General features: G+C 38.1%; 4 protein-coding genes across 7 annotated transcripts; 3 read left to right on the forward strand and 1 right to left on the reverse strand.

The window, feature by feature from the left end:
* Positions 1-30,213: 30,213 nt before the first annotated feature.
* Positions 30,214-30,930, reverse strand: LOC107778437 (uncharacterized). Its single transcript, XM_016598693.1, has one exon. It carries the CDS (start codon positions 30,928-30,930, stop codon positions 30,214-30,216), a length of 717 nt encoding a protein of 238 aa, XP_016454179.1.
* A 4,702-nt stretch (positions 30,931-35,632) lies between these two features.
* LOC107778433 (E4 SUMO-protein ligase PIAL2) lies at positions 35,633-46,801 on the forward strand. 2 transcript variants are annotated; one of them, XM_016598689.2, is made up of 16 exons: positions 35,633-35,944; positions 37,418-37,490; positions 39,255-39,320; positions 40,382-40,447; positions 40,554-40,636; positions 41,458-41,509; positions 41,606-41,677; positions 41,920-41,987; positions 42,101-42,149; positions 42,245-42,329; positions 42,415-42,516; positions 42,819-42,870; positions 44,016-44,067; positions 44,526-44,642; positions 44,712-45,611; positions 45,942-46,801. In XM_016598689.2, the coding sequence occupies exons 1-16, from the start codon at positions 35,742-35,744 to the stop codon at positions 46,584-46,586; spliced, it is 2,685 nt and encodes an 894-aa protein (XP_016454175.2). In that variant the 5' UTR covers positions 35,633-35,741; the 3' UTR covers positions 46,587-46,801. The 2 variants fall into 2 exon arrangements, with proteins under 2 accessions (XP_016454175.2, XP_016454176.2); XM_016598690.2 differs by having other exon boundaries at positions 44,712-45,599.
* Positions 46,802-47,309: 508 nt separating this feature from the next.
* On the forward strand, positions 47,310-57,990 carry LOC107778434 (E4 SUMO-protein ligase PIAL2-like). Of its 3 annotated transcripts, XM_075231926.1 has the most exons (15): positions 47,310-47,588; positions 50,095-50,125; positions 50,242-50,307; positions 52,175-52,240; positions 52,343-52,425; positions 54,660-54,711; positions 54,809-54,880; positions 55,123-55,190; positions 55,303-55,351; positions 55,442-55,526; positions 55,609-55,710; positions 55,928-55,979; positions 57,233-57,284; positions 57,673-57,784; positions 57,855-57,990. In XM_075231926.1, the coding sequence occupies exons 1-14, from the start codon at positions 47,458-47,460 to the stop codon at positions 57,733-57,735; spliced, it is 972 nt and encodes a 323-aa protein (XP_075088027.1). In that variant the 5' UTR covers positions 47,310-47,457; the 3' UTR covers positions 57,736-57,784; positions 57,855-57,990. The 3 variants fall into 3 exon arrangements, with proteins under 3 accessions (XP_075088027.1, XP_075088028.1, XP_075088029.1); XM_075231927.1 differs by lacking the exon at positions 50,095-50,125 and having other exon boundaries at positions 47,313-47,588; positions 50,250-50,307; XM_075231928.1 differs by lacking the exon at positions 50,095-50,125 and having other exon boundaries at positions 47,447-47,588.
* A 4,634-nt stretch (positions 57,991-62,624) lies between these two features.
* LOC107778436 (uncharacterized) lies at positions 62,625-66,763 on the forward strand. The gene is made up of 2 exons (XM_075231929.1): positions 62,625-65,497; positions 65,839-66,763. Exons 1-2 carry the CDS (start codon positions 65,240-65,242, stop codon positions 66,049-66,051), a joined length of 471 nt encoding a protein of 156 aa, XP_075088030.1. The 5' UTR covers positions 62,625-65,239; the 3' UTR covers positions 66,052-66,763.
* The last annotated feature ends 5,326 nt before the right edge of the window (positions 66,764-72,089 follow it).

Raw genomic sequence — 72,089 nt, forward strand, 5'->3', positions numbered from 1 at the left:
ACCGATCACTCAGCCCATCTTTATTCCTCCATATCGTATGGCTCATATAGAGTTAAAGGAGTTGAAGGAGCAGTTACAGGAATTGCTTGATAAGGATGGTTCTATGAGGATGTGTATTGATTAAATCCAGTTGAACAAAGTCACAGTGAAGAACATGTATCCATTGCCTCGTATTGATGACTAATTCGATCAGTTACATGGTGCCAGAGTGTTTTCCAAGATTGACTTACGTTCAGGTTATCATCAGTTAAAGATTCGGGAGCCAGATATCCCGAAGACTGCTTTTAGGACTCAGTATGGTCATTACGAGTTCCTTGTAATATCATTTGGGCTGACCAACGCCCCAGCAGCATTTATGCATTTGATGCACGGTGTATTTCGGCCCTATCTTGACTCATTCATCATTGTCTTTCTTGACGACATTTCTGTTATACTCCCGGAGTTGGGAGGATCATGAGCAGCATCTGAGGACTGCGCTTCAGACTTTGAGAGAAAATAAGTTATATGCAAAATTTTCAAAGTGTGAGTTTTGGCTAGACTCAGTGGCATTCTTGGGTCATATAGTATCAAGTGATGGGATCCAGGTGGATCCGAAGAAGATTGAAGCAGTGCAGAGTTGGCCCAGACCTTCCTCGGCTACAGAGATTCGGAGTTTTCTTGATTTGGCGGGGTATTACCGTCGATTTGTAGAGGGTTTCTCATCTATTGCAGCACATATGACCAGGCTGACCCAGAAGGGTGATCCGTTCAGGTGGACAGAGAAATGTGAGGAGAGCTTTCAGAAGCTCAAGACAACTTTGACTAAAGCACCAGGATTTGTATTGCCTACAGGTTCGGGGTCGTATAATGTATATTGTGATGCATTGCGGATTGATCTCGGTGCAGTGTTGATGTAAGACGGTAGGGTGATTGCCTACTCATCCAGACAGATGAAGGTGAATGAAAAGAACTATCATGTCCATGACCTTGAGTTAGCAGCTATTGTTCATGCCTTAAAGATTTGGCGGCATTATTTGTACAGTGTTCCTTGTGAGATTTACACCGATCACCGGAGTTTGCAGCAATTGTTCAAGCAGAAGGATCTTAATTTGCGTTAGAGGATGTTGTTGGAGCTGCTTAAGGATTATGATATCACTATTTTTACCACCCTGGGAAGGCCAATGTGGTGATCGATGCTTTGAGTCACCGCGAAGAGAGTTTGGGGAGCTTAGCATATCTACTAGCAGCAGAGAGGCCCATGGCGTTGGATGTTCAGGCCTTAGCCAACCAGTTTGTGAGATTGGATATTTCTAGGCCGAGTCGAGTATTGGTTTGTGTGGTCTCTCGGTTTTCTCTTTATGATCGTATCAGGGAGCGTCAGTATGATGACCCTCATATGCTTGTCCTTAAGGGCATAGTCCAGCAAGATGATGCTAAAGAGGTCACTATTAGAGAAGATGGTGCATTGAGGATGTAGGAAAGGCTATGTGTGCCCAATGTAGATGGTTAGCGTGAGTTGATTCTCCAAAAGGCTAACAATTTGCGGTATTCTATTCATCCGAGTGCCGCAAAGATGTATCAGGACTTGAGACAGTGTTACTGGTGGAGGAGGATGAAGATGAAGAATGACATAGTAGAGTATGTGGCCAGATGTCTAAATTGCCAGTAGTTATAGTATGAGCATCAGCGGCCAGATGGGTTGCTTCAGAAGTTGGAGATTTCGGAGTGGAAATGGGAGCTGATCACTATGGATTTCATTGTTGGACTCCCACGGACTCATCGAAGGTTTGATACAGTTTGGGTGATTATGGATAGGCTAACCAAGTCGGCTCATTTCATTCCTGTGATGACTAACTATTCTTCCGAGCAACTAGCTCAAAACTACCAACTAGCTCAAAACTACATTTGTGAGATCGTCAGGCTTCATGGCATGCAAGTATCTATTATCTCTTACCGGGGTACGCAATTTACATCACAATTCTAGAGAGTCGTACAGCAGGAGTTGGTTACTAGAGTGGAGCTGAGTACAATATTTCACCCTCAAACTAACGGACAGTCCGAGCACATTATTCAGATACTGGAGGATATGCTACGTGCTTGTGTGATAGATTTTGGGGGTGCTTGGGACAAGTTCTTGTCACTTGCAGAGTTTGCTTACAACAATAGTTATCAGTCCAATATTCAGATGACACTGTATGAGGCTCTGTATGGTAGGTGGTGTCAGTCTCCAGTGGGATGGTTTGAGTCGGGCGAGGCCAGATTATTAGGTACGGACTTGATTCAGGATGCCTTGGAGAAGGCTAAGGTGATTCAGGATAGACTTCGCACAGCCCAGTCCAGACAGAAGAGTTATGCGGATTGGAAGGTTTGTGATGTTGCATTCATGGTTGGAGAGGGGGTCTTGCTCCGGGTTTCGCCTATGAAGGGCGTTATGAGGTTCCGAAATAAGGGCAAGCTGAGCCCAAGGTTTATTGGTCCCTTTGAGGTGTTGCGGCGAATTAGGGAGGTTGCTTATGAGGTTGCCTTACCTCCCAGTCTAGCTGGAATTCATCCGGTATTTAATATTTTGATGCGCCAGAAGTATCACGGCGATCTGTCTCATGTGTTGGATTCCCACTTAGTCCAATTGGACAAGGATCTATCTTATGTTGAGGAGCCAGCGGCTATTTTAGACAGGCATGTCAGAAAGCTAAGATCAAAGAACATTGCTTTTGTGAATGTTCAGTAGAGGGGACAGCCGGTCGAGGAGGCGACTTGGGAGACTGAGCAGGATATGCGAAGCCGTTATTCTCATATTTTCACCACTTCAAGTATGTCTCCATGCTCGTTCGAGGACGAACGATTGTTTTAAGAGGGAGAGGATTTAACGACCCGACCGGTAGTTTTGAGAGTTATAGCCCTAATCCACTATTTACTGCTTCTCCCATATCTATCCTTGCTATTGTTACTTGCCAGGAGGTTTTGTTTTGGTTTTTGGAGTGTTTTGGGACACTTAATCCCTAAATGGAGGTTTAAGCCTTAGGATTTAGACCATAGTCAAACCTATATGAAGATGACTCCAGAATAGAATTTTGTCGGTTCCGTTAGCTCCGTTAGGTAATTTTGGGTTAAGGGGCGTGTCCAGATTGTGTTTTGGAGGTATGTAGCTCATTTAGGCTTGAAATGGCTAAAATAGGAATTTAAGTTTGGAAGTTTGACCGGGGGAGTTGACTTTTTTATATCGGGGTTGAAATCCAGTTCCGAAAATTTTCATAGTTCCGTTATGTCATTTATGACTTGTGTGCAAAATTTTAGGTCAATCGGACTTGATTTGACAGGTTTCGACATCGAATATAAAAGTTGGAAATTCTTAAGTTTCATTAAACTTTAATTGGGGTGTGATTCATTGTTTTAGCGTAATTTGATGTGATTTCAGGTTTAGACTAAGTACGTATGATGCTTTAGGACTTGGTGTATTTGTTTGAGGTCCTGAGGGCCTCAGGTGAGTTTCGGATAGTTAACGGATCAAAAGTTGGTGCAAAAGCTGCTGCAATTTTTCTTCTGCTGGAAATACAGAAATCAAAGCCCACAAATCGATCCCAGGGTTGAAGGATAGGATTGAGGGCCAGGGTCGATGGCCAGGATCGAGGTCATAATCGAAGACTCAAGATCAAGTCCATGATCGATGGTTCAGGATCGAGGGCCATGATCTAACGTTCAGGATCGAGGGCCATGATCGAAGGCTCATAATCAAAGGTCAGGATTGAGGCCCAGGATCGAGGACCATGATCGAAGCCATGATTGAGGGCCATGATCAAAGCCATGATCGAGGGCCAGGATCGAGGCAGGACCGTGGGATGCCTAGGTAGAGTTATAAAACACGAGACTTCGTCCCATTTGCCATTTTTGACAAATTGGAGCATGAGGAGAGGCGATTTTTGATAGATTTTCAAGGACAAATATTGGGGTAAGTGATTGTAAATCGGATTTGGTCAATACACACAAATATATCACTATTTTCACCATTTAATTAGTGTTTTGAGATGGAAATTTGGGACACATTTCAAAATCTCATAGAAATGAATTTTTGAGATTTCGGTGACGATTTAGAGTCGGATTTAAGTGATACTTGTATGGTTGGACTCATAATTGAATGGGTTGTCGGATTTGGTGAGTTTCACTGGATTTTCTGAGATGTGGGCCCCACAAGCAATTTTTGAGTTAATTTTGGATTTTTATTGAAAAATATAGTATTTTCTTATGAAATTGATTCCTATAATTTTGGCTAGATTCGAGCCATTCAGAGTCTGCTATTCGTGGAAAAGGCATTCTTACCGATTGATTGAGCTTGGTTAGAGGTAAGTGGCTTGCCTAACCTTGTGTGAGGGAACTCCCTTTAGGATTTGTACTGTTTTGATATATGAGCGTCGTGTACGTGAGGTGACGAGTATGTACATAGGCTAATTATGTAAAAACCCGATTTTTCTACTAAGTAATAACCCGATTTCCTTATTATTTGAGTTTCATCAGGATGTGTAGTATCCTGCTAGACTAGAATAGCATGCCTACTTGCCTTAACTATTTACTTGATCTACGTACAACATATTTAGTGAATTTACCTGTCTTTCCTTAACTAGTACTTAGGTTGAGCTGTAGAATTTCGTGCCGTAATTATTGAATTCTATTGTTTGGCTGCATATTTACTTTGGGACTACGGAACGGTATTTCGGGAGATCCCCTTATACTGCATATTTACTTTGGGACTACTGAACGGTATTCCGGGAGATCCCTCTGTACTGCATATTTACTTTGGGACTATGGAACGGTATTCCAGTAGATTCCCTTGTACTGCATATTTACTTTAGGACTACGGAACGGTATTCCAGATGATCCCCAAGTACTGTATATTTACTTTGGGACTACGGAATGGTATTCTGGGAGATCCCCTTGTACTGCATATTTATATTTGGATCTACAAGACGGTATCTCGGGAGATCCCCTCTTGTGTTTCTGTGTACTCATGCTACTCTTCTGCACATATTTTTTGTGTGCAGAACCAGGTGCTCCTTATCCGCCGGACTATCAGTGAGTCGGGACAGCTTTGGAGACTTCAAGGTATATATGTCGCGTCCACATATCTCGGAGTCCCCTTCTACTCTTTCTCATGTCCATTATCTTCTGTATTTCTTTTGTTAGACTCTGATGTATAGAGACACTAGATTTTCCTCCTATAGTTTGTGATTCATGATGTTCCGAATTTCGGGAATGTTGTGTAGTATATTGAGGAGTTGGTTATTGTACATGCCAAGTGGCATAATACTCAGTTATGTTGTTATTGCTACAGTTAGTTGCTAAAATTATGTTTTCATTTTATTTATTCCGCAAAATGTTAGGCTTACTTAGTCATAGAGACTAGGTGTCGTACATATACTCAGGGGCGGTGAAGCTATGTGAACAAGAATAATCAACTCAACACCATTCACCGAAAATTTATATTGTATATAAGGTAAAATATTACTTGTTATTGATCAAAAAATAAACTTTGAACACCCTTGCATAGTTCACTGACAAAGAATGTTCAAAATATTGAATTTTCAGTAATTTGCCTTGTATTATGCCTCGATCTTGTTAACTTTGGTGTGAATATTAGAGAGGCAAGAAGGCTACGCGAACACTTAATCACTAGCAAAGGGTGTTAAAATTTTGAACACCCTTATTGAATTTTCTGGCTTGCTTCTGGGCGCTTACCCCTTAAAGGGGCCTTGCGCGTCAAGAATCTGAATTAATCATATGAGTATCGCACACCGGATAAGAAATCATAAAAAACAAAAAATATATTTTCCTATTCTGATAAAAAGACACGCAAAAAGACACAAAAATGGAAATCCATTTTTTTCACATAGTTAATGTTTACCCGTAAAATGGTACAGTTAGATTTATATGTGGTTTCTAGATAAGTAAATTAATTTGATCCTGAAATAAATAAATAATTGAAGAGTTACGCAATTCTTAGCCTTAAGATAGAGACGAAACAGCAGAAGCAACAATTCGTGGAACCAGGTTTTCGAGAACAACAACAAAAGAATCAAGAAATTAGAAGATAAGATTGGATTGAGCTTTATATAAAATATAGTATAAGTTTGCCATAAAATTCTCCCCCCTTACAATGACAACTGAGCGCACTGTTTATAGCTATGAAGAAGGTCTTAGGGTCGTGCCCTTCTTTAATGTCAATTTTGAGGGGCATTTATGAAGATATAACGGTGAACATAAATGCCAAATTCCTTGTAACGGATAACTGCTCTTAATGATACGAATATTCTCTATTGACTGCTACTGGGAGAAGAGCATTTATCACATCTTTATGAGCATTATGCTTCCCGGTGACAAACGAATCATTTGTCTTCAGTCTTTAGTCATCTCCCTGTCTTGGGCTCCACATATCCCTTTCTCGGATGGCCACATGTCATAACATATTTTACTCAATACAGATAGTCCCCTTACTTTTCGGTGACATAACTTTGTGTCACTAGCAAGTTGGTAGAAACACTTTTTTGGCGGGAATTACTATAATTCCCTCTAAAGGCTTCTGACGATTGATTAGACGCATGTCTCTCCGCATTTAATTCCCCAAATATGTTTCTTACCTTGATTCATCTCATCTTTTGCCGATTATCGAGGTAATTCTGGCCATGAGTTTAGCCGCTAAAACTTTTACTTATACGTATCAACTTCCACCCTTATATTTCATGACTTTTCAAACTTCCTTCATCTAACTTGCATATTGTTTCTTCATCTGTTTTCTAATTGTCTTCAAACGAAAGACCTTTTCTTTCCTACAATGGCTTCTTCTTCGAAACGTACCGGTTCCTCAAAAAGCAAAACCAAAGTCGAGGACTTTGCTTCTCCAACAGTGGGCTCCATCATCCCTAGAAGTTTTATTACCATAAAAGACTTCGAATAGAAATTCCCTACTGCTAATTCTCAAACATGGGCCGTTAGCAAGTATCTTTATTCCATATGTCCTTCGAGCATTCCTGTTGTAAAGGAAGATTGTCGCTTCCATAACTTAGAAATTATGGCTCCTGATCTATCGGAGCGAGTCACCCTTCCCAAGGAGGGTTTTGCATATGTTTACACATATCCCTTTACTTTGGGATATCCTTAGCTCACATGATGAATCTTTATTCTCCCAAAATCTTCTGGGGGGAATGATAAACCTCTGCAAATGTGGCCACCATGCTTTATTGTCTATCATGGATGATTATAATGATCGTGGGTCGATGGAACTGTTCGTTGCAATTGCCAATGATGATATCATTCCGGCAACGGCTTCATCATTTCCGGCTGCTTGGAACCGTACTCGTAAGCTCTTTGTTTAGTATTTCCTTTTACTAAAAAATATTTAATGTCCATATTGATCCTCCATCCTTCGTTTGTTTCAGCAACTCGATGGGTCCTACCAGTGATTGAAAGTTTGGACCTGTGGGTACAAAATATCTTGGATGTTATGACACCCGAGACTCGGTTGTGGAATGAACTGGCCCCAAGGTCAAGAATCATGGTAATTCAAACTCATCTTGTTTCAATTATGTAAAGAACTTGATTAATCTCTTCTAATCTGTCTATGAAAATAGATCTACCCGCAGGATCTGTTATTGTTCCCGAGGAGGATGTCTAGGATGACCCTACTGATGCAGCAAGGCTTCTTCAGAAGGCGCTTACTCGAACAGGTGGCTCCGAGCCTGCTTCGAGAGCAAATGCTTCTTTTCGGAGTCCCCGATTGGAAGACAAACAACCAAAGAGAATACGCTCCTTTGAAGCCGAGGAAAAGAATAAAAGGGCGAGGACTAATTCCCCCGAGTCATCTCCAGTAGCGATAGTGACTTACCCTCCTTCTAGACCGGTCATAGACATCGTGATGATCGATGATGATGAAGAAGCTAGTGATGAGGGTCACAGTCCCTAGTTCATTGGAATTTGGGGAACAATTATGTTGCCCCTTCTGAAGAACCATAAAGAAGGAGGAACGTATCTCTTTCAGTCTCTACCAGATGCAACTTGATATCTCAGACGGTGGAGATTGCTAATTATCTGAAGCCTTTGGCTTCAGAGAAAGACAAGAAAAAAATTCAAGCACTCTCGGGAGAGTATTTGTTGAACAATGCTATGCATAACACCGCCGCAGTACGTTCCTTTCTTCCTTTATTACTTCTTCTATTTTTGGATGTGAATATCTACTGAATTTTACCCTTATTACTTTGTAGGCCAACTTTCTTGCTTCTGAGGTCCTTCAGAGGTTGATACATGAAAAAGAAGAGATTATCTCAGCACGGGATAAGCTTTTGGCAGAGCAAGAGCAACATGTCGCTCGCCTTTCGGAACTGGAAGCCAAAGTCATTGGGCTATTGTATTAGAAGTTCATTTGCGGCAGAGTGAACAAGAAGTAGTAACCCTTAGCCAAGAGATTGGCCCTCTGAGGGTTAGATTTGATGAAGCTAGGGCCAAAGGGGTTGAAGTCCATAACGTCGTTCTTGCTGCAACCGAATGTAATGTTGCCTCCACTGAAAGAATGATTAACTTAGAGGCAGCCTTAAACTCTAAAATTAAAGAACTTGCTGCAGTGGGAGCGAAACACTCCCAGCTGGAGGAGAAGTACATGAAAACTATCGAGCATAATAGGATTTTTAGTTCAACTCTCCGCGACCTTAATGTCAGCCTCAAATATGCTAGCTCCGCCTGGGAAAACCTTTCTGCCGAGGTAACCCAACTCAAATAAGAACTCAAGCGCCGAGTGTCTTCCCTCGTTGTTAAAAAACTTATGCCATGTACAATATGAGGAGAAAAACCTTGGAAGAGCCCAAAGCTGGTGTCCTTGATTTTGATGCCGAAATTGCTAAGGCCTGCGAGCTTGAGTTAGCTGCTAAAAGTGAACTCCCATCGAGGTCTGATGCATCTGGTCCTTCTGGTTCCGACTTTGAGTTTTCGGGAACTGAAGAAGAATAGGAGGAGGGTGATACCGAAGGCCAAGCTGGTGAAAATTTTGAGCCATCGGTGCATCCATATACTTCTTCAGAGGGCGCGGACACTTCTCTTCCTCCTGGTTCCGGAGACAATGCAGTTTAGCCTTTCTTTTCTTTTTCCAGTTCTTGTATCTATGCCATTTTGTCATGTTTTTATAAATAAAAACATCTTTTGCTCAAGTATTGCTTGAGTCTTCTCATCGTTTGAATATTCATGCAAGCCTTTAATCTTTGCATTTTCTTTAAGAATTTTGCGCATACTTTTTTGCGTCTTACTATGTGAAACTTTTGGGTGTATTTGCCCCGAAAGCATTTTAGGCTTTGGGCATCAGCCCTTTTCCGTGAGGGCTTTGATAAGTATTTGCGCAAGTTTACTTTTGCGTCCTTTTATTTGTGCGTCTTCGGGTGTATTTTTCCTTGATGGAATTTTTGATTCGGGGCATAAATTCTTCTGAAACCAACCCTTTATCGTGAGATTTTTTATAAGAGAGGGCCCTCTTATGTTTACGATGCTCTTAAAGAGGATGTATCTTATTCATTACGGCACTAGCATTTGAAGTACTTGTTTAACTTTCAAATAACAAAGTTAATTCATCGTTCAGACAATAAACAAGATAAAAATAAAAGAATTTCATTTTATTCCTTATATTTTCAAAAAGTACATAAGCATTTGCTATACTGAAACGAAATTGACATTACTTGTGGCTAACTTGTACAACTTGTTTCTACGGGGATGTTCGCGTAGTCCCCGGTCCCGATGATGGAATTATATTTACAGTTTTTCGTTCCCGGTCGATGTGGCAGCCATTGTTGTCGTATCCTCTTATCATCCCCCTCTCCCAGTGTTCGAATGCGAATTGGAACACTGGAAGTCTTGTATCTTTGAAGATTCCACTAATGCATTGCTAGATAATCCTTAACTTTGTAACACAATTTACTTCCCCTTAGGAATTTATGCTATCGAGCGAAGAAGTAACTAACAACCCTCTAGTGGTTTGTGATACCGACCCAGATTCTGATCCCTTTGTTTCTGTTGATGATCCTAGGTTTACCAATGCCACTGCTTATGCGTTTTCTTCCCTTGGGATATATGATGACCAAAAATGTTATCTTTAAATTTAATAAGTAACTTTGTGTTATAAGACCTCAAAAAGTACCATTTATTATTTCTCAACTTGCGTGCACAATTTGTACAATTTTCCGGAAAGTTTTTATGTGAAAAATGGATTAAAAATATTAATTAGAGCTTTAAAACTCAAATAAGTTGACTTTGGTCAATATTTTGAGCAAACGGACCCGGATCAGTGTTTTGAGAATTCCGATAGGTCCATATCGTGATTTCAGACTTGGGCGTATGCCCAGAATTGAATTCCGAACTCCCTAGCCCGAGATATGGAATTTTGATGAAAAGTTAAAAGCTTGAAAGCGTAATGATTTTTAAGAAATTACTGATATTGGATTTATTGACCTCGGGTCCGTATTTTGATTCTGAATCCCGGTATAGGTCCACTATAATATTTATGACTTGTCTGCCAAATTTGGTAAGAATCGGAGTTGATTTGACGTGATTCGGACGCCCGGTTGTAAAAATATAAGTTTTAAAGTTTTCTTGAAAATTTCCGTTGATTAGGTGTCCGGTTCGAAGTTCTAGGTGTTATTTTGGTAATTTGATTGCGCGAGCAAGTTCGTATGATGTTTTAGAACTTGTCTTCATGTTTGGTTTGGAGCCCCGAGGGCTCGGGTGAGTTTCGGATAGGCTACGGGATGATTTTGGACTTAAGAAATCTAGTTTTATGCAGGCTTCAGGCTTCTAGTGTGTTCTTCTTCGCGTTCGCGAAGGTACTCTCGCAAACGCGAAGAGTAAATTGGGCTGGCATGTTTTGTGCATCGCGTTCACGACATAGTGACCGCGTTCGCGAAGGCTTGAGGTTCAAAGCTTTGCCCTCGAGATCGCGAATGGAAAGAGACTGGCCAGTAAAAATTAGCCTTCGCGTTCGCGAAGGCCAAGCTCGGCATGCATCGCGTTCACGAGGTAGCACTCGCATTCGCGAAGAGTAAAAATTTGACAGCACATAATTGTGTTTTGCGAACGCGAGGCACTGACCGCGTTCGCGAAGGGTAAAAATCCTAGAAACAGAACTTAAGTTCTGGAAATGGGATTTCGACCCATTTTCAACTCTTTCCCATTTTTGAGCTCGGGTAAGACGATTGTTTGGGCGAATTTCACGGAAAAACATTGGGATAAGTGTTCCTTATCCTATATTGATTATATTTCATGATTTCATACTCATTTTTATCATGCATCCGTGAAATTTTGGAAGACAAATCAGATTTTTATAAAATCATTCAAAAACAAAAAATTAAGATTTGAAGGTCCATTTGATATCGGAATTGGACAAATTTTGTATGGTTGAACTCGTATCGGAACGGGTGGTCGGATTTCGTGAGTTTTTCTGGGATTTGCAACGTGGGTTCCACTACCGAATATTTTAATGAATTTCGAATTTTTATCCGAAAAATTTACAAATTCATTAGAAATTAATTCCTATGATTAGTATTGAATATATTGGATTGTTAGTGAATAGATTTGAAGCTTTCAGAGGCAAATTTAAAAGGAAAAGCGATGGTTGAATAATTGATTTGGAATTTGCAAAGCGAGGTAAGTGTCGGGGTTAACCTTGACTTGAGGGAGTTGAACCCTTAAATTATTTGTTATGTTAATTGCATGTGAACGACGTATAGGCGAGGTGACGAGTGTTTATACATCATCAAATTAATTATTTGCCTGCTTACTTGAAAAATCATAAATTGTTTTAAATCATAAATTAATTATTATAATAATATTTTCTCTCTTATTCTTTGTCAAATATTAATTCTTGAATTCCTGCATTAATTGTTACATACTATTTGAATTATGTGTTTTCATTTATATTTGACATTTAGCATATTAAATATTAAACTGCCTATTTTCTCCCTAATTTCTATAATAATCTGCAATTTGTCATTGATTGTTTCATAATTAAATTATAATTATTGTATGCTTGTTGTCTTATAATTTTATATTAATTGTTGTATTTATTGGGGAAATTTCTTCTATAAGAATTGGTAAATGAATATGTTGGAGGAGCGGGTTGCACGCCGCAACATAATGAATTATAATGAATAAATTGGAGGATCGGGTTGCACGCCGCAACAGACTTATGAAAAGTCCATATTAGAGGATCGGGTTACACGCCGCAACAAACTTATGAAAAGTCCATATTAGAGGATCGGGTTGCACGCCGCAACAGACTTATGAAAAGTCCATATTGGAGGATCGGGTTGCATGTCGCAACAGACTTATTAAAAAGTCGACATACATATATATATTGGGAGATCGGGTTGCACGCCGCAATAAATTTGATTAAAGGAATATATTGTGAGAGCGGGTTGCACGCTGCAACAGAATTGAATGTGAATATATTGTGAGAGCGGGTTGCACGGTGCAACAGAATTGATGGAAATGATAATTGGTAACGACTGCTGAGTTGACATCAATTATTATAAATGAGTCACCTGATTTATTTCTATTATTGTGGTTGTTACTAATATTGTGTACAGGTAATGTAAGTGACCCGCCTTAGCCTCGTCACCACTTTGTAGAGGTTAGGCTCAGCACTTACCAGTATATGGGGTCGGTTGTACTGACACTACACTATGCACTTCTTGTGCAGATTTCGGAGTTAGTCCTAGTGGCGTGCCATAGATTTGCTCGGATTTCAGCTATTCAGAGGAGACTTGAGGTATAACTGCATGGCGTCCGCAGTTCTGAAGTCCCCGTCTATTTTACTTTAGCTGTGTGTTTATTTTCAGACAGCTTTATTTTATTCAGACCCTTATTTATAATTATTCTAGAAGATCGTGCACTTGTGACACCAATTCTGGGATGGTATTTAGACACAGTTATTTTTATGGATTATTTCACTATGCTACAAACTTTGCTTCCGCTTTTGTTTCCTTGATTATTAATAACTTAAAAATGGTTTAAAATTTGTTAATATTATTCTAATGTTGGATTGCCTAGCAAGTGAAATGTTAGGCGCCATCACGGTCCGAAGGAGGGAATTTCGGGTCGTGACAGTTGGTATCAGACCCTAGGTTACATAGGTCTTACGAGTCACGAGCAAGCTTAGTAGAGTCCGAAGGGTCGGTACGGAGACGTCTGTACTTATCTCTCAGAGGCTATGAAGTTTAGGAACAATATCACTTCTTTCTTATTCTGTCGTGCGATTTTATTCTATCATCGATGATTGAACCATTTTACTCTTATTCTCTCGCAGATGGTGAGAATAGGTAATACCTCTATCGATGGACAGGGACCAGAACCCTCGGTGGCAACTATGGCCAGGGGTAGAGGTTGAGGCCGAGGTCGTGCTAGAGGCCGAGGTAGAGCTCCGTCCAGAGCTCGATCAGCGGTACCTATTTTAGAACCTCAGGTAGACCTTCAGGATGAGGTCCCAGTTCAGAATGTACCAGTTGGACCACTTCAGGTCCCGGAAGGATTCATAGCCACTCCAGTGCTTCAAGACACTCTAGTCCGATTAGTGAGTCTTATGGAGGGTGTGGCCCAGAATGGTACCTTTCCAGTGGCACCAGCCGTCTCACAAGTAGGGGGAGGAACACAAACTCCCAATTCTCTCGCTCCGGAGCAGATGGCTCCCCAAAATCAGGCTCCAGCAGGCCCGCCAGTTGGGATAGTTCAACCAGTTGTTGCGGTACATACCGGTGATAGGCCCGCCATGTCTTTTGAGGCCTTCAGTTGGGGTTGATTTTGCTGAGGCCTTATTGAGACTGGATAAGTTTACCAAGCTCTTTCCAGTTCACTTCAGTGGTACACCTTTTGAGGACCCATAGGATTATCTTGAACGCTGCCACGAGGTGCTGCGGAACATGGGTATAGTTGAGACCAATGGGGTTGATTTTGCTGTATTCCAGATGACGGGTTCCACCAAGAGGTTGTGGAGAGATTATAAATTAACCCGACCAGTCGGATCACCTGCACTTACCTGGGAGCATTTCTCTCAGTTATTTCTGGAGAAGTTCCTCCCTATCACACTAAGAGAGGAATTCCGCAAGCAATTTGAGCGTCTACAGCAAGGCAGTATGACTGTTACTCAGTATGAGTCCCGTTTTGTGGATTTGGCCCGTCATGCTCTCCTTTTACTACCTATAGAGGGAGAGAGAGTGAGGAGGTTTATTGAGGGACTCGCTCACCCTATCAGGCTTCAGATGGCCAAGGAAACCGAAAGTGAGATTTCTTTTCAGGCGGCTGCTAATGTCTCCAGGAGGATCAAGATGGTTCTTGCACAGGAGAAATGGCAGAGGTCTGATAAGAGGCCTCGTCAGTTCGGTGGCTTCAATGGTGCCTCGTCTGGAGGTAGGGGTAATTTTGGTATGGGTCATCCTCCCAGACCGTTACATTCAGCATTTCATGCATCTCCCGGTGCTTCAGGGAGTCACGGTCACATTATGCCTTACTCTAGCAGCCAGTATTTAGTACACATTCAGTTCCTATCAGTGCACCACCACTCCAGAGTTACTACAGTGGTTATCCAGCCCATTTAGGTCAGCTTCAGCAGCCACGACATCAGGATGGGTGTTATGAGTGTGGGAACATTGGTCACATTAGGAGGTATTGCCCTAGATTGGCGAGTAACAGATCTCGGCAGGATTCTCGTGCCATCATACCGGCACTGGTTGCTTCACCACCTGCTCAGCCAGTTAGAGGTAGGGGTCAGGCAGCTAGACGTGGAGTTCAGGCCATTAGAGGTGGAGGTCAGACCGTTAGAGGTGGAGGCCAGCCAGTTAGAGGTCGTCCCAGAGATGCAGTTCAGAGTGGTGGGGCCCAGCCCCAATTTTATGCTTTTCCAGCTAGGCCTGAGACCGAGTCATATGATGTTGTGATCACAGGTATTATTCCAGTTTGCCATAGAGATGCTTCAGTTCTATTTGATCCAGGATCAACTTATTCCTATGTGTCCTCCTATTTTGCTTCATATTTGGTTGTGCCTTGTGATTCTCTGAGTGCTTTTGTGTGTGTATCTACACCAGTGGGAGACTTTGCGGTAGTAGATCATGTCTATTATTCGTGTGTGATTACTATTGGTAATCTTGAGACTAGTGTAGATCTTCTACTTCTTGATATGGTAGATTTTGATGTCATCTTGGGTATGGATTGGTTGTCTCCTTATCATGCTATATTGGACTATCATGTTAAGACAGTGACCCTAGCTATGTCGGGGTTACCTCGGTTAGAGTGGAAAAGAAATCCTAGCCATTCTGTTAGCAGGGTTATTTCCTATATGAAAGCTTGGCGTATGGTAGAGAAAGGGTGTCTAGCCTATTTGGCTTATATTCACGATCCCTGTGCAGATGTCCCTTCTATGGACTCAGTACCAGTTGTTCGTGAATTTTCAGAAGTATTTCCTGCAGATCTGTCGGGGATGCCACTCGACAGAGATATTGACTTCTGTATTGATTTGGCTCCGAGCACTCAGCCCATTTCTATTCCACCATACTGTATGGCCCCGCCAGAGTTGAAAGAATTGAAAGAGCAGTTACAAGACTTGCTTTATCAGGGATTCATTAGACTTAGTGTCTCGCCCTGGGGTGCACCAATATTATTTGTAAAGAAGAAATATGGCTCGATGCGGATGTGTATAGACTATCGGCAGTTGAACAAGGCCACTATCAAAAACAAATATCCGCTGCCAAGAATTGATGACTTATTTGATCAGCTTCAGGGTGACAAGGTATTTTCGAAGATTGATTTGAGATCTGGTTACCATCAATTGAAGATTCGGGCATCTGATGTCCCTAAGACAGCTTTTCGGACTCGGTATGGGTATTACGAGTTCCTAGTGATGTCATTTGGGTTGACAAATGCTCCAGCAATATTTATGGATTTGATGAATCGGGTGTTCAAGCCTTATTTGGATTTTTTTTGTGGTTGTATTCATTGATGATATCTTGATTAACTCCAGTAGTCGAGAGGAACATGAGCAGCATCTTCAAAGTGTGCTTCACACCTTGAAGAATAATCGGTTATATGCCAAGTTTTCAAAATGTGAGTTTTTGTTAGACTCAGTTGACTTTTGGGGAATGTTGTATAGGCAGAAGGCATAAAGGTGGATCCTAAGAAGATTGAGGTTGTTCAGAATTGGCCTAAACCTACTTCAGTTACATAGATCCAGAGTTTCCCGGGTTTGGCATGTTAGTATCGTCGGTTCGTGGAAGGGTTTTCATCTATAGTAAGCATATTGACCAGACTAACCCAGAAGGGTGTCCCATTCAGATGGTCTGATGAGTGTGAGTTGAGATTTCAGAAGCTCAAGACCGCTTTGACTACGACGCCAGTGTTGGTATTACCCACAGGTTCAGGATCGTATACGGTATATTGTGACATATCTCACATTGGGCTTGGTGCAGTATTAATGCAAGATGTCAAGGTAATTGCATATGCATCACGGCAGTTAAAAGTTCACGAGAAGAATTATCATGTTCATGACTAAGAATTGGCAGCCATTGTTCATGCGCTAAATATTTGGAGGCATTACCTATACGGTGTCTCGTGTGAGGTATTTACTGATCATCGTAGCCTCCAGTATCTGCTCAAACAAAAGGATCTTAATTTGAGGCAGAGAAGATGGATGGAGTTGTTGAAATACTATGATATCACCATTTTGTATCACCCCGGAAAGGCCAATGTTGTGGTTGATGCCTTGAGTAGAAAGGCTGTGAGTATGTGCAGTCTTGCGTATATTCTGGTTGGTGAGAGGCCATTAGCTACAGATGTTCAGACTTTGGCTAATCAGTTCATGAGGTTAGATGTTTCAGAACCCAGTCGGGTTCTAGCTTGCACAGTCGCTCGGTCTTCTTTATATGAGTGCATCAGAGAGAGGCAGTATGATGATCCTCATTTACTTGTCCTTAAGGACACGGTGCGACACGATGATGCCAAAAAGGTTACTGCAAGGGAAGATGGAGTTCTGAGAATGCAGGGGCATATTTGTGTGCCTAATGTGGATGGGCATCGTGAATTAATTCTTGAATAGGCACACAGTTCCAGGTATTCTATTCATCTAGGTACCACTAAAATGTAACAAGATTTACAGCAACATTATTGATGGAGGAGAATGAAAAAGGATATAGTTGCGTATGTAGCTCAGTGTCTGAATTATCAACAAGTTAAGTACGAGCATCAGAGACCTGGTGGTTTGCTTCAAAAGTTAGAAATTCCTGAGTGGAAGTGGGAGTGTATCACTATGGATTTTGTTGTTGGGCTCCCATGGACACAGAGAAAATTTGATGCAGTTTGGGTCATTGTGGACAGGTTGACCAAGTCAGCACATTTCATTCCAGTGGCAGTTACCTATTCTTCAGAGAGGTTAGCTGAAATTTACATTCGTGAGATTGTCCGCCTTCACGGTGTGCCCGTGTCTATTATTTCAGATCGAGGTACACAATTTACCTCACATTTTTGGAGGGTTGTACAATGTGAGTTACGAACGCGGGTGGAGTTGAGCACATCCTTTCATCCACAGACAGCCAGACAATCAGAGCACATAATTCAGATATTGGAAGATATGCTTCGAGCTTGTGTTATAGACTTTGGAGGTTCTTGGGAACATTTCTTGCCACTTGCAGAGTTTGCTTATAATAATAGCTACCAGTCGAGCATTCAAATGACTCCATATAATGCATTATACAGAAGACGATGCCGATCGCCAGTTGGTTGGTTTGAACCGGGAGAGGCTCGGTTGTTGGGTACCTATTTGGTACAGGATACCTTGGATAAGGTCAAGATTATTCAGGATCGACTTCGCACAGCTCAGTCTAAGCAAAAGGGTTATGCCAACCGTAAAGTATGTGATATTGCATTCATGGTTGGATAAAGAATACTGCTCCGGGTGTCACCTATGAAAGGTGTAATGAGGTTCGGGAAGAAGGGAAAGTTGAGCCCTAGGTATATCGGACCCTTTGAAATTCTTGAAAGGGTGGGTGAAGTAGCCTACAGGCTTGCATTACCACCTAGTTTATCAGTGGTTCATCCGGTGTTCCATGTGTCTATGCTCCATAAATATCATGGTGTTTCGTCCCATGTGTTAGATTTCAGTTCAGTCCAATTGAACAAAGATTTGACTTACGAGGAGGAGCCAGTGGCTATTCTAGCTCGGCAGGTCCGACGGTTGAGGTCAAAGAGTTATCCTTCAGTTCGGGTGCAATGGAGAGGTCAGCCGGTAGAGGCATCTACCTAGGAGTTCGTGTCGGACATGCGGAGTAAATATCCACACTTATTCACTAGCTCGGGTACTGTTTTTTAACTCCATTCGAGGATGAACGAATGTTTTAGAGGTGGAGAATGTGATGACCCAAAATGTCATCTTTAAATTTAATAAGTAATTATGTGTTATAACACCTCGAAAAGCACCATTTATCATTCTTCGACTTGCGTGCGCAGTTCCGTACAATTTTTCGGAAAGTTTTTATGTGAAAAATGGATTAAAATGTGAATTAGAGCTTTAAAACTCAACTAAGTTGACTTTGGTCAACATTTTGAGCAAACGGACCCGGATTAGTGTTTTGACAATTTCGGTAGGTCCGTATCGTGATTTGAGACTTGGTCGTATGCCCAGAATTGAATTCTGAGGTCCCTAGCCCGAGATATGAAATTTTGATGAAAAATTAAAAGCTTGAAAGCATAATGATATTTAAGAAATTACTGATGTTGAATTTATTGACCTCGGGTCCATATTTTGTTTCCTGAGCCTGGTATATGTCCACTATAATATATATGACTTGTCTACCAAATTTGGTGAGAATTGGAGTTGATTTGACATGATTCGGACTCCCGGTTGTAAAAATATAAGTTTTAAACTTTTTTTGAAAATTTTCTTTGATTGGGTGTCCGATTCGTAGTTCTAGGTGTTATTTTGGTGATTTGATCATGCGAGCAAGTTCGGATGATGTTTTAGAACTTGCGTGCATGTTTGGTTTGGAGCCCCGAGGGCTCGGGTGAGTTTCGGATAGGCTACAGGATGATTTCACAATTAAGAAATCTGGTTTTATGCAGACTCCAGGCTTCTGGTGTGTTCTTCTTCGTGTTCGCGAAGGTACTCTCGCGAACGCGAAGAGTAAATTAGGATGGCACATTTTGTGCATCGCGTTCGCGACAGAGTGACCGCGTTCGCGAAGGCTTGAGGTTCAAAGCTTCGCCTTCGCGATAGAAGCCTCGCGTTCGCGAAGGAAAAGAGATTGGCTAGTAAAAATTAGCCTTCGCGTTCACGAGGTAGCACTCGCGTTCGCGAAGGTACTCTCGCAAATGCGAAGAGTAAATTGGGCTGGCATGTTTTGTGCATCGCGTTCACGACATAGTGACCGCGTTCGCGAAGGCTTGAGGTTCAAAGCTTTGCCCTCGCGATAGAAGCCTCGCGATCGCGAAGGGAAAGAGACTGGCCAGTAAAAATTAGCCTTCGCTTTCGCGAAGGCCAAGCTCGGCATGCATCGCGTTCACGAGGTAGCACTCGCGTTCGCGAAGAGTAAAAATTTGACAGCACATAATTGTGTTTCGCGAATGCGAGGCACTGACCGTGTTCGCGAAGGGTAAAAATCCTAGAAACAGAACTTAAGTTTTGGAAATGGGGTTTCGACCCATTTTCAACTCTTTCCCATTTTGAGCTCGGGTAAGACGATTGTTTGGGCAAATTTCACGGGAAAACATTGGGGTAAGTGTTCCTTATCCTATATTGATTATATTTCATGATTTCATACTCATTTATATCATGAATCCGTGAAATTTTGGAAGAAAAATCAGATTTTTATAAAATCATTCAAAAACGAAAAATTAAGATTTGAAGGTCCATTTGATATCGGAATTGAACAAATTTTGTATGGTTGAACTCGTATCGAAACGGGTGTTCGGATTTCGTGAGTTTTTTCAGGATTTGAGACGTGGGTCCCACTATCGAATATTTTAATGAATTTCGGATTTTTATCCGGAAAAATTATAAATTCATAAGGAATTAATTCCTATGATTAGTATTAAATATATTGGATTGTTTGTGAATAGATTTGAAGTTTTCAGAGGCAAATTTAAAAGGAAAAGCTACGGTTGAATAATTGATTTGGAATTTGCAAAGCGAGATAAGTGTCGGGGTTAACCTTGACTTGAGGGAATAGAACCCTTAAATTATTTGTTATGTGAATTGCATGTGAACGACATATAGGTGAGGTGACGAGTGTCTATACGTCATCAAATTAATTGTTTGCCTACTTACTTGAAAAATCATAAATTATTTTAAATCATAAATTAATTATTATAATAATATTTTCTCTCTTATTCTTTGTCAAATATTAATTCTTGAATTCCTGTATTAATTGTTACATGCTACTTGAATTATGTGTTTTAATTGTTATTTGACATTTAGCATATTAAATATTAAACTGCCTATTTTCTCCCTGATTTCCATAATAATCTGTTATTTATCATTGTTTGTTTCATAATTAAATTATAATTATTGTATGCTTGTTGTCTTATAATTTTATATTAATTATTGTATTTATTGGGAAAATTTCTTCTATAAGAATTGGTAAATGAATATGTTGGAGGAGCGGGTTGCACGCCGCAACAGAATTAATTATAATGAATATATTGGAGGATCGGGTTGCACGCCGCAACAGACTTATGAAAAGTCCATATTAGAGGATCGGGTTGCACGCCGCAATAGACTTATAAAAAGTCCATATTAGAGGATTGGGTTGCACGCCGCAACAGACTTATGAAAAGTCCATATTGGAGGATCGAGTTGCACGTCGCAACAGACTTATTAAAAAGTTGACATACATATATATATATTGGGGGATCGGGTTGCACGCCGCAACAGATTTGATTAAAGGAATATATTGTGAGAGCGGGTTGCACACTGCAACAGAATTGAATGTGAATATATTGTGAGAGCGGGTTACACGCTGCAACAGAATTGATGGAAATGATAATTGGTTATGACTGCTGAGTTGGCTTCAATTATTATAAACGAGTTACCCGATTTATTTCTATTATTGTTGTTGTTACTAATATTGCGCACAAGAAAATGTAAGTGACCCGCCTTAGCCTCGTCACTATTTCGTCGATGTTAGACTCAGCACTTACCAGTACATGGGGTCGGTTGTACTGATACTACACTATGCACTTCTTGTGCAGATTTCGGAGTTGGTCCTAGTGGCATGCCATAGATTTGCTCGGATTTCAGCTATTTAGAGGAGACTTGAGGTATAACTACATGGCATCCCCAGTTCTGAAGTCCCCGTCTATTTTACTTCAGCTGTGTGTTTATTTTCAGACAGCTTTATTTTATTCAGACCCTTATTTGTAATTATTTTAGAAGCTCGTGCACTTGTGATACCAATTCTGGGATGGTATTTAGACATAGTTGTTTTTATGGATTATTTCACTATGCTACTAACTTTGCTTCCGCTTTTGTTTTCTCAATTATTAATAATTTAAAAATAGTTTAAAATTTGTTAATATTATTCTAATGTTGGCTTGCCTAGCAAATGAAATGTTAGGCGTCATCACAGTCCGAAGGAGGGAATTTCGGGTCGTGACAGTTGGTATCAGACCCTAGGTTACATAGGTCTTACGAGTCACGACCAAGCTTAGTAGAGTATGAAGGATCGGTACGGAGACGTCTGTACTTATCTCTCAGAGGCTATGAAGTTTAGGAATAATATCACTTCTTTCTTATTTTGTCGTGCGATTTTATTCTTTCATCGATGATTGAACCATTATACTCTTATTGTCTCGCAGATGGTGAGAACAGGTAATACCTCTACCGATGGACAGGGACCAGAACCCCCAGTGGCAACTATGGCCGGGGGTAGAGGTCGAGACCAAGGTCGTGCTAAAGGTTGAGGCCGAGGTAGAGCTCAGTCCAGAGCTCGATCAGCGACACCTGTTTTAGAACCTCAGGTAGACCTTCAGGAGGAGGTCCAGTTCAGAATGTACCAGTTGGACCAGTTCAGGTCCCGAAAGGATTCATAGCCACTCTAGTGCTTCAAGACACTCTAGTCCGATTAGTGAGTCTTATGGAGGGTGTGGCCCAGAATGGTACCTTTCCAGTGGCACCAGCCATCTCATAGGCTGGGGGGAGCACAAACTCCCACTACTCCCGCTCCGGAGCAGATGGCTCCCCAGAATCAGGCTCCAGCAGCCCTGCCAGTTAGGATAGTTCAACTGGTTGTTGCGGTACAGACCGGTGATAGGCCCGCCATGTCTTTTGAGGCCTTATTGAGACTGAATAAGTTCACTAAGCTCTTTCCAGTTCACTTCAGTTGTACACCTTCTGAGGACCCACATGATTATCTTGAACGCTGCCACGAGGTGCTGCGGAACATGGGTATAGTTGAGACCAATGGGGTTGATTTTGCTATATTCCAGATGACGGGTTCCACCAAGATGTGGTGGAGAGATTATACATTTCCTCGACCAATTATTGTATTTATTGGGGAAATTTCTTCCATAAGAATTGGTAAATGAATATGTTGGAGGAGCGGGTTGCGCGCCGCAACAGAATTAATTATAATAAATATATTGGAGGATCGGGTTGCACGCCGCAACAGACTTATGAAAAGTCCATATTGGAGGATCGGGTTGCACGGTGCAACAGACTTTTTAATGTTTATATTGGAGGATCGGGTTGCACGTCGCAACAAACTTATGAAATGTCCATATTGGAGGATCAGGTTGTACGCCGCAACAGATTTATTAAATAGTCGACATACATATATATTGGGGGATCAGGTTGTATGCCACAACAGATTTGATTAAAGGAATATATTGTGAGAGCAGGTTGCACGCTGCAACAGAATTGAATGTGAATATATTGTGAGAGCGGGTTGCACGCTGCAACAGAATTGATGGAAATGATAATTGATTATGACTGCTGAGTTGGCTTCAATTATTATAAATGAGTCACCTGATTTATTTATATTATTATTGTTGTTACTAATATTGCGTACAGATAATGTAAGTGACCCGCCTTAGCCTCGTCACTACTTCGTCGAGGTTAGGCTCAGCACTTACCAGTACATGTAGTCGGTTGTACTGATACTACACTCTGCACTTCTTGTGCAGATTTCGGAGTTGGTCCCAGTGGCGTGCCATAGATTTGCTCGGATTTCAGCTATTCAGAGGAGACTTGAGGTATAACTGCATGGTGAAATCCCCGTCTATTTTACTTTAGCTGTGTGTTTATTTTCAGACAACTTTATTTTATTCAGACCCTTATTTGTAATTATTCTTGAAGCTCGTGCACTTGTGACACCAATTCTGGGATGGTATTTAGGCACAGTTATTTTTATGGATTATTTCACTATGCTACAAACTTTGCTTCCGCTTTTGTTTCCTTGATTATTAATAATTTTAAAATTGTTTAAAATTTGTTAATATTATTCTAACGCTAGCTTTCCTAGCAAGTGAAATGTTAGACGCCATCACGGTCCGAAAGAGGGAATTTCGGGTCATGACAGGATATGAGTAATTGAACACTCACGAAATCGCACCAGCAGAGCTTGAACCTTTACCACGTATTGTTCCATACACTCTTCTTTGGTCTCAAAGATCCCATAAACCTGATTTACCACTAGCTGTGAGTCACATTTGATTTCGCTGACCACAGAATCAAGTCCCCGGGCCAACTCGAGTCCTGCAATCAAAGCTTCATACTCTGCTTCATTATTAGTTAAGTGGACCGTCCTGATGGCTTACCTCAGGGTTTCCCCCGAAGGCGTGATTAAGACTATACCGAGCCCGGACCCTTGCACATTGGAATCTCCGTCTGTAAATAAGGTCCAATCCCTGATGTCGATTTTGACATCATCATTGCTTCCTTGGTTACCTGAGGCAATAATCCTGAACTGAAATATGCCACGAAGTCACCCAAGACTTGCGATTTAATTGCAGTCCTCGACTTATATTCTATGTCAAACTCATTCCGACGGCCCATTTGTCCAATCTACTCGAGATCTTGGGTTTATGGGGGATGTTCCGCAAAGGGAAAGTAGACACCACGGCTATCAGGTGGCATTGGAAATATGGCCTCAGTTTTCGAGCGGCGACTATGAGAGCTAAGGCCAGTTTTTCCAAATGTGGGTAACGAGTTTCTGCTCCCGTTAAAACTTTACTAACATAATAAATGGGAGATTGCGTACCTTCGTCTTTTCGTACTAAAACTGCACTTACCGCAACTTCCGAGACCGCGAGGTAAACCAGCAACGTTTCCCCTTCTTTTGGTTTTGAACGCAATTGAGGGCTTAACAAGTATTTCATTAAATCCCTCAAAGCCTGTTGGCATTCCGAGGTCCATTCAAAATTATTTTTCTTTTTGAGCAGTGTAAAGAAACGATGACACTTTTCTGACGATCGGGAAATGAATCTACTCAAAGCTGTCAATCTCCCCGTAAGCCTTTGGATTTCCTTCACGCTTATTAGTTGGTATGGGATATCCTCTATGTCCTTGATCTTATCGGGTTTAATTTACTTCAATCCCCCTTTGTGATACCAGAAATCCTAGAAACTTACCAGAGCTGACTCCGAACGCGCATTTCTCGGGATTAAGCTCCATATCATGCTTCCTTAGGATGTCAAAATTCTCTTGAGATATTTAAGATGATCATATGCATTTGAAGACTTAACGAGCATATCTTCTATATAAACTTTCATAGTTTTTCCTATTTAATTTTCTAACATCTTGTTCACGAGCTGTTGATGAGTGGCTCCGACGTTTTTCAACCCGAAGGGCATCACATTGTAACAATATATATCGAAACTCATTATAAATGAAGTTTTTTCCTGATCTTCCAGGGTCATATTAATTTGGTTGTACCCGAAATAAGCATCGAGGAAACTCATTAACTCGTGTCCGGCTGTGGCATCAATCATTTGGTCAATGTTTGGCAGTGGGAACGGGTCTTTCGGGAATGCCTTATTAAGATCTTTATAATCTACGCATATGCAAAACTTATTGTTCTTTTTAGGAACTACTACTACATTATCTAACCGATCTAGATATCTTACCTCCCGGATCGAATCGATATTAAGTAAGTGGGTTACCTCTTCTTTGACGAATCTATTCCTAGCTTCAGTGATCGGGCGCTTCTTTTGTCTTACCAGAGGTTATGTTAGGATTCAAGCTTAACTTGTGTATGGCTAACTCTGTCGGGATACTTATCATATCCTCATGTGATCATGCAAAAGAATCAGCGTTAGATTTAAGGGATTTAATGAAGTCGGACCTGAGTTTCGGGTGCAGTCCTATCCCAGGTGGAATTTCCGTTCTAGGAATTCCTAGAACAATGACACTTTCTCCAGGTCTTACGTTGTGGACTTTATCGCATCAGTCTCTTCTGGAACTTAGAAATATCTCGGCACCTGATTTTCTTCCGATGCCCGACTAATTTTATCTAGTCCAGGAGTAGGTGTTGGGCCCTGTAATTTCTATGCCACATGTTTCTTTCCTTTGTTGTTGGACACCAAAATTGCATTCATCTCCCTTGCCATCGGTTGTTCACCCTTTATCTGCTTAATTCCCTTGGGTATTGGAAACTTCAACAATTGATGGTACAACTTTCATCTCGTGCAACCATGGCCTTCCCAGAATGATGTTGTATCCCATATCACCATCTACCACTTTGAAAAGAGTTATTTTCATTACTCCTTCAGCGTTTAAGAGTAACAAAATTTATCCCCGAGTTGTCATACTTGCGAGGTTGAATCCGACGAGAAGCGTTGTGGTCGGAATAATGCTTCAGGTGAGTTTAGCTTGCTCCAATACTCTCTATTGTATGATATTAGACAAACTCCCTTGATCCACTAAAACACGTTTAATCTTAAAATCTAACACATTTAAAGAAATTACCAATGTGTCATTGTGTGGTAGCAACAATTCGTCTGTGTCCACCTCCATAAAAGTGATATCGTCTTCCTGAAGCCTTTTGCTATTTGTTATCGATACTTTCATCTTCTTTTCTTCTGAAAATTTGACCCGTTAATCTCGTTCCCTCTGAAGATCATGTTAATTGTTTGACGCGGGGTATCTTCTCCCGCTTTCAAGGGTTTCGCGTTGTCTCAGTTACGATCATAATTGTTCTTAGCTCGGCCACTCAAGAATTCTATGAGGTGACCATTCTTTAGTAACGTTGCCGCTTCTTCCTAGAGATGTCGACGGTCCCTTGTCCAGTGACCATTCGTCCCGTGGTATTCACACCACAAGTTGGGATCCCTCTGGTTAGAATCAGATCTCATCGGTCTTGGGAACCGTGCTTCTTTGATGTTTCTCATGGCCGATATCAATTCCATTATATTGACGTTGAAGTTGTATTCGGATAATTTAGGGTAGGAAGGATCACGTGATCCTGCCACTTCTTTTATCCTACAGTGATCAATTATTCCGACAGCGATCGGCCCTCTTGTCGATCGTGAACCTGTCCGCTGTCCGGAAACCTCTGTTGTGGCCTTTGGTTTGTTCATAAAGGCAAAAACGGCCCCTTGAAGTCCGCATGTACATGTCATAATCATCATTTGATTTTTCCTTATTCTTTTCCCATCCTTTGTTCAACGATGGAAAACTAACATGATCATCTTCAATCCTTATTTTTTATTCATACCGATTGTGGACGTCCGCCCATGTCGTTGCTTGAAACTCGAGTAGGCTCTCTTTCAATTTTCGGGAAGCGTCTGAACTCCTCGGATTCAATCATTTGGTGAACGCCTCAGCCGCCCATTCATCCGGGAAAGCCGGGAGCAACATTCTCTCCTTCTGGAATCGGGTAACGAACTCTCGTAGCAGCTCGGACTCTCCTTGCGCTATCCTGAATATGTAGGCCTTTTGGGGTTGTATTTTTCTTTCCCCGGCATGAGCCTTGATGAAATAATCTGCAAGCATTTCAAAGGAATCTATGGAATACTCGGGTAACAGCGAATACCACGTCAAGGCCCCACTCGTGAGGGTTTCTCCAAATTTCTTCAGCAGCATATATTCAATTTCGTGATGAGCTAAATCATTCCCTTTTATCGATGTTGTGCAGGTGGTAATATGCTCCTGGGGGTCTGAAGTTTCATCATACTTTGGAATTTCAGGCATTTTGAATCGCTTCGGAATTAACTCTATGTCGCACTTGGCTTATACGACAATTGAGTATACTTCTTTTAGTCCGAGCCTTTCAGCACTGGTAGAGCACCCGGGATCTTGCCCATGTGGGCGTTTACTTCCCTCATGAAATGTCAAAGTTCATTCTAGAAAGAATCGTTCTCGTTAATATGTACGGATAACATAAAAGTTGAACTTGTGGTAGTGAAGTTAAAAATCATATATAAAAGAATCACACACAAGAGTTATTAGCCAAATAAAAGTAAACCATTGTTGTGGATAATATGAGAATGCCAATAAAAATGGAACATAAATAATTAAACAGATTTACCCTGTATTTTGTTTGATCTGTTGTAACTTTACATTTGCAAGTAGTTGCGGAGCCAGGATTTTCACTAAAGAGGTATAAAATATAAAGAAACAAATGACTTCTTGGTAGTGTTAAGGGGATTCTTATTCAACGTCGTCTATTAGATATACATAAAAATAATTTTGACCTTGTATTATAATTTTTCGACGAAGAAGTACCCTCTACCGCTGCCCTTTATTGACACCCCAAAAGCCCAATCCAAGTTGATACAATTTAAAATGAAACAACGAAAAATATTAATTTGTTGGGTTTAAGCTTGTTATCTATACTATATTAAAAACATAAAAGCCCTTAACGAAATATCGTTCGTCTTTTTTGTCCCTTAAAACTAGATTTCATATTGAACAAAATTGTAATTTAATAGTTATGTTCCTAATATTTAGGAATTTGAAATCATCTAAAATTTCATTTATTAAATTTTTTTTCTTATTTGAACTATGTTAAAACTCCTATATTTAGGAATTTAAAATTAATTAAGTTTCACCTTATATAAATATTTTTCTTATTTGAAAACAACTAAAATTAATTTTAGTTCATTGCATAAACAAGAAACGTACAAATATATATTCACACTTTTTAAAAAGTTGATAACTGTTTTTTTAATATTGAAACTAACTCCCATCAATATCTATTAGTTTTGGGGAGTCGAAGTTCCCACCATCGTAAATATACTATTAAATATTTTATTCAAAAGCACTATCAACTCAATCATTCGGAGATAGTACACGATGTAATAGAGTGAAAGTGGAGCTATGATTTTCTAAAATATAATCAGAAAAATAAACAAAAAGAGAGAGGAAAAAACATGCTTAAAACACGTTCATTTTACACTTAACTCACAATATGACCGTGACTTCGTCATATGCCTTTGTAATTATAATTCTTTTGAGAAGGATAATTCTCATGACACAAAATTTATATGCAATTTATGTCGCAACCATGTCGATTAGTACTGATATATCTATATTTGTATAATGATCCATTTTTTCTTTAAAAGTTATTTTACGTTAAATAGAATTATCATTTAATCTTATTTAATTATAAATTGTTCGATATTATATTTGAACAATTTTAATTTTCTACTCAAATACTAATATTTTCCTCTTCTTCGGGTTTTTTGCATAATATTTGAAAGTTATACTCAACAATTATAACAAAATAATAATAATAATAATAATATAATTAAAAACCTAAAGAGAGAGAGAGTTATCTTTAATAATTAAAGACAATGCCAAAATCACATTAAGACATCTTTTTTTATTGAGCTAGCTAAATAGGGTTAACATTTATCATTTTTAGGAACTTATATTTGTTTTTTATTTGATCACTCAAACATATTGTTTAGTAATACTTATGTAATTTTTAATTATTATTTTTATTAACATGGGTACGCGTGCAAAGTGCGTACCCTAAAGCTAGTAGTTTAAAATAGAGTGAATGAGCGAGGAAAAGAATTTTGATGGATATATATATATATATATACAATTGCACTTCTTCTAGCTCTTAAAGAGTTGAGAAGAAGGCAAGCCTCGCGCCGTTGTCGCTCACTCGGCTTCGGCTTCAGATTTGGTCAATTGATCTGATGTAATTTTTCCTCCGTTTTAATTTTTCCGTTATAATTTAAATCTGGCGATTTGCATAAACAACCACTTTGAGTTGCAGCCTTAAAATGAAGAGTTGACTCTTCGGTATACTCAACCTTTTGGCTATAAATACATGAATTTTTTCACAGATTTTCCTTACGCAAATTCTGATTTCTCCTTCTTCCTTCTGCATTATTTTTAACCAGAAAGAAAGTAGTAAGTGTGATTTGCTACTAATCTTTGAGTTCGTTGGTCACTCGGGTTTGAAGTACAACAACACTAGTGAGGGTAATTCCGTTCTATCCTGGAAGAAAATAATCATAAACCTCGGGTACTAGGAGGAGATTAAGTTCCTTAAGGAAACACCGTGAATTCAGTGGGCTCAGATTAATTTTCTGTTTCTTCTATTTTTTTGTTTTTACGTTGCTACTGATTTTGAATATGTTTTTGAATACAGATTACTAGCAAAAAAATTCTTCTAAAGAAATTATAAACCATAGACATAAAATCCTAGCTCCACCTATATCCTCATGTATTCATTCTTTTACCTCAAATTTTAACTGCAATATAACAAGTTGATATGCTATGTTGCCCATATCAGGCCTTCTCAATTGCCAGTTAACTAAGAGAAAAGCAAATAATCAAAGGATTTCCATTTCTATATCTCTTTAAGTATCCTAGAATAAGATTAAAAATAATGTTTGCAAAAAGAAGCATCAAAATTCAGCTAATATATGATGCTAAATGCTCAATCATATTTCAAACTATACTCATTAATCACACACAAATTCCAAATAAATTAATGAAATATTCAACAATGTCATTAAAATCTTTACACATCACTCGACTAAAATCTCAACTGGTATACTACCATATAACTTATAACTAGCTAGCTATTAAACTTGAATCTCTGAAATTGTTCAATGGTCAAAATGTAGCAATTCAAACGGTAACACCACAAATTTGACTCCTAGTAACTCTTTCTACTAAAATACTGTATATTTAGAAGGGGAAAAGATCACATCTCATTCATTTTAACCCTTAGGAATCAAATCAAGATCACTCCATTAAATTCCAAATGGTTGACAACTTCAAAACTAGAGAGAAACTTTCCTTTTGCAATCCATATTCTTAACTTCCTGCGTTTGTAAATCAACTACCATACTACAATTCATTCTTATGCCAACACTCTTCTTAATCACCACAATCTTGACTCTTCCCTTAATACTTGTTGACATACTCAAAGGCAATTCTCTTGCCACCAAATCACTCGCTAGTCGCGGAATTCCCACTAATTTCTCAGTCATGACCGTGACATTCACGGTCATTTGAAAAGTCCGTCGGGCCTTAGCATTCCCCGGTGGCGTAAACGCTTCTGCGATGACTCTATCATCGTACATCAAACTAGTAGTTGCGCTGCTAAACTTCAACGAGACCGCATTAGGATTTTTAATAGAGAGATCTGCAGAGACTGTTATGTTGACATTGGTTTGAAGGTTTGAACTACTAGTGAGAGAACTCAAGCCTGTGAATCTGATTGAATCCATCCTTATCGTAGGATCTTTCGCTTTAAAAACGGTGAATGCAAGAATTATGATGATTACAACTACGATTATTGTTGTAACTCCACAACAACCGCAACATTTAATGCATCTTTTACGACGTCGTTTTTTGGCTAACTCCATATTGGACATGAACGTGGAATTAATGCCTTCTTCGTTTTCTACGTGTATACGGTGGGATGCAGGTGCCAAAGGGCGAACTTGATCTCTAGACTCAGACATGGTGGAATTTGGAGATTGAGGTGGAGACATTTTTGGGAAATTTGGAATATTGATTATGATAATTTTGCTATGAGATGAGAGTATATAAAAGCAGTAAGTCTTGGTTTATGACTATATAGAAAGAAAAAAGGTACAAGACTATATATATAGTGTACTAACCGCGTTAGCACGGATTTGAATATTGACTTGGTGGTTTAATTGAAAATTATTGTCTTCTTCTTTTATGAATATGATAATATTATAGTCATAGAAGCTTCTGCTCATGAATGGTTATTTCAGCAATTATATTGGAGATTAGCATTATTATGACTGGGCGTGCTAGCTTAATTATAAAGAAATTGTTATGCGGTGAATAATAATGTATGTACGTGAAAATTGCTTAATTTAAAAGGTTTTTTTTGTCTTTAGCTGCTCTAATTCATATATTGTTATTGCTAATATAGGTATTTTCCCCTCATATTTTATCCAACATAAAATAATACATAAACTCTCGTATAATTTATGCATATATTAGCAGTAGAGTTTAATACGGCAAATCTAATGCTTTAATAAGTTATGAAGCAACTATTTTTTCTTATATAATAAACTAAACATTGTAGTACTTACGCAAAAATTTATGTTGGAATTAATTTTGTTAATGTGATAAACCAAACAACCCGTTATAATTGTTAGCTATTGGGGGATTATTGCACAAAAATATAATAGATTTATCTCCAAGTCGTCACAACTATGTTTGGAAGCAACAAAAAAGACTTCTGGAAGAAGTATGACTCTTTCTCATAAATTGATCAACTTAGGGCTCGTTTGGTACGAGTGACAATGAATAATTAATCTCGGGACTAAATTTAAGAAGAGTTTATCTCATATTTGGTTGGTAGAATACCGCGGTATAATTAATCACAGGATTAGTTATCCCGGGATTATACTGTTTTTTTATCCCGTGAAAAGGTGGAATAACTAATCCCGGGATAATTAATCTTGGGATAACTTCTTTTCTACCAATCGACCCCTTAGAGTTCCACTGAAGATATTAAGGTTAATGTGTTCAATTTCATTATTAGGTAATGTTAAAAAGTGGATTCCTTGATATGCGTAAAAATATTTAAAAAAATAATTAAAGTAGATCGGAAGGAGTATTATTTCTCAAAATCCTATGAACAAAGTTTTCTGAAGCAAAATTTATTATATTGTCAAAAGTTTTGTGATAAAAGAATAATAGGCTTGTGATGAAACAAAAAAACTTATTAAAAGGTTGAGGTATAATAGTAGGACTTTCGAGATTGAAATATCTTAGCTAAGTGGTGTGCTATATTAAATAACATCAATTTAATCGCTTAATTGTCAAAATTGCCATGCTATGATTCCAACTTATACCCCACAAACAGATGAAATGTGGCAACATAAAAGAACTAAGAGAAAAATATACTTCGTCTGTTACTTTTATTTGTCCAGTATTCTAAAAATAAATTTTCATTTTTACTTTCACTTTTAACGTATCAAGAGAAAATAATTTTTTTTTGTTATACCCACAATATTAATTACTTATTTTAAATAATTTTTTTAAATTCATTAAAAATATGCATCAATTACTATGAGTATCATGGTAAATTATATACTTATTTATTATTTCTTAAGGGACGTGAAAAGTTAATAGTGAACAAGTAAAAGTGAACGGAGGAAATATATAGAAAGATTATTAATGCTTCTAAGTATTAGACTTGGTATAGCCGATCATTTGGACCATAAAAGAACATAGGAAGCAACTGTAATTGGTCCTTCTCTTCAAATGTAGCTAGGATTCTTACGTTTGCTATAAACATCACTTTAGCAAATAATTTGGCTTTGGGCGGATTATTTCCACAAAAGAAGTCGCTTACGCATTTACATGCATCGAGAATTTTTCTCACTTCACCACCTATGATGGTAGGCAGAGGCGGAACCAGAATTTGAATTTTATGGGTTCAGAGTTTTAGTTCTTTTGAATTATTAAGTTCTAAAATAGTAATTTGTACATATTGCATGAATTTTTCAAGACAAATATATAGTCTTCACAAAATTTATTCCCAAAACCAGCTTTTGGGCCAAGGGCTAGCTCCGCCCCTGATTGTAGACAACTTCAATGAAAAGCATTTAAACACTAGTCCACAATTTGAAGTTAATGAGATTCATTTTGGAAATAAAGAAAAACTTTTTGGACTTATATATATATATATATATATATATATATATATATATATATATATAATAACTGAATTTACGTGAACCCATAACTTATAAACTAAGGACCTGTTTGGTCATAAATTTTGCCAAAATAAATTTAGGTTTTATTTGGCAAATACATGTTTGGCCATAGATTTTGCCTATATTTTGGCAAAATCTCAAATCCCAAATCCCAAAACCAGCTTTTGGGCCAAGGGCTAGCTCCGCCCCTGATTGTAGACAACTTAAATAGAATATATATTCAATGAATAGAGATTTTATCTTAAGACATACGTAAGAGTAAAATAGTTTATTTATTTTTAATTTAATATTTCTTAATAAGCGTGTAAAGAAAAATACGATAAATAATATGAAACAGAGGGAGTATAGACATGTAATATTCTTTTAGCACTGATATTAAGGACCCGTTTGGTCATAAATTTTGCCAAAATAAATTTGGGTTTTATTTGGCAGACACATGTTGGACCATAGATTTTGCCTATATTTTGGCGAAAATCCCAAATCCCAAATCCCAAAACCAGCTGGGTCAGGGCCTTTCTCACTGGGCGAGCGCATCCGATTCTAAAGTCCTTTCTTATTCTTAAACCACTTCACGTTCAGTTGCTGAAAGATAGAGATCAGGCTTTCTAAATGAGATTGAGTTCCACGAATATGCAGGCTAGAAAGATGCTATTTGCTGCTATTCTATCTATTTGTGCATCAAGTTCGAAGAAGATCTCAATTTATAATGAAGAAATTATAGTAGCTCTATGTTTTATAGGCTTTATCATATTCAGTCGGAAGAGTTTAGGTAATACTTTCAAAGTGACTCTCGACGGGAGAATCCAGGCTATTCAGGAAGAATCGCAGCAATTCCCACTTCCTTCATTGGATGGATTCAGGCTTGCTTGTCTCGCTCTCATATTGGAAGGCTAGGTTTGGAACCCTCTAGGAACTGAATCGCTAGAAAGATCTCTTCTTTCGTTTAAACCAAGTGGACCCTAAACCAAAGCTTTGATCGCTGCGCGCTGGTTTTGGGCCAAATCCCTAATAATACATATGTTTTTCCAAAATAAATTTGGGAAATATGTTTTGAAAGCGTATGTCCAAACATATTTTCATTTTCAAGCCAAACTTCACCCAAAACAGATTTTTCAAAATAAATTTGAGAATTTATGGCCAAACGCTAGCTAAATCTCCCCCGAGTACTATGTAGGTCTTAAGAGACCGAAGGATGTGTGACAACCTTTTTGGAAGAAAGACTCCTCCAGAAAACACGATGAATATTTCCTCTCTCGGCCAAACAAACGCACGCTATATGTTAGGATCGGGAACTCGGGCAGTGTGAAATTTAGCCAAACAATGTTATAATGATAATAACAAAGATAATGCAAGTTGATAACAACGACACTTAAAGCATATAAAGAAGACACTAATTTAACGTGGTTAGGTCAATGTGACCTACGTCCACAAGCGGAGAGGAGCAAATTCACTATAGCAACAAAAAATACAAAAGAGCATACAAAATTAGAATAAATACTCTAATTAATCCCAAATACCCCCGAGAGAATAACCTCACAAGATCACTCCCAAGAAATGGGATCACACAAGTGTTTTCCAACACTCAACTCTTTTACAAAATACTCTCAATTACTAAAGGAGGAGACGAAACAAGAAATGAAGACTAAATCTTGTTGGTGTGTTTAAAATGAACTAATGACCTTTCCTTTTTACAGGCAAAAATGCCTCGGCCTTTTAGTTGTAAAAGAAAAGATACAACTTGTGCAAATGATATCCACCACACAATGTAATATTTTTTGATCTCAAAGAATATTGCCAACAAAGTCTACTTTGCAAATAAGCTTATACTTATGTGAGATGGACTCCACTAACCAAAATATTGGTCATAATTACACTATACTTTCAAAAACGAAGTCAATGTTTTGGCGTTTGAGTTATAATTGCAATCTTAAGTAAATTCATGATAATATGAAGCGAGATAATAAATAAAAAAAAGAAATTTATACATAAATAAATATTCTAATTTTAAAATATAATAGATTGCGTTTAACGTGCACGAAAATAATACATTGTATCTTACTATTACTAAGTACTTTATGAGTCATTTCCAAGTTAAGAGTTTTGAAAGATACATATTTCAAAAAATGTTTATCATCTCTATTTATCAAATATGTGAACAACATATTTCAATAAAAAATATTAATCATCTTTCTTAAATTTTATTAAACTTAATACATTGTTTTAATAATGTATTTTAATACACATAATTATGAATATATCTTATGTTTTTAAAATTACACCTTTAACACCTTTGAGAAATGAAAATACCACTCAAGTTAATATTTATGTAGAACTTACTTCATATAGGAGCGTAAGTGTTTGATTTTAGAATATATTAAGTATATCTGTAACTAAATAATTATATTTGTGTCGATTTTCATAATATAGATTATAAAGGGTGTACATGTTTGATTTTAAAAATAGGAAGGGTGTACATGTTTGATTTTAAAAATAAGGGGTGTATTTGTAACTAAATCATTATATTCCTGTATATTTTTATAGTGTATCTATACTTGAAAACGGGTTGACCCATTAGGACAGAGGGATAGTGAGGAACTGCCATGGCCGGAACGACGGTGAACTCCGTACCGACGGCTGGCGTCAACGTTGGAGTTGATGGCGGAGCTAATAATAGGGCAAGCAGCGCATCGTACGTAAACTCGTTCCGCATCTCCGCCGTTGTTGATCGATTAGCTATGCACGTTTGTGCTCAGCCTAAAATTGACCCTCAGGAGTTCGTTCACCTTTGCCTCTCACTTGCTAGGTACTTCTTCTCGAACCTTGTATGCTGTAAACATAAATAGGCTACATTTGTAATTACTACTTCAAATTGTTTAAGAAAGTGTTTTTTGTGCTTTATATCTAGGTTTTTGCTGATTTTTTTTTTTGAATTTTTAGCTCTCGCGTGTTTGCTATTATGTGGAAATTATTGCATTTTTAGTGTATTGTGGTTAATATCTAGGTTTTTTCTCATGTTTCTTCTCGAACCTTCTACGCTGTAAACATAAATGGGCTACATTTGTAGTTGCTACGTCAAATTGTTTAAGAAAGTGCTTTTTTTTTTGTGTGCTTAATATCTAGGTTCTTACTGATTTTTGTTTTGAATGTTTAGCTGTCGCGCTTTGATATTTTGTGCAAATTATTGCATTTTTAACTGTGGTTAAAATATAGGTTTCCCCCTTCCCCTCATTTTTCTTCTTGAACCTTCTTTGCCGGAAATATAAGTACGCTACTATTGTAAAATTTTTCTGTTATTTTGTATCTTTACTTATAATTGTTCGGGCATTCAAAAATGAATCTTCTGCTTAATATCATATATATATTTTTTTTTTGGAATTTTTAACTCTCGTGCCTTAATTATTTTGGGCAAATAGTTGCATTTTATGGTACTCTGCTTAATGTCTAGTTTTTTCTCATTTTTCATTGAAATTTTAGCCTCCGTGTGTAGTTTTTTGGGGATTTAATGCATTTTTAGTGTACTCTGTTTAATATCTAGGTTTTCTGCTTCTTTCTTTTTTGAATTTTAGTCGCGCTCTCAGGGAAAATGCTTTTAGTGCTTAAAATTTGAACTTTTTGAATTTTAGTCATGCTTTTAGGGAACATATGCTATGTGAGTGGCATGTGTTAGGTTAGATCCCTGCTTGGGCAGCGACGTCCTATCCCGCATGCCATCAGTCATGGCACAAGTTCAAGTTAGGCTCGTTCGCGGGTCGGTTTCTTATGTTGCTTACCTAATGCCAATTATCATGTACCCAAAGAATATATTTGGGGGTTTAATCAATTTTCCTTATATCTTTAGAGCTCGTGCATAAATTGTTTTTTGGGGATATTAGCGCATCTTTTCGATTTTTGGATTATATCTAGATTCTTTTGCTCATATATATTTGAATATTTAGCTCTCACGTTAATTTTTCTGTTGTGCTTAATATGTAGGTGCTTACTCATTTTTTCTTTGAATTTTTTGCCATTGCGTGTTAAAAGTATGTAAATTTGGATGTTGATGCATTTTATGGAGTGTATTGTGCTTAATTGTGATTAATAAAACACGATTATTCCGAGAAGAATGTGGAGTCTAATCTGTGGCTACTTATTCAGTTTGAGAGTTTTAGTTGTTTAGAAGCAGATAGATGAAATTATAAAGCTGTTTTATTTGCCTAGATGGTTTTCTAAGACTTCAATAGTAGTGGTTGATGTAAGCTGTTTATAGTAGTGAGTGACTGATCTTTGATGAATGCAGAGGCATTGATTTTGCCATTGCAAACCAGGAGGTTCCAAATAAAGCTCAAGATTTACCTCTACTGGTGAAACAGGTACTCTTGTAACATGATGCTGATTTCATCATATTGCAATAACTTCATTGATCTGATTATGAGTTGTGTAGCATAAAGCGCTAATGTTAAATCAGGATACATGTTGTGCTTTTTTTAAAACCTAATAATTACCAGTTTCAAATTTTGAAAATACTTCTGAAACTGAGAAAACAGTCAGTTCTCTAGTTGCCACTTCCTGATTATGATGGTGGTTAACTTTCTTGTGGCTTAGTCCTTTGGCTTCCTTTGAAGTCTATACAACCTTTGTGTTTGTATAACCTTCTAGAGTCTGTATGCCTTTCATTCATTCTCGCCCACTATAAAAAAATTCTTTGTCATGAAGTATGATTTAGCATATTTTAAACAAGTTCAAACTTTCACGTATATAGGCTTCAAATTTACCAATAATTTAGAAAGAGGACAATGAAAGTCCTCTTCTTATTATTCTTAATTCATCATATTATATGCCATTTATCCTTGCATTCCAGTAACATTCTCCAATTAAACTTTAGTCAGATAGCGACACTTGATAATAACTGGAAGCTTCTCTGCATTGTTATCAGTGGAGAAATTAAACTAATTTTAAATCTAGATATGAGATTGCCAATATAATTTCCTCTGGATCCTGCTATTTATGATACTATAACTATGAGAAGTTGAGAACAAAATGGAACTTTTGGAGTTCTGCCCTCAATTACTTTAGAGGGTTCTAACCTGTTAATGTTTGTTCTGATGTTAACTTTATTGTGACTTTGTTGGAATAACTCTATTCATTCCTTAAGCTCCATACCTAGGTCCCAGGGTGGGATGTGGGTGGGTGGGAAGAGGGGCGGCGTAGGGGGGGGGGGGTAGAGTATTGGTTTCGATAATATACCTTCAAGTGCCAATCAACTAGCTCATGATCACCTCATCTAACCTGGTTCTCTTTGATCGAAAAAGCATTTTTCATTCTTAGTTCTTATAATGTTAACTTGGGTTATGGAGCAGTAATTTTCTAAAGATTAGTTCATGGGTAATCTGTAAATGATGTTTTCTTAATTCTGCTGATTGTACAACAACTAGAATAGTTAACACCAAAAGACCGGCCATTCTTGTTCATAAATGTTGAAAGAGTCCTCTTCATGCCACTAGGTCAAGAGTTCGAGACTGGTAGGCTGCCAAACAAAAATAGAATAGTTAACACCAAAAGTGAAGTGAGTTCATTGGTTGGCAGATTATGACTTCAGTGAAAATCCCAGTCTTCTTGGCTGTCAAACACTTGGGTTTTGGCCAAGGAGGATTTATGATGCTGGGAGTTGCTGGCTATGGTGTGACATATATGGTTATATGCTAGGGTAGTATGAAACCTTCTTCTTGTGCTTTTGTTGTGGGTACCCAAAGTATGTTACTCTTTTGTTAATCACATTGTTTTCAATTTACTATAGAACTATAGAAGACTTGTAAAATCGTTTAGAGTAAGTTAATTTACATGCAATATCGCCCTTCCCATCATGTTTTAGCCCTAAATCTATTGATGTTGCTCTAATTGAGCTGTGAATTGCTGCAATCCGTTGGCTGATTGCAAACCACGTGATCTGTATAATCCAGTTTGCAAAGATTATGTACTCTTCAATCAAAATGTATAAATTTTCTTATAGCCATAGTTTCCTATCTGTAACAGTTTACCTATTTATCTTTTTTTTTATGCAGTAACAGTTTACCTATTTATCAGATAAATAACCGAAGTTTATGTTCTTCTTTTACTAAATTCATCGCATGATGTAGGTATGCAGACGCCATTGTGATTCCTCAATGCTAGCACATGTCATGGTCCTTGTGATCTCTGTTAAGGTAATTTTGGAAACTAGTCAACTTTTATGGGATAATTTTGAAAGAATGTGTGTTTTGCTAGCTTCCTCAATCACCTACATTGCAAGTGATGGTTCAGCTTTCATTTCTTCAAAATAGACTACCGTCAAGTTATTTGGTTGTTCTACTGGTATTATATGCAATTGATGTCAAATTAAGCTTAATTTAGTTAAAAGATTCGACTGGAAATGACCACATTAGAGACAAAGGGTGGAAGTAGCACACATAGAGGTAAAATGAGAAGTCGCTTGAGATGGTTTGATCATGTCCTATGTGATTTCCAAATACATAAATCCATTGGTACGATACCATGAGGATTGAATGGCTAAAAAGGGATGAAGTACACCTAAAATTTCATGAAAGAAATTCGTACCAAAAGACTGCAATCTCTACGAGGATTCAACGTTGATTTAACTAAACATAGAAAACAATGGAGGTAAAAGATCATATCAGCAATACTAACCTATGGGATTAAGGCTTATTTGTTTTTCTTGGATTAAGGTTTATTTGTTGTTCTTACATTTATATTATGTCCGGGTAGGGATAAGTGTACATGTAGAGAACCTTTTTTTTCTTCTTAACAACGGCGATGTCCAGGCAGAGAACCTATAGTTCTAGAGAACCCTAATCTGCCATAAAAAACAAATTACTTATTATGTTGGAAGGAAGTGGGTCCAAATAGAAGAATTATAGAGGAGGGATATAAGCTTATTGTGGTGGCCCAAGTGCCAAGAAGCTTCGATTCATATTGCCGAACCCAACTAGTGTAGGGTTGAGGCTTAGTAGATTTATTGGACGGATAAAGATTTCCTCCTATGAAATTCTCCTGTGAATTGGGTCGAGTGGTTCTATCTTCCACTATTGTGAATGACATACCCTGCAAAGCTCTAAGCCTAGGTTGGTGCTTTGTTTGTTTATGAAAGTAATATGGTATTTTCCAGGACATACTTTAGCTTGTTGATAACAACGTTTAACTGCCTTAAAAATGCATGTTCTTGGCATTTTCTGCAATTTCTTAATTGACCAGGTTCTTTATTTGATAGAATGCTTGTCACAGCGGGTGGTTTACGGAGAAAGATTCTGAAGAACTTCGTAATCTTGCAAACGAGGTTGATAAAGCTTCCTGATTTGCTATGTGCTTAGTGCTTACCTATCTCTGCTACTTGAAATTGATGTTACATTGATTTTGTTTTCTTTTTATGTTTGCATGTTTAGCTTTCTAGCAGCTTCTGCAGTACATTAGATTTTAAAACTGAACCAAGCAGTTCTCTGACAATTATCTCAACGATAATGTCAAGGTAGGCATCTTGTCCTTGAACGACATCTTCTGAATCTTTTCATGCTATGCTCAACTTATCTCACATGAATAATCTTCCTTATAAATCAAAGTTTAATTTTCATAACAAATATTTGTGGTTTTACTTGGGGGTTAAATTGTACTGGTGTTTTAAACTCTTACGGGCAAAGAATATTGTATTTTTTCCCTTTCTTTTTGGTTGATTATTATTGCTACTCACATTACTATTTTTGCATAAGTTCTTTTAAGTTATACTGTATCACTGAATGCTAATGCTTAACATGTGAAAGGAACAAATCCCATTCTTCCCTCAAAGGAAAAGGGTGTTGTGTTAAGCTTGACCTTAGAGGTTGTATTTTTGATGCTACACTTCTCTAACTTAAAAGTTAATGTAAGAGGGATTATCCTAAAAATCTTCTACTTTTTGGATAATCTCCAAGTCTTCGTTGTTAAAATACTCCAGTTGCTGTTATGGTACCAGAATGCATAGGAGAGTGATGATAAGGCTGCCTGCTTATGTCAAATATCCTATGAGCTACTGACAGTGTAATGAACTAGAAAGCTTGGGTTTGAAATAGGACATAATTTTTTTTCAGGAATTAGTTGTGACAGTATATCCATGTCGGAAGGGTAGGAAAACAGAAAGAGGAGAGGAGAGACCTAGAGATGTTTAAATCAATTTTATCATATTACTAAGTTCCTGAATAGAGTGTGCAAATTCAAAAACGCATTCAACTTACAAAATGTCATGTGCCTTATGGTTTAGCCCTTAATTTTGGGTTTCTTTTTCTTACAAAATCACTTGCTTCTGCAAATTGGCAGATTTTATCCACGGATGAAAATGGGTCAGATAATTTGTTTCCTGGAAGCCAAGGTAGTAACTTAAAAACACATCTCTTGGAGGTGTCCAGTGAACTAGTGTAATTGTATTGCTGGTGATACTGATGCCATATTTTTTGTCATCTTGTAGCCTGGATTTGGTGCCTTCGTGAATGATTTCCAAATAACGAAGAATACGAACCTTTCTAAAGGAGAGAAAGTAGTAAGAAAACTTCTATATATTACAATAAATTACATTTGGGTATCTTTTTTCCTTTGCAGCAGGCACATAAGAGTCTCAGTTTTTATTGAGGACATTGTGTGTGCTTTCATTACCTGCATTTTGTTATTCATATGTTCATTGCTCTTGACTTCTTATTTTGCATTCCAGCAACTCGTCAAAGTTGGAGACCCTGGTTAGCTCTGGAAAATATTGCTCATTTTTATGTTTACTTTATTCTGCAGAGATTATTTGTTGCACAAATAGATAATCTGGAGAACTCACTATGTCTTATAACGCCTCCTCAAGTGAAGTATGAAAATCTTTTATCTTTTACTGAGTGTAATGACGTAGGCTTATTGACTCCATATTTGACATGTTAAATTCTTCTGACAATTCTGATTGCCATTCATCTCACTTGTGCAGCTTTCTCCTAAATGGGATGGCAGTGGGGTGGAGGAGTAATGTGTTAATGGTTTGTTACTGCTAAAACTTTAGGGATGTGTTTGTATAGGGATGTCTAATGTTTTACTGGGGCTCAAATTACTTAAATTATGTTTCTTTTGCTAGGGCTCTGGACCTCAGCTTCCAACTCCTGTACCCCAAATGCTTAAATTTGGAACAAATCTTCTTCAAGCTGTGGGCCAATTTAATGGTATGTTTGAAGATACATTCCGCTTTTTTTTTTTTTTTTTTCCAAAACTGTATAGTACTAACTCTTCTCTGTGTTCATTGTGCAGGAAATTATATCATAGCTGTTGCCTTCATGAGTGAGATCTCTACCCCTGTTGAGGCCACACTCCCTGATTATGAGCAGCCTCCTGTTTCTTCCATTGATCCAGGTTTGCTCTTATTCTATTTTTCACAAGAAGAAATATTACTGAGATCTTTTTTGTCAAAGTTTTTGGTGTTTCTGTATTGAGTTTGTTACATGTTCTTGTTAACCCATTTGGCTAGATGTATTGTTCAAGTTCTATATTCCCACCATCCCCAAATGGGAAGTCTGAAGAGAACTCCTTATAAGGACAACAACAACATACCAAGTATTATCCCACACCGTGGGGTCTGGGGAGGGTAGTGTGTACGCAGACCTTACCCCTACCTTATAAGGAGAAATGATTAATACAGTACTTTGTTGATGCAGATTCTGAGATTATTGAGGGGCCATCAAGAATTTCTTTGAATTGCCCCATAAGGTATGCTTCTAATCTTTGTTACTTTGGAAATTGATATGGCTGTCATTATGAAGTGGCTTACATTCTCTTGACATGTGTGTAACTTTTCTTTTCCCCTCTGTCCTTCTTTGCTATGTGATGATGATTAATAAAAGAAATTTGATATGCATGATTAGCTTCATTGTTGATGGTAATAGTAAAAGACGCAAATCTCTGTGTTCCCGTTTCTCTCTTTCTACCCCTTTATTACCTCAAACTCGAAATGACACTGCTCTTTGTGCTTTCCTTTATTACCTCAAACTCGAAATGACACTGCTCTTTGTGCTTTCTTCTACGACGACATGGCTGCCATCTTGGTACCCTCAGTTATTAGAGGTTGGTAAGACCCCCCCTCCCCTCCCAAAAAAAATGTATGCAAGAAAAAGAAACCTAGTGGGTCTTATTCTGCCATTCTAGTAAGTTGATGGCCTATGTTATGTATTTCTAAACCTATTTTGATCATAAAATATCAATGATAAAAAGTTAGCTCTCATCTAGAAAGAGAGAGAGAATCACCTTAGCTGTGAAATTTTCATTAGAGTTACTTTAATATATGTACCTTAAGATTTTTATTGTTTCAGGATGATTGTCTTCATTTATCTGATCTTTAGACTTTCTAAACAAATAAGGACTCCTGGAGTTATCATAATCCTCTTCCTCATCCATTTAGGAACATGCTTACATTTGTGAAAGTTTTGGTGTGTGAATTGGGGTTGATGGCAAAGAAATGATTGAGATAAAGTACTTCCTTGCATAATTTATAAGCATATTTCTTATCCTTACCGGTGGGGGGTAGCAGATACCCGGTAGAATAGCCGAGGTGTGCGAAAGCTGGCCCGAACACCATTGTCATAAAAGAGAGTGTATTGTTTTGCATCAACATAATTTACTTTTGATAAATAAGGGTGCATTGGTCATTTCATAAGATTGTTGGCCGTCAACTTAAGAGGTGGTATAACTCTAATTTTTCAAAACAGAGAGCCCTTATAGTTGTAATTAACCTTGGGCAGTCCAAGTGCAATTACCTCTTTTACTAGCCCCTTAGCTTCTTTCTTTACCTTTCAACTTTTCCTGATGTCGGCTGTGGTGCGTTAAATTTACTGATTACTTTTTCTTTGCCTTTACAGCTTCAAACGTATTAAAACTCCAGTTAAAGGACATTCTTGCAAACATCTTCAGGTGCATGTCCTTTTGTGTGATCCAAAATAAATAATTATTCAATCTCCCATGCTAGAGTAATTTATAGCTGGCATGCATGTTGAAAGGTCGCCTCTGCTTTTCGTCTTTCATTAGCTTTTATTTAAGTTCTTTAATCTGTTAAAATTATGGACATGGCTGATCCTCCAAAGACATCTGATATATAGGTTTCTCAAAAAATGTTCACGAAGATTATGGATTCATATTAGCAACATGGCTGATCCTCCAAAAGACATCTGATATATAGGTTTCTCAAAAACTGTTCACGAAGATTATGGATTCATATTAGCATTGACGGATGTTTTAAATTAAGAATATCCTAGCGAGAAGCTTCATGGGCGTAGCTTGTGCGGAATTTATGTGATATTTGTTTTGGTCATTATTTCTTCCCCACTTCTCCTACTCTTACTGGTTTGCTCTCTTCGTGTTTTTCTTGGCAGTGCTTTGATTTTGACAACTATGTCGACATAAATTCAAGGAGACCATCGTGGCGTTGTCCTCATTGTAATCAGCATGTGTGTTTCACTGATATTCGTATCGATCAAGATATGGACAAGGCAAGTTAGCATTCTGTATTATGCTTTACACAAATTACCTGTTGAAGTAACATTGATTTTGTTTTAAAGGTTTTGAAAGAGGTCGGCGAGGATGTCACCGACGTCATGATCAGCTCAGATGGTTCATGGAAGGCAATCATGGAAAGTGATGACCATACTGAGAAATCCAGGGATAAAATTCCTGACTTTACTCAAGATAGCCCACAGCGAGGTTCTGATGGCTTTTCAAATACCCCCGCTGATGTTATGGATCTTACTGATATAGATGATGAAATAAATCCAATGGCTACCTCTGAAACTGAAGACAGTAAAAATTTCCCATCGATCCCTAATATTCACTCTAATGGTCAGAACACAACTGTTGTGAATAATCCAAGTGAAATCAATCATACAGGTGGTTCTGATATGGCAGACGATTTCTGGTCAAGAATGTATATGTCCTCGTGTGGAATAGGGACATCAGGTTCTTTGTCCAGTTTGCAGAATGGCAGTGCTTCTGAACCTTCTAGAACCAACTTGTTGCAACCACCTGTTTTGACAGATGCAATATCTCCCGCTCTCAATCCAGAAGGAAATGCTCTTATTCCAACCTCTATACTTGAGTGTGGACTATCTTCTTCTGATTTGATGCAGTTACAACAGTTTCAATTTGGAAATTCTGCAATCAGCAACGAATATGGAAGGTTTCCATCTGCAGTGAGGCATGCAAACAGAACTCCTGTTGCAGTTCAGGCTCTTCCAGCGCTTCCAGCCCAGATGCAGACTCTTGTTCCTCAGAGACAACAAAGCGCAATGAATCCCTTGCTCCATACTGGTCCTTCAGTAGCTACTCAGGGTTTGCCTACTGTTTCATTAGATGGTTCCAATGTAAGAAGTGACTTGGAGAGACAGCGGTGTTTCGTTCCCGACTTGGATCTGCTTCAGGCACGCATGACTTCGTCAGCACTACCACAGAAGGTGAGTGCACAGGTGAATAATTTTTCAGCTATATCTTTTAAGTTGTGATTAAACTGTAAGTCTTTCTTGGCTGGTATTGGTCTCTTAGATTTTCCTTCAGGTGTGATTGCTGAAACATTGCGTGTGCTCTGGTTGAGAAGATCATCACCTGTCTGTATAGGGCGTGTTTGCTTGAACTTTCTAGGAGTTCCTTGACCGCCTAAATTTGCTTGTTTTGCTTACTATCACAGATTTTCTTCTTTTGAGGCTGCTTATAATATATCCAACTTCCTTTTGTCTCTGCATATATCTTTATTCTGTCTACTGTCTATGGCTTCTAATTATCCTTTTTCCTTGTGCTAGCGTTCTCTTGCTCCTCTTCAACCATCTCAACAGGTTGTTGGCCATCAAACTCCGAACTTGAGAACACCCTACCCGATGAGCCAGTCTCAAGGTTTGACCCGACAAGCTACTTTGGATAGATGGGAAGCACTGAAGAAAGGAAGTTCACAAGGTGTTACTCGGACAACAGGTCTTGCTGGCGGACAACACACCCGAGTTGTCGCTACTCAGCAAACCACACAGGTGGTGAGGCCTGTCCAGACTCCTAGAGCTGCATCTCCAGTACTCCCTGGAAATTCTGACGGGTTTAGGACACCATTGGCCTGGGACCACAGGGGAAATACAGGAGGCACAACACCAGTCACAAGGACAGATAGTTCCGGGGATTCCCAGCTAGATCCTAACTGGCGCCCTACAGGCCGTATGCGTGGAAGCCTCTCAGGACGAGCTTATTCTGAAGCACTGAATCAGTACATACTTCAGCCAACACAACAAGCTCAAGCTCCCAGACCATCTGTCCCACCTAATCTTTCGCCTCAACTGCAAGTCTTTTTGGCTAATAGAGGCGCTCATAGTACCCAGCCTGTAAATCATCCATCCACAACACCAGCCAATGCACCAGATATCTCAGGCGTTTTACCTGATCGTTCTTCGGGAATGCAGTAGAACTAGGGCAAGCATGTAGGTGAGGATGTATATAGCGTGACTGATTTTGCTTCCGTGGTCACCTTAAAGTACAGACACCTAGTTTCAGTGTTATCATTCAGTTATTGGGGAAAATGTGTTGTGTTTAATTTGTAAATTGAAGCCCAAATACTGCTCTCTCCTAGTTCATGCACTACATTCTGACTTTAATGTTATGGCTAGTATAGTTCGGTTAATTTGATGTGGCAAAAATTAGTTTTATGACTTTACTATTATAGTGGATAAAGTGGATAAAGCTTAGTGGTCATATGTGAAATTAACCCGATTTTCAATTTGTATAAATAACTACGCTCTATCTCCCCTCAAAGCGATTTAATTAAGAAAATCTAAGAAAGATGAAAAATTCCAAATAACCTTATAAAAAAAAAAGTAAAATTCCAAATAGTGATGGCTTACCGTAACAAAAATAGAACGTCACCTTCTTATAAATAAAAACATCCCATCTCTCCTAATATTAATCGTGTCATTACATAGGTGATATCATAAATCCAATTAAAGCTATTACATAAATGACATCATAAATCCAATTAACTATTTGGTGGGCAGTTTTTCCTCCTCAAATCCACTAATGGTACCTCGTCAAGAAAATAAAAACAAAAAATAAAAACAAAAGAAACATATAAAAGTAAAAACAATTTCACTATTAACCGACCCAAGTTATAAAAGATATTCACAAATAAAGTGTCACGTAGGATAGTGAGAAAAGAATAATGTACTATTTAAAATTTCCTGCTAAAATATCTCGCTAAATCCCGCCCTTTTCCTTCGTACCACCTTCTCATATATACTCTTCATTGCCAATATCTGAACGACTGTACCACCAAAAACTATAATGACGGTGAACTCCGTACCGGCGGCCGGCGTCGACGTCGACGTCGGAGTTGATCGATTAGCAATGCACGCGTTTTCTCAGCCTAAAATCGACCCTCAGCAGTTCATTCAGCTTTGCCTCTCACTTGCTAGGTCCATTTTCCTTCTCGAACCTTCTTTGTAGTTGCTACAGTTGTTTGGTATAATATACTATAGGTTTTTAGCCATCGCGCGTTCAAAAATGGTGATTTTTTTTTTTGCTTAATATCTAGGTTTTTGCTGATTTTTATTTTGAATTTTAGCTCTCGCGCGTTAATAGATTTTTTCTCATTTTTCTTCTTGAATCTTCTAAGACGGAAGAAGGAGAGACTTGGCGCAACTGGTAAAGTTGCTGTCATGTGACCACGAGGTTAAGGGTTCGAGCCGTGTAAACAGTGTGGTCAGCAGTGGCGGATCCAGAATTTTTATCGAGGGGTGTCAAAATATAAATAATTAGATACATCGAAAATTTAAGGGGAGTCAACGTATATTAAATATATATAAAATAAAAAAAATTATCTAGCAAAATAGTGTAATTCTCCGCCACTGGTGGTCAGGCCCTTACCCAAGCTTAGTGCACCGGGCTGCTCTTTAATCTTCTAAGACGGAAACACATAAATACGCTACTTTTGTAGTGATTGCTATTAAAAAGTACGTGTTCGACCGAACCTAGTTGCTTTGTTCCATTGAATATGTACAAATTATTAATTTAGGACCCAGTCACTTAAAAGGACTATAATTCCGAACTCATAAGCTTCAAATTCTTGCACCGCCTCTGTCCGTGCATGCCCTTATAATTTTTACTACATGTAATATGCTACTTTATAGCGCTCGTGCACTCAAATGTGTGCTTAATATCTACGTTTTCGGTGATTTTTTTATTTTGAATTTTAGCTTTCACGTTTATTGTTTGAGCAAATAATTGCATTTAACGCATACTCTGCTTAATCTCTAGTTTTATAAAAAAAAGATATTTAGCCCTCGATATTATTGCATTTTTAGTGTACTGTTATCTAGTTTTTTTGCTTTCTTTTTTTGAATTTTAGTTGGGCTTTCAGGAAAAATACTTTTTGTGCTTAATATCTGGGTTTTTACTCAGTTTTCTATCTAGTTTTAGCCTTCATGCATAAATTGGTTTTTGGGCATATTAGCACATCTTTTCTGTACTCTGCATTATATCTAGGTTCTTTTGCTCAAATGTATTTGAGTATTTCGCGCTCACGTTCAGAAAATATATATTTTGTGCTTACTTTCTCTCAAAAATTTATATAGGTGCTTACTAATTTTTCTTCGAGTTTTTAGCCATTGCATGTTAAAAGTATGACAATTTAAATTTTTATGTTTTTTTTGATACGGGGATATTGATGCATTTTACATAGTGTATTGTGCATTTGTGCTTAATTATGATTACAATTTATTCCTAGAAGAATGTGGATGTGGTGTCTAATGTGCGGCTACTTATTCAGCTTGAGAGTTTTAGTTGTTTCGAAGCAGATAGATGAATTTTAAAGCAGTTTTTTTTCCTGATGGTTTTCTAAGACTTTATTACTAGTTGTTGATATAGGCTATTGGTGGTAGGCGTGGGCGCTTCCACTGTCACACAAGAGTAATGAGTGCATGTATTTTGCACCTAACTGGCTTAAATCTTGGATCCACCTTTCTAAGTTGAAGATGCTCCCTAGTGATATTAAACTAGCTTTTAACTACTAAACGCATTAACCAAATAACAAATAAACATATAAACAAAGAAGTAGGCAATTACTTCCTAATATTTTCCTTATTTTTGAGGAAGAGCTTATCAGATATATGGCTTGTTCAGAGGACTTTCTATGTAGTATTTGAAACTTCGTTCTGAATGGAAATTCTTGACCAATCTATTATGGTATTAAATGTCGCATTTGCTATGCTCTCATGTAATATTTCAGTATGTTGCCAATTGGAATGAAAGGCTAAAGGTCGTGTGATATCTCTTTTAATTCTCATTAGCTCGTTGTCCGCAAGAGTGACACATTGGTATTTCATCATGCAAAATAGTTTTATTTCCTCCATCTCTTTCAGAATCCTGCGGTTAAATTAGGAATATGAGTCTCTTTCTTCTATGTGGTGTCAAATCAGCTAGGAAAGTGGTAGTGATGATTTTTTTGTAAATATTTTATTTCCTTATTGATGTCTTGGCGATGACGGTGTGACATCTTTATCCCATAGGAGTTAGAGATAAAAAAAACTTGGTTCTTAAAAACACCTTCATATTTGCTGGCTCTGGTGTGCCATTTTTGGTTATATCCTAATATATTATGAAACCTTCATGCGTTTTCGGTGTTGGTACCCCAAATTATGCTTCTCTTTTGTTAATCACATTGTTTTCATTTACTATAGAACTATAAAAGACTTGTATATTGCTCTTTTGTTAATCACATTGTATTTTCCTTTGTGTTGATCAGTCACATTGTTTTTCATCTACTATAGAAGACTAGTAAGTTCGTTTGAGAAAGTTAATTTACATGCAGTATCGCCCTTCCAATCATGTTTTTGCTCTAAATCTATTGATGTTGTTCTGATTGAGCTGTGAATTGCTGCAATCCGTTGACTGATTGCAAACCATGTGATCTGTATAATCCAGGTTGCAAAGATTATGTACTCTTCAATCCCAAGTGCGCAATTTTTCTTATTTAGGCCATAGTTTCCTATCTGTAACAGTTCACCTATTTATCAGATAAATAACCGAAGTTTAAGTTCTTCTTTTGCTAAATTCATCTCATGATGTTAGATATGCAGACGCCATTGTGATTCCTCAATGCTAGCACATGTCATGGTCCTTATGATTTCTGTCAAGGTAATTTTGGAAACTAGTCAACTTTTATGTGATAAATTTTGAAAGAATGTGTGTTACAGGGAAATTTTACTGGTAACATTCAGTGCCAAGCTAGTACTGAATGTGAACAACCATTACAAAGCAGAGAATCCTATGAACCTCCGAGGAGTCCAGAATGTCTAAACTTACATTGTAATCGTTTTTATAAACAGCATACGTCACCTTTTTAGATATTGAATACTGCTGGTAACTAAATAAGTGTTTTCTTCTTTCCATAAAAGCATCTTTTGGTTCCTTTCGAGCAAAATGCTCCACATTATACATTTAGAGAGGATTTCATAAATGCTTCCCGGTAAACAAGTTGGCCTAAAATATCTAACATCCTTTGCATCCAGCTTCTTAGGTACGGGTGCAATAAAGGTTGCGTAAGAGCTTTTCTCCGTGCATCCTCTCAAGAAGAAATGTTCGAATGTATCCATAATATCATTCTTCAAGATGCACATCATTTTTGGAAAATGGCTAAGAGCATAAGCCAGTGGTGGAACGGGAAGACCCATGATGTAGAAGATCATAACATGAGTGATTCGGCAGATTTGGATTCATATATAACATGAGTGATTCGGCAGATTTGTGTATATACATATATCCACCATGTGGTACTTCATTCTACGATATATATAAGATCTATCTGTGTATGTATTATCATCTACATCCAGAATGCCGTATGCTTTGGAAGAAGCTTGTATAGTTTGGAAAGGGGTTTAGAAGATTTCACAAAACTTTTATCACTTAGTTTTCGATTTCTGGGGAATATATTAGCTGATGAATTAGTAGTTCTATAGTAATTCCATCCTGCCTGGGTGCTTTATCGTCAACACCTTTAGTGACTTTAAGCACTTCTTCCTCAGCAGAGGGGCTCTGGAGCCATTCTCTTTCATACCAGTGTGACCAGATTTTTATCACACCAATCAGGTCTCCTCAATTCCTCCTCCTTAAACAAGTTTCCATAAACATCCAGTATATGATTTTCAACCCTAGCGTGATTATCAACCAGTTCTCCTTTAATCTCCATTTTATCTATGTTGTAGTACCTTTTGTGAGCATTCATCATCTTATGAAAGAAACTCGTATTTTTATGTCCATTATGAAGCCACAGAACCTTTGACTTTTGTCTCCACGAAATTCTTCTGCGGTGGCAATTTCCTCCAACTAACCAAAGGGAATCTCCGTTCTGTTATCCCCATCTTCTTTCTCCATTTGGTCCAAAGTCATCAATTTGGTTCAAGCTGCAATCTCTATGAGGTTTTAATGTGGATATAGCTAAAAATAGAATACAGTGGAGTTAAAAGGATCCATATATGCGACACTAACCTATGGGATTAAGACTTATTTGTTTTTTTCTTGGATTAAGCCTTAAGTTTATTTAGGGATAAGTGTAGGTGCAGAGAACCTCTATTTTAGAGAATATTCATCTGTCATAGAAGACAAATTACTTACATATATTGGAAATGGGTCCAAAATTCCAAATTGAGAAATGATAGAGGAGGGATAGAAGCTTTTATGTGGTGGCCCAAGTGCTAAGAAGCTCTGATTCGTATTGCCGAACCCAACTAGTTTAGGATTGAGACTCAGTTAATTGATTGGTCGGATAAATATTTCCCCCTCCAATGAAATTCTCCTGTGCATTGTTCGAGCTCTATCGTTCACTATTGTGAATGCAATACCCTGTAAACTTCTATGCCTAGGTTGGTGGTTTGTTTGTTTATTAAACTATATGGTATTTTTCAAGACATACTTGAGCTTGTTGATTACCACTTTGACTGCCATAAAAATGCTCGTTATTGGCACTTCCTGCAGTTCTCCATTGACCTGGTTCTTTATATGATAGAATGCTTGTCAGAGCGGGTGGTTTACAGAGAAAGATACCGAAGAACTTTCTAATCTTGCAAATGAGGTTGATAAAGCTTCCTGGTTTGCTATGTTTGCTTACCTATCTCTGCTTCTTGAAATTAGTTTTATATTGATTTTCTTTTCCTTTTCCTGTTCGCATGTTTAGATTTCTAGCAGCTTCTGCAGTACATTAGATTTTAAAACTGAACCAAGCAGTTCTCTGACAATTATTTCGACAATAATGTCAAGGTAAGCATCTTGTCCTTGAATGGCATCTGAATTTATGAATCTTTTTTATGCTTTGGTCAAATTATCTCACATTAATAATTTGCCTTATATATCAAAGATTAATTTTCATAAGAATATTTGTGGTTTTACTTGAGGGTTTAATTTAGCTGGTGTTTAAATTCTTACGGTTGAAGAATCTTGTATATCATCCATTTATTTTTCGTTATTATTACTTCTACTCACATTACCATTTTGGCAATTCTTTTACTAAGTGATATTGCAACACTGAAGGCTAATGCCTAACATGTGAAAGTAACAAATCCCATTCTTTCCTTACAAGAAAAAGGTCTAGTTTGAAGCTTGACCATAGAGGTTGCATTTTTTATGCTACACTTCTCTAACTTAAAAGTTCATGCAAGAGGGATTATCCTAAAGATGTAGGGACATAGTGTTTTATGTTGGTTGATTATTTCTGTTTCCCTCCCTTATTAAAAAAGGTTTCTATTTCCTTTTTTGGAATCATTTTGTTCCTGAGCCTGGAAGAGGTCTTGGAGTCTAGTTTGTTTGAATTACATGAAAGGGCTACTACCACTTATAAAATTAGATGATGTACTTTCCTTTTTAGTCTGTTCCAAAATAAATGGCACATTTCTAAATTTGGAAATAATTCAACTTTAAACTCTTTATTTTACCCATTTTATCCTTAATGAGAATTGAGAAGCTTTTATAACCACACAAATGTCATGCCCCACAAAGCTTTTACCCCTTAAGCTTTTAAGACCACAAGTTTCAAAAGTCTTTTTTTTTTCTTTTCTTAAACTCCGTGCGGAGTCAAAGTACCTCATCTAAATTGAAACGGAGGGAGTAAGTGATATTGCAACACTGAAGGCTAATGCCTAACATGTGAAAGTAACAAATCCCATTTTTCCCTTACAAGAAAAAGGTCTAGTTTGAAGCTTGACCATAGAGGTTGCATTTTTATGCTACACTTCTCTAACTTAAAAGTTCATGCAAGAGGGATTATCCTAAAGATGTAGGGACATAGTGTTTTATGTTGGTTGATTATTTCTGTTTCCCTCCCTTATTAAAAAAGGTTTCTATTTCCTTTTAAGGAATCATTTTGTTCCTGAGCCTGGAAGAGGTCTTGGAGTCTAGTTTGTTTGAATTACATGAAAGGGCTACCACTTATAAAAAACATGGAAGGGAGTATCCTTTCCTTTTCAATCATGGAGGATTTATTAATACTAAAGGGAAATTTTTTGGTTACGAGGTACTTCATCAAAATTTTAGATTGTTTTCACTTTCAGCAACTCTCTTGCATAACCTTATTTCTTACATCCTTTATCAAAAACTTTATTTCTTATATCTTAACTACGATGAACTTGGTTCCTTCTTCATTTATTTGCCCACTGATCTTATACTATTTGGACAAAATCTCCAAGCTCACCTTGGGTGTTAAAATACTGTAGTTGCACTTATGGTACCAGACTGCATAGGAGAGAGGTGATAAGGCTCCCTACTTATGTCAAATATCCTACTGGCTAGCTGACCTTGTAATGAATTAGAGTGATTGGGCTTTAAACAGGACTTAAGAAATTCTATGGAATTAGTTCTGACGATATATCCATCTCAGAAGGGTAGGAAAATAGAAAAAGAGGAGAGACCTAAAGGTGCTTAAAGTAATTTTATAATATTAACAAGCAGCTAAAAAGAGTATGCTAATTCAAAAACTCATTCTACTAATACAAAATGTCATGTGCCGTTTATGGTATAGCCCTTAGTTTTGGATTTCTGCCTCTGTTGAGGTCCTCGACGATGGTAGAGAATATCATTGATGTACTTATGCTGGCTACATTATCAGTTTACTTATTTAAATAACTACAGAGGAGTCAAAGTGGAGAGATCGGTACAATGATTGAGTGGTCAAAGTGTGCCTACTCATACTGTATTGCGGTCATTGGTTTATTAGTGATACTCAATAAATAGTTAAATTAATACAAAATGCTGGGTCCTATATTTCTGTATGCATTTCAGGAATTGTCTGATGTTACAGCCACTAAGTTATAGTTTACTCATATTCAGCATTTGCTGCTAGCTGTTATTTGGTGTTGTGACATGTATATCTCATGGCTTTCTTCCACTGTTCGATTAGAGGTTAATTTTTCCATAGTTGAGTCTACTTGGTTAGTTCAATTTTTTCCTTGGAATATGTGCTTAACTACATTTCAGTCACTTGCTTGTGTGCAAATTTGCAGATTTTATCCACGGCTGAAAATGGGTCAGATAATTTGTTTCCTCGAAGCCAAGGTAGTAACTTAAAACACAGCCCCTTACGGGTGGCCAGTGAGCTAGTGTAACTGTATTGCTGGTGATACTGATGCCATATTTTTTGTCAATCTTGTAGCCTGGATTTGGTGCCTTCGTGAATGATTTCCAAATAACGAAGAATACAAATCTTTCTAAAGGAGAGAAAGCAGTAAGAACACTTCTACATATTATCATAAATTACACCTTTGTATCTTTTTCCCTTTGCAGCAAGTACACAAGAGTCTCAGTATTGATTGAGGACATTACGTGTGCTTTCATTACCTGTATTTTGTTATTCATCAGTTCATTGCTCTTGACTTCTTATTTTTCGTTCCAGCAACTCCTCAAAGTTGGAAACCTTGATTAGCTCAGGAAAATATGGCTCATTTTTATGTTTCCTTTTATCTGCAGAGATTATTTGTTGCACAAATAGATAATCTGGAGACCTCACTATGTCTTATAACGCCTCCTCAAGTGAAGTATGAAAATCTTTTAGCTTTTACTGAGTGAAATGATGTCCGCTTATTGACTTCATATTTGACAGGTTAATTCCTCTGACAATTCTGATTGCCGTTCATTTCACTTGTGCAGCTTTCTCCTAAATGGGACGGCAGTGGGAAAGAGGAATATTGAGTTAATGGTTGTTACTGCTAAAACTTTGGAGATGTGTTTCTATAGGGATGTCTTATGTCTTATTGGGGCTCAAATTACTTTTATGTTGTTTTGGTAGGACCTTGGACCTCAGCTTCCAACTCCTGTATCTCAAATGCTTAAATTTGGAATGAATCTTCTTCAAGCTGTGGGCCAATTTAACGGTATGTTTGAAAATACGTTCCGGCATTTTTATTATTTAAAAAAACTGTATAATACTGACTCTTCTCTGTGTTCATTGTGAAGGAAATTATATCATAGCTGTTGCCTACATGAGTGAGATCTCTACCTCTGTCGAGGCCACACTCCCTGATTATGAGCAGCCTCCTGTTTCTTCCGTTGATCCAGGTTTGCTCTTATTGTATTTTTTCACAGGAAGAAAAATTACTGCTGAGATCTTTTTGTCAAAGTTTTTGGCATTTTTACACTGACTTTTACATGTTCTTCTTAGCTCGCTTGACTAGATGTATTGTTCAAGTTCACCATTCCCATCATCCCCCAACTGAAAGTCTGAAGAGAAATCCTTTTAAGGAGAAATGATTAATATACTACTTTGTTTATGCAGATTCTGAGATTATTGAGGGGCCATCAAGAATTTCTCTGAATTGCCCCATAAGGTATGCTTCTAATCTTTGTTACTTCGGAAATTGATAAGGCTGTCTATATGAAATGGCATTATCTTGAAGTGTGTGTAACTTTTTCTTTTCCCCTCTGTCCACTTCTGTTTGATGATGATTAATAAAAGAAGTTGATATGCATGATTAGCTTCATTTTTTTTATCGTCATAGTAAAAGACAAAAATATTACCTCAAACTCGAAATGACACTGCTCTTTGTGCTTTCCTTTATTACCTCAAACTCGAAATGACACTGCTCTTTGTGCTTTCTTCTACGACGACATGGCTGCCATCTTGGTACCCTCAGTTATTAGAGGTTGGTAAGACCCCCCCTCCCCTCCCAAAAAAAATGTATGCAAGAAGGAATCTGCCATTTTAGTAAGTTGATGACACAAGTTGTGTTTCTAAGATGCCCCACGCACCTCGAATATGCCATGCACTGCATTAGCCCTATGCAAAGCTGTCAATGCCAACTGAAACAAGGAAAAAGAACCTAAATCAGAAAATTATCTGAGAAGATGGGCACGTGAGGATCATCTATCGCACATTTGACTCTGGTATCCAACAAGGTCATCAGATAAATTTTTCTCATGATTGACATACAGTACCATTCAATTATCATCAGAAAAAGTGTCCAAAAAATAGTAATGAAGAAAACGGAACCTACTGGACCTTATTCTGCCATTCTAGTTAAGTTGATGGGCTATGTTATGTTTTTTAAACTTATTTTGATCATAACATATCAAAGATAAAACGTCAGCTCTCATGTAGAAAGAGAGAATCATCTTGATTGTGTGAAATTTTGATCTGAGTTACTTTAATATATACACCTTAAGGTTTTAGGGTTTCAGGACAATTGTCTCCATTAGTCTGAACTCTAGACTTTCTAAATGAATAAGGACTACTTGGTTTATGAAAATTTTGGTCTGTGAATTAGGAATGAGGGCAAAGAAATGGTTGAGATAAGGTACTTCCTTGCATATTTATAAGCATATTTGTTTTGCATCAACATAATTTGTTTTCAATAAGGGTGCATTGGTCATTTCAAACAGATAGTTGGTCATCAATTAAAGAGCCTAAATTTCGAAACAGTGAGCCATTGTAGTTGTAATTAACTGTGGGGAGTCCAAGTGTATTTACCTCTTTTACTAGCCCTTGCCCAAAAAGATACGCTTCTTTCGTTTCCTTTCAACTTCTTCTGATGCTGGCTGCAGTGTGTTAAATTTACTGATTACTGTTTCTTCGCTTTTACAGCTTCAGACGTTTTAAAACTCCAGTGAAAGGAAATTCCTGCAAACATCTTCAGGTGCATGCCCTTTTGTGTGATTAAAAATAAATTATTATCCGATCTCTTATGCTAGAGTATTTTATAGCTGGCATGCATGTTGGAAACTTGCCTCTACTTTTCGTCTGTCATTAGTTTTTTATTTGAGGTCTTTAATCTGTTAGAAATATGGACGTGGCTGATCCTCCATAAGACAGACATCTAATGTATAGGTTCCTCGGCAAATCTTGAAGAATCTTATAGATTCGTATCAGCATTGACAGATGTTCTGAATTATGAAAATCCCAGCGAGAAGCTTCAAGGGCGCAGATTATGCGGACTATATGTGATATCTTATTTTAGTCATTATTTCTTCACCATTTCACCTGATCTTACTACGGGTTTGCACTCTTTGTGCTTTTCTTGGCAGTGTTTTGACTTTGAAAACTATGTCGACATAAATTCAAGGAGACCATCGTGGCGCTCATTGTAATCAGCATGTGTGTTTCACTGATATTCATATTGATCAAGATATGTTCAAGGCAAGTGGAATGCTGTATTATGCTTTACACAAATTACCTGTCTAGAAGTAATATTCTTTTTCTTTTAAAGGTTTTGAAAGAGGTGGGTGATGATGTCATAGATGTCATGATATCCTCAGTTGGTTCATGGAAGGCGATTATGGAAAGTAATGACCATACTGAGAAGCCCAAGGATAAAACCCCTGACTTTGCTCAAGATAGTTCACAGCGAGGTTCTGATGGGCTTTCAAATGCCCACAGTGATGTTCTAGATCTTACTGAGATAGATGATGAAATGAATCCAATGATTACTGCTGAAACTGAAGACAGAAAAAATCTTGCATCAATCAATGTACAGAACACGACAGCAGTGATTAATCCATGTGAAATCTCTCAAACAGGTGCTTCTTATTTGGCGGATGATTTCTGGCCAGGAATATATTTGGCAAGTTTGCAGACTGGCGGTGCTTCTGAGCCTGCTAGAACCAATTTGTTGCAACCGCCTGTCTTAACAGATGCAATATCTCCCGCTCTCAATCCAGAAGGAAATGGTCTTATTCCAACCTTTGTACTTCAGAGTGGACTATCTTCTCCCAATATACTGCAGTTACAACAGTTCCAATTCGGAAACTCTTCAATTAGCAATGAATATGGAATGTTTCCATCTGCGTCCAGGGATGTATATAGAACTCCAGTTGCAGTTACAGCCCATATGCAGACTCCTGTTTGTCAGCAGAGACAACAAAACACAATGAATCCCTTGTTCCACACTGGCCCTTCAGCAGCTACTCAGGATTTGCCTACTGAATCATTGGATGGTTCCAATGTAAGAAGTGTCTTGGAGAGACAACAGTTTTCCTTTTCTGGCTTGAATCTGCTTCAGGCACGTATGACATCGTCAGCATTACCACAGCAGATGACTGCACAGGTGATTAGTTTATCAGCTATTTTCACTGTCATAAAACTATATTTAAGTCTTCTTTGCTGGTTCTGGTTTCTGAGTTTTTTTACCTTCATGTGTGATTGCTGAAACATTGCTTGTTGCTATGGTTCGGAAGACCATCACATGTCTCTATAAAATGTGCATGCTTTCACTTTTTAGGAGTTCCTTCACCGCCTGTAAATTAGCTTGTTTTGCTTACTGTCGCAGATTTCTCCTTTTTAGGCTGCTTATAATATATCTCCAACTTCCTATGTCTCTGTATTTGTCATTATTCTGTTCTGTATGTTGTCTATGGCTTCTAACTACCCTTTTCCTGTGTGCTAGCATTCTCTTGCTCCTCTTCAACCATCTCAACAGGTTGTTGGCCATCAAACTCCAAACCTGAGAACACCCTACTCGATGAGCCAGTCTCAAGGCTTGACCCAACAATGTACTTGGGATAGATGGGAAGCACTGAAGAGAAGTTCACCAGTTGGTGTTGCTCAAGCACAAAAAACTTGTTGCGACCAAACACACTCACGCAAGTATACGCGGTCGTCAAGTAATAAAGTGACTAAAAGTCGGATGTCGAACCCACGAGGACTTATGATTAACTATTAACTAAATTAGACTATCCTAATTATCTAAACAAGAATTAAACCTAAAAATATTTTATTCTAAACTAATTAAATAAAAAAATATAAATAATGAACTTTGAACAGAGAAAGAGCAGATTTTTTATGATATCAATGTAATGAAAATGATCTAGGGTTATGGGCTATCTAGCAATCATATTGTATTCTTAAATTGAATTGACCGACTAATTTATTTAGCTTATTGGTTGACAGGGTTAATATTGCTCATAAGAATCTGTCGAGTTCTTACTCGCCTATTCAAGCTAACCTAACGCCTATATGTCTATGGAGTTAGAATCAACAAGAACGCATGTATAATTCCTGTAAATCAACCAAGCAAGGCAATTAGGTATATGTCTATCCTAACCATGAATCCGTTCCCCGATGCCCGAGTTCAAGAACTTGCCCTACTCAATCCTATATGCAATATAGAATTCCCACTTCGAGTTCAATTCTAGATTCGTAGATAATATTCAATTGGTGATCAAGCAATTAAATAATTAAGTGCAAGATTGAATAAATAAACTAATATGATAAATTAAGAAGTCAAAATCAATATCCGAATAACAATAGTCATGAAAGAACCACAACCCTAGAATGTGAAGTTTAGCTCCATATAGACATGGAAGCCAAACAACAAATCATACAAAGAAACATAAAAATTACTAAGTTTGGTGGGAGAAAGATGGAACTTGATGAATTCCGGCCTCCATAGCTTTGTCGTGGCCTTTTCCCCCTTCCCAATATGTTAGATGACCTAAAAGAGGCGTTTTTGGCTTATATATTGCGTACAAAAGTCGTGGGCCAAAGTTCTCCTATTTCTAATCCAAATCAGCTTCAGGGATTGATGCTAGGGTGGATGCGTCGCATCAACCTCGTCCTCCACTTCTCAGCTTCGCATGCTAGGGTGGATGCTTCGCATCCACCCTTTGTTCCTCCATCTCAGCTTTGCCCATGTGCAGATGCTAAGGCGGATGCTATGGGCCGACTTCACTGCTAAGGGTGCACGAAATCTGATTTTTTCTAGATTGGATGCGACGCATCCAACCCCTCTTCCTCTAGCTAGAGCACCTTTTCTTCATATTTTTGCACTCCAAACACCCTAAATCATCACACACAACTCAATTAGTCATAAAACCAATAGTTAAACCATGTTGGGCATTTTAAAGATCAAATAGCATCAAAAAGCGGTTAAAACATGGGTAAAGTAACATCAACACATATCGAAATATGCCCAACATCACCACCCCACACTTAAACCTTTGTTCGTCCTCGAACAAACCATCAATATAGTAGACGAAACAAAATTAAGCTCTTATCATTCAAAGCACACTACACATATGACCATGGTTATTTGCTACAATTAGGCTCTAGAATATGCATCACATACACTTCCCTTTACTTGTGTCATTCTTTAAAAATATTCAAACAAAGACAACATGCTCACAACAACCCTAACCTCAAAAACCGACTCAATGTCACAATGCACTCATGGCGTGAACACCCAACATCATAGAGAAGTCTAATAACGTTACCTATCCCTCGTGAAACTATGTGCCCTCACAACAAGAACAAGAGAGCGAGTTCAATCCACACATTCGAATCTCATGATCAAATATATTTTAATGATTCACATATATCAAAGAAAATCGCTCACTCTCACAAAGAAGTCACATGCATGCAATTGGTACCATAGACTTGCCCTTAATGTAAATCTCTACTAATGTAAGCTCGCTCGATCTAAAATCAATTAGGACTTTTTTATGGTTGTAATGTGGGCTAAGGGACGGGTAGGATATATTTAAGGAATAGTGACTCACCCTCCTAAGCACTTTAATACATCACAAAATTACTTTAAGCGTATTTTCTTCAACACCACTTCAATTTCACAAATAATATCACCCCTAAAAACAGTCCCTTCTTCTTTAAGCACTACTTTAGTTCATACCCACTAGCAAGAACAAGACAACAATTTATTCATTTCTATTTTTCCTTTTTTTTTCTTTTTTTTTTCAATTTCCGCTAGTGGTGTAGTATTTTAAAAAATAAGTGCACCTTTCTTCCTTTCATTGGTTCCACTCAAAAGTCACCCCATACTTAGTCCCTTCTTACTTCTTTTAGCGCTCATCTAACAATTAAAGTGATTTAAGAGGTAAAAGGATCAAAACAATGTCAATTAAGAATAAAAAGGGTATAGGCTTGTAATGTGGGTACCAAATAAAAGTCAATAGGCTCAAAATGGTTAACTAGGGATAAATTTTATTTGTGATAAGCAATAAGCTCAAAAAGATCAAAGAAAGCCTAAAATCATTTTTCAAACCGAGCATCACCTCAAATTTCGCTTCAACTCACATACCGGGCAAGTTCTAGACACAAGTACAATACATGGACTACACAAAAATTCTCACCACACATGGCACATGACTCACTAAGGGACGGTCCCATTCCGACTCTCAAATAATGCAAGTATTCACGGAGCCACGAGATATTAAGTATTAAGCGCAAAATGAGCACAAGTCAAGAAAACGAAAAATAGTCGTCACAAAACATGCTATCCAATATATAAAGGCATCAAGATTAATATCAAAATATAGGGGAGATACTACACATGCCAAAGCATAAATATGCTACTATGAAACAAGTCAAGGGCGCTTAGGTTCATCATTCTTCCTCCTTTTATTTCCTAAATTCCTAATCTACTCGGAAAGAAAAAAAACTACCCGGTTCAAACTACATCCCATGAAAAAGAATTGAGGCACAAAGAAAAATCACAGGGGATTATTACTACCTAAAGAAAGCTAAAAGATATATTTTGGATTTTTGTTTAGACTTTTATCCCTCAAGAAAACTGTCTAGGAGATCAATCGTCGGGAAAAGTCCAATTTTTCTACTTTTTTTGTTTTTTTTTCCACAAAAGTTACTACACTTAAGAATGAGTACTACAACTAAGCTAAAATAGCACAGAAACTCATCTAAACGATCTCCTCACCCCACACTTAAAATTTTGCAACGTCCTCAATGCACACTATAAATAATAAGAGGGTAAACGAGACTCCCTGGTAGGCCAAAGGCCAAAGCAATAGCGGCTCACGAGATACTTAGACTTCCCCCAGGCATCGTCCTTTGTGTGGGCACCCCACACTTAGTCCTCACTATCTAGATCGCTTTTGCACTCTTCTAATGGCTTTGCTTCCTATGCTCATAATCCTACAAAACAAAAATAAATACTACAAAATAATAAAAATAAAATAAAATAAAAAGTAAACAAAAATAAAAGAAAGCAGTAAAGTTGGGTTGCCTCCCAACAAGCGCCTGATTTAACGTAGCGGTACGACGTGAACCACTTTTTGCCTCCACCTCGAACTTATGAATTGAGCCCCTAACATGACATCCAGTTTGCGGCTATGCTCCAGTGGTGGGGCTACAAAGATAACCAGGCCAAGTAATAAATTTTTCACTCTACACTTCTCGGCCTGTAGATGAGGAATGTATTTTTTGCTTTTTGGCATGACAAATTCAAGAATACAAGCACTCTCATCCTCACTCTTTGACTCCCCCATAGGCTCAGATGGCTTGATTACTATCTTACTATCTAAACACAATGTGGAAAAATGATTGGAATGAGGACCAATACGCCCTAACTCTAGAATTGTATTACTCTTTACATCCTCATATTTACATACACAAGAATCTTCAAATATAACATTATCTACTTCCTCACATGGCTCTAGTGTACTTTTCTCAACATGGGCATCATCAACAAAAATATGCTCGAGTGATTGGCTCTCCACTTTTAGCTCCTCAATTTGGCGTATAAGCTCATTTTCAGCTTTACACAACCCATTACTGTTTTGTTGGGCGTTAGACGCATCAACCTTTGTATTCAATTGAGCCTCTAAGTCGTGAATAGTAGTGCCAAATTTATCGATATCTTGTCCCAATTCGGCTCTTCCTTCTATAAAGTATCTCATCTCATTTGTAATTTCCTCACGTTGAGCCTCATATATTTCTAATCTTTCGGATTGTTCCACCAGCGACATATGGCTCAAAATCTCCACTTTTTCAAAATTATCTTCTTGCTGGTACTCGCTCTCTTCATTCAATTCTTCCATATTGGCCTTCATTCTTGTGATTGCTGCCCTCATTCTTTTCATATCTTTTTTGAGTTCATCCTGTTGCTCTGCTACTTGCCTCAGAATATCCCTAATATATGCATCAGGTTCCATATCCTGCACTTCATTGCCACTATCAAACTCAGAAACATCATTAGAAAGATCATAATAAGGGCTCAGAGAAGGATGAACAGGATTAGGACAACCATCCCAATAGCCATCTTGACCACCACACATATTACAAATATTCCACTCAAAGGATTGAGATTGTGCGCACAAATCGGTCCCGGAAATATTCTGACAATTTTTCCACCAGTGGGGTCCTCCACAATATGGACAAGGATCATCAAAATAAGAATAATCATCATTCGAATAATTTTCATTCCAAGATGCCATGTTAAAATAAATAACAAATACTAACTAAACTAAAAAAAAATGAATAGATAAAAAAAATGTCTAATCTAGAAAAATAGCTAATTTCTAAGTCCCCGGCAATGGCGCCAAAAACTTGTTGCGACCAAACACACTCACGCAAGTATACGCGGTCGTCAAGTAATAAAGTGACTAAAAGTCGGATGTCGAACCCACGAGGACTTATGATTAACTATTAACTAAATTAGACTATCCTAATTATCTAAACAAGAATTAAACCTAAAAATATTTTATTCTAAACTAATTAAATAAAAAAATATAAATAATGAACTTTGAACAGAGAAAGAGCAGATTTTTTATGATATCAATGTAATGAAAACGATCTAGGGTTATGGGCTATCTAGCAATCATATTGTATTCTTAAATTGAATTGACCGACTAATTTATTTAGCTTATTGGTTGACAGGGTTAATATTGCTCATAAGAATCTGTCGAGTTCTTACTCGCCTATTCAAGCTAACCTAACGCCTATATGTCTATGGAGTTAGAATCAACAAGAACGCATGTATAATTCCTGTAAATCAACCAAGCAAGGCAATTAGGTATATGTCTATCCTAACCATGAATCCGTTCCCCGATGCCCGAGTTCAAGAACTTGCCCTACTCAATCCTATATGCAATATAGAATTCCCACTTTCGAGTTCAATTCTAGATTCGTAGATCAAGCAATTAAATAATTAAGTGCAAGATTGAATAAATAAACTAATATGATAAATCAAGAAGTCAAAATCAATATCCGAATAACAATAGTCATGAAAGAACCACAACCCTAGAATGTGAAGTTTAGCTCCATATAGACATGGAAGCCAAACAACAAATCATACAAAGAAACATAAAAATTACTAAGTTTGGTGGGAGAAAGATGGAACTTGATGAATTCCGGCCTCCATAGCTTTGTCGTGGCCTTTTCCCCCTTCCCAATATGTTAGATGACCTAAAAGAGGCGTTTTTGGCTTATATATTGCGTACAAAAGTCGTGGGCCAAAGTTCTCCTATTTCTAATCCAAATCAGCTTCAGGGATTGATGCTAGGGTGGATGCGTCGCATCAACCTCGTCCTCCACTTCTCAGCTTCGCATGCTAGGGTGGATGCTTCGCATCCACCTTTTGTTCCTCCATCTCAGCTTCGCCCATGTGCGGATGCTAAGGCGGATGCTATGGGCCGACTTCACTGCTAAGGGTGCACGAAATCTGATTTTTTCTAGATTGGATGCGACGCATCCAACCCCTCTTCCTCTAGCTAGAGCACCTTTTCTTCATATTTTTGCACTCCAAACACCCTAAATCATCACACACAACTCAATTAGTCATAAAACCAATAGTTAAACCATGTTGGGCATTTTAAAGATCAAATAGCATCAAAAAGCGGTTAAAACATGGGTAAAGTAACATCAACACATATCGAAATATGCCCAACATCACAGACTCCTGTTTGTCAGCAGAGACAACAAAACACAATGAATCCCTTGTTCCACACTGGCCCTTCAGCAGCTACTCAGGATTTGCCTACTGAATCATTGGATGGTTCCAATGTAAGAAGTGTCTTGGAGAGACAACAGTTTTCCTTTTCTGGCTTGAATCTGTTTCAGGCACGTATGACATCGTCAGCATTACCACAGCAGATGACTGCACAGGTGATTAGTTTATCAGCTATTTTCACTTTGTCATAAAACTATATTTAAGTTTTCTTTGCTGGTTCTGGTTTCTGAGTTTTTTTACCTTCATGTGTGATTGCTGAAACTTTGCTTGTTGCTATGGTTCGGAAGACCATCACATGTCTCTATAAAATGTGCATGCTTTCACTTTTTAGGAGTTCCTTCACCGCCTGTAAATTAGCTTGTTTTGCTTACTGTCGCAGATTTCTCCTTTTTAGGCTGCTTATAATATATCTCCAACTTCCTATGTCTCTGTATTTGTCATTATTCTGTTCTGTATGTTGTCTATGGCTTCTAACTACCCTTTTCCTGTGTGCTAGCATTCTCTTGCTCCTCTTCAACCATCTCAACAGGTTGTTGGCCATCAAACTCCAAACCTGAGAACACCCTACTCGATGAGCCAGTCTCAAGGCTTGACCCAACAATGTACTTGGGATAGATGGGAAGCACTGAAGAGAAGAAGTTCACCAGTTGGTGTTGCTCAGGCAACAGGTTTTGCTGGCAGACAACAAGCCCGGATTGTCGCTACTTAGGAAACCACACAGGTGGTGAGGCCTGTTCAGACTCCTAGAACTCCATCTCCACTCCCAGGGAATGCTGACGGGTTTTGGACAACATTGGCCAGGGACCACAGGGGAAATATGGGAGGCACAACACCAGTCACAAGGACAGATAGTTCCAGGGATTCCCTACTAGATCCAAACTGGCGCCCTACAGGCCGTATGCGTGGAAGCCTTTCAGGATGAGCTTATTCTGAAGCACTGAATCAGTACATACTTAAGCCCACACAGCAAGCTCCGGCTCTAAGACCATCTATTCCACCTTATATGCCACCCCAACTGGAAGTCCTTTTGGCTAATCGAATCGCCCATACCCAGGCAGTGAATCATCCATCCACAACACCAGCCAATGCATCCGATATCTTGGGCCTTTTACCTGAGCTTTCTTCAGGAATGCAGTAGAACTAGGGCAGGTATGTAGCTGAGGGTGTATATAACATAGCTGATTTTGCTTCCCTAATCACTTTGGTACCAGTGCTATAGTACAGGTTATAGGGAAAACGTTGTGCACTTATTTTGGGAAGTCCTAGCCCAAGTGCCACTCCTAGTTCTTATACTACAGTTTGACTTAATGTTATAATAGGTAAAGTTTATTTGCTTTAATGTGGACAAAAAATAGTTTATGACTTTACTGTTATAGTCTATAAAGTTTAGTGACTATATGTGAATATAACCCTATTTTCGATCTGTAATTCTCCAAGTCTGGCATATCATATACTATCATGAAATCTCAGATTTCTACTGAACCAATAGATTGTCAATTAACCATTGAAGAATATACAAAAAATCCTGCGCGTTGAATTGTTGCAGTGCTTTTTGTTCATACAAACATAACAGCATCGCATTAGTAAAGAGTAAACATACCCTTTCTCTACTATATAGTATCTTTTCATTTCTGTACAAAGTTGTCAATTTGACTTAATTGTTAGTTAAGTACAAAAGAAAGAAAAGAAGACTTTTTAGGTATTAGCACAACGAAATATAAACAAGTGCGTTTCTTTTCGATTTTAGACGTGCAGATAAACTAGCTATTTTGTACACTACACTTTCGTACGAGTTCAAGTTTTGTGCATGGCCAACTTAACGCAATTTTATACCATAATGTTAAGTTAATTGTAACAACTCGTAACCGTATATAAGTAACATGCATCATCTATGAAGTATAATAACTTGGAAAATACTATAATTAACTTGCTATATGACGTTTTGAGGTCATCTTTCGCGACCCAATTTCCCCTCCGTTTGGATATCGTGATGGCACCTAGTCTTAGGGACTAGGTAAGCCTAACACTAATTGAAACAACAACATTATTTAAATAGAAATCTCTTACAATTTCCAACACTGGTAGTACAAGTCATGAGCTCTACAGAGTATTTGCTAGAATGCCTCTAAATACAACTGTCCAGAAATAGGAATAAATAATGCAAAATGAAAACTTGAAGGTGACTCCGAAGCTTGCGAACGCAGCAGCAGGTTTACCTTGAGTCTCCACAGCAACAGTCCACGCAACTAGCTAACGAACAAGTACCTGGATCTGCACAAAAATGTGCAGAAGTGTAGAATGAGCACACCACAGCGGTGCCCAGTAAGTATCAAGACTAACCTCGGTAGAGTAGTGACGAGGAACAATCAAGACACCCACTGGTCTAATAAACTGAACAGGTATAGGTATATGAACAACATAAGTATGATGTCTACATAAAGACTATGCAATATGGCTCACAATACAGTAATGGCAATAAGGAAGGAAACAACAAGTATCAACGGAATATCATGAAAATGACACAGACAAAGTGAATGGAACACAACCTAAATCCGGAATCACAAATACAGCAAGGACAAGTCATAACTCAGCAACTACAACTTCTTTTACATTAGATTTTAGTCAACAACTCCACGAGGTACCGAACCTCGGACAAATCATAACTCACGGGTCTCAATACCTGAACTCTAACACTTGGCATCCTGTGCCCTCATAACACCTCATAACCGCACTGACGACTTACGTGCCAATAGAGCCATTCTCACATAGAAGGCAAGTAAATAAGGGTGAGCATCTATGCTCAACAATATCAAGAACACCTCTTATCCAATAAGAGTGCTTAACTACGTGTATGCTTGTGCAAGTGTCCTACCATAGTCCATATCAGCAAATAAGCATAAGAAAAAAAAACGGACATCACGTAAAATATTTTCTCACAGCTTTCACAAGATAAAGCTCACACAAGTACATATACCACTACACAAATATCAACAACAAGAATTCCCCCAGGACACAAATCATCACAATTCAATCCCTGACACAACCCACCTTGTCTTGCCACGTGTGCAGTAATAAAGTAAGTGCCCGCCTTATCTCGCCACACGTGCATAACAATGTTCCCACCTCGTCTCGCCACATGCGCAACCCGACCCATGTATATATATATATATATATATATATATATACATGTGCAACCCACACATATATATATCCCACCTTGTCAGGCCGCATGTGCAAATATCAATAGTAATAATAGCACGGCAGAAACCTCGTGCAACCCCATAACAATAACCGCACGACAGAAACCTCGTGCATCACAATAATAACAACCGCACGACAGAAACCTCGTGCTTTACCACAACAAGTACAATAACAACAATGACAATAATATAAAGTACGACAAGTAAATCAACTCAAGAACTTTAAATCACAAAGAAACGGTAGAACCAATTCATAAGGAATAACCACAGTAAAGGATGCTAGGCGTAAAGAGAACAGCTTAACAAGGGAAAACTAATATGTAGCAACGATCCCACAATATACATTTCAACAACAGGGAATCTAACACGAGTCAAATAGTTTCAAATAAAATAAGTCGACTAAGATATAGGATATCTAAAACTTCTTTTAAGGTTGAGGAATTACGAAGGATATTCAACAATTCAATTAAGGATAAGCAGCGGAAAAATAATCATAACCTCAATTAAGACTGAACAATTATAGGATGAGATAATAATAATTCCAAATAAAGATAAGCAGTTATGAAAAGATAGCATGACAATAGAGGAGGTAAAATCTTCAGATAAGTCAAATAAGAGTCAAATAGGCAATAAGAGTGAAACCTGAAGCAATTAATTCTCATGTAGAGGTGAAGCTAGTAAATAAGAACTTAATCATATCAAGAACAACTTCATACTCGGTGAATATAAGGACCAAAAATCTTAAAAGGCCAACTTTTCACAAATAAGTCCGAGCACGCGCTCGTCACCTCGCGTACATGGACTACAATCAACATAGAAGACTCAAATCCTAAGGAAAAATCCTCCCCACAAGGTTAGACAAGATACTTACCCCGAACCAATCTCAATCAATCGGTCACAATGCCTTTCCCACAAATATCCGACTCCGAATGGCCCAAATCTAGCCAAAACAATTACATATCATAAATACAACTATAATAGGCTAATCTAATTAATGAAATCAAGATTTTAATAAAAATTCCGAAATACATCCTAAAAAGTCGACCCGAGCCCACGTCTCGGAATCGGGTAAAAATCACAAAATACGAATACCCATTCACTCATGAGTTCATTCGTACCAAAATTATCCAAATCCGATGTCTAAATCCCAATCAAAACTCAGAAATTTGGTTAGGGAACCTTTCCCCCATTTTTTTTTAACTTTTTAACCCAAATCTGAAATTAAATGGAGAAAACAACTATAGATTAATGGAATACAACCAAAAAACGAGTTAGGAATCATTACCCCAAAGCTTCCTCTAAATATCCCTCAAAAAATCGCCAAATTCCGAGCTCTCAAGTCCAAAAACGAAGAATGGAATCATACCCTCGAATTTCTCTTTTCTGCCCAGGCGTAACCACACCTGCGACATAATTAGCCGCATCTGCGCAACCGCAGGTGCGCATGTCCAACCGCACCTGCGCTTCCTCTCGCTTCTGCATCCAAGAATCCGCTTCCGCGGAGCCGCTGATGCGCACAAATTCTCCGCACCTGCGGAGACTACCAAGTCCAGCTCTTCTGGCACCTGCGCCTCCATCTTTGCACCTGCGACCATTGCACCTGCGTCCAAGGTCCGCAGGTGCGATTACACCAGAACGCAGACCTCTTCACAACCACGAAAAACCATCTGAAACTCGTCCGAATCGGTCCCCCTGGACCCCGTCCAAGCATACAACAAAGTTTCATAACCTAATACGAACTCGTTCGAGGTCTCAAATCACATCAAACAACGGCGAAACTACGAATCGAACTTAAGAACTTTCAAATCTTCCAACTTCTACAACTCGCGTCGAAACCTATCAAATCAACCCGGAATGATGTCAAATTTTGCAGGCAAGTCCCAAATAACATAACGGAGCTGTTCCAACTCTCGGAATCAGATTCCGACCCCGACATCAAAAAGTCCACTTCCGGTCCAAATCTCCAAAAATTTGACTTTCGCTATTTCAAGCCTAAATCAGCTACATACCTCAGATTCACAGTTCGGACACGCTCCTAAGTCCAAAATCACCCAACGGAGCTAAGGAACCGACAGAACTCCATTCCGGAGTCATCTTCACATAGTTCTGACTACGGTCAAAATCCTAAGACTTAAGCTTTCGTTTTAGGGACTAAGTGTCCCAAATCACTCGAAATCATCCAGTAACTGAATTCAACCATGCATGCAAGTCAATACACATAATACGAAGCTGCTCAAGGTCTTATGCCGCCGAACGAGGCTTAAATTCTCAAAACGACCGGCCGGGTCGTTACATCCTTCCCCTCTTAAACAAACATTCGTCCTCAAACATGCCAAGAATCGCATCGAAGTCTTCAAATCACTGAAGGCACAAATTCAAGATACACTCGGGGAGGAGACCCCACATCACCCCAATCCACATAAGCCTGACGACACCATCCCAACTGTAATTTATCCTTTCTATCAACTCCGATAAGCCTTAGAGTCAAAATTCTCACCTTCTATTTATCTTCAAAAGACCCGATTCTAAATCCATAACCGGTATCAGTATCAACCAGCTGTAACAACTCATGCCTACACCTACAAGGTACGACCACACAACAGGACATACCACACATAGGCCCATAACAACATTTCTGATCACAATACCTGCCCATAATCAAAACCAGCACCGGCAATTAGCCTCATATCTTTAGAACCCTGTTTCAAACCTCCACAACACTGACAACGATACACAAAACATGAATACCTCTTAACTATACACCCGAATCAACAAGTCACAACTAACACCACCGGGCACACACCCCGCAAGCTAAAACTCAAGAAGCACATAACGAAAACGACTGAATATGTAAAGAGAACACATAAGCAAAATATCAAACAAGCCCGACAGGCACAACTCTCTAACAGTACCATACTACGAATCAATTTAAAAGGAAAAATCAAAGTACATGAACAAATCATAAGGATCTCATCCTGGTATAACTTCCACTGCAGCACGCATCCCGGCTCAAACATATCAAATCACATGGAATCGCGAAGGTCTTACCCTCAACTCTGAATCATAAGCCGAATATATGTCATACCAATTGAAATCATCTACTAACTCAGTTCTGCTAATAAAATCACAACTCTTACTAAATTCTCACCCTGGTAGAGTATCAAATCACAAATCGTAATCAATTACTCAGGAATCACATCAAATCTATAATAATGGACAACATGAATTCACTTCTAGTCTCGTAACTTTCAATAATGAATTAAAACAATGATAGACACGGCTATCACTCAAAGAATCTCCCAACAGGGCGAACACATAAATATAATGCTAAGTCATGAACTCACCCATATGTGGGACAAAAAATAGCGGAACTCGCCCCGATAAGCAGAACCGAATCAAAATACGAATGGTGCCCCTCTGTAACAAATCAAAAGAATACCTGTATAACATCATCTGGCACAATGGCCTCCAGCCTACTATATGAGACACATCAACGGGATGGGCCTTTCCCTCTTGGGTGCCCTCTACTCGCCTGAATACCCCGCTG

Source organism: Nicotiana tabacum, chromosome 15 (genome assembly GCF_000715075.1).
Source record: "Nicotiana tabacum cultivar K326 chromosome 15, ASM71507v2, whole genome shotgun sequence".
Classification (NCBI taxonomy): Eukaryota; Viridiplantae; Streptophyta; class Magnoliopsida; order Solanales; family Solanaceae; genus Nicotiana; species Nicotiana tabacum.

Excerpts from the sequence above, each read along its gene's own strand:
- LOC107778437 (XM_016598693.1), bottom strand. The coding sequence starts at position 30,930 with ATGTCTCCACCTCAATCTCCAAATTCCACCATGTCTGAGTCTAGAGAT.
- LOC107778433 (XM_016598689.2), top strand. The coding sequence starts at position 35,742 with ATGGCCGGAACGACGGTGAACTCCGTACCGACGGCTGGCGTCAACGTT. Across the intron at positions 40,637-41,457 it reads ATCTCAACGATAATGTCAAG|ATTTTATCCACGGATGAAAA; the intron begins GTAGGCATCTTG and ends GCAAATTGGCAG. Across the intron at positions 42,871-44,015 it reads TCTTTGAATTGCCCCATAAG|CTTCAAACGTATTAAAACTC; the intron begins GTATGCTTCTAA and ends TTGCCTTTACAG.
- LOC107778434 (XM_075231926.1), top strand. The coding sequence starts at position 47,458 with ATGACGGTGAACTCCGTACCGGCGGCCGGCGTCGACGTCGACGTCGGA. Across the intron at positions 55,352-55,441 it reads AGAGGAATATTGAGTTAATG|GACCTTGGACCTCAGCTTCC; the intron begins GTTGTTACTGCT and ends TTGTTTTGGTAG. Across the intron at positions 57,285-57,672 it reads ATTCCTGCAAACATCTTCAG|TGTTTTGACTTTGAAAACTA; the intron begins GTGCATGCCCTT and ends TTTTCTTGGCAG.
- LOC107778436 (XM_075231929.1), top strand. The coding sequence starts at position 65,240 with ATGGGTAAAGTAACATCAACACATATCGAAATATGCCCAACATCACAG. Across the intron at positions 65,498-65,838 it reads CACAGCAGATGACTGCACAG|CATTCTCTTGCTCCTCTTCA; the intron begins GTGATTAGTTTA and ends CCTGTGTGCTAG.